The sequence below is a fragment of the Diceros bicornis genome, assembly GCF_020826845.1.
Source record: "Diceros bicornis minor isolate mBicDic1 chromosome 21 unlocalized genomic scaffold, mDicBic1.mat.cur SUPER_21_unloc_1, whole genome shotgun sequence".
NCBI classification, from domain to species: Eukaryota; Metazoa; Chordata; class Mammalia; order Perissodactyla; family Rhinocerotidae; genus Diceros; species Diceros bicornis.
Window position 1 is genome coordinate 2,087,196 of NW_026690885.1, and position 67,559 is coordinate 2,154,754.

At 38.2% G+C, this 67,559-nt stretch overlaps 2 long non-coding RNA genes across 2 annotated transcripts; both read left to right on the forward strand.

Moving 5' to 3' along the window:
• Positions 1 to 1,000: 1,000 nt before the first annotated feature.
• Positions 1,001 to 20,896, forward strand: LOC131401876 (uncharacterized). The gene is made up of 4 exons (XR_009218071.1): positions 1,001 to 1,117; positions 10,321 to 10,384; positions 19,383 to 19,478; positions 20,716 to 20,896. It is a non-coding gene; the product is annotated as an uncharacterized LOC131401876 (long non-coding RNA).
• On the forward strand, positions 20,895 to 24,958 carry LOC131401877 (uncharacterized). The gene is made up of 3 exons (XR_009218072.1): positions 20,895 to 20,913; positions 24,321 to 24,378; positions 24,942 to 24,958. It is a non-coding gene; the product is annotated as an uncharacterized LOC131401877 (long non-coding RNA).
• The last annotated feature ends 42,601 nt before the right edge of the window (positions 24,959 to 67,559 follow it).

The window sequence follows — 67,559 nt, forward strand, 5'->3', positions numbered from 1 at the left end:
TTCTTGATCAATTCCTTCCTACTGCTTTCTGTCTTCCTGTAATTTCTCAAAGTTTCTGGTCTACTGGTGGGACCTTACCTTGGTTTTCAGTGTTATTATTCTGTCATTCTGAAGGTATATACATTATATTAATTATGTGTGTGTAGGGTGGCAGTTGGGAATATATATTGCCACTTGAGAGGGATCTTGAGATGAAGGCTAGGCTCGATGCACATATTCAGTTTGTCTTATTGAACCAAACATGATGACTAAATTAAAAACCCTATAATCAGGACCATAGCCCACTTAAGATATTGCCTTTATTAAAATGACTAAAGTTTTATTAAATAAGAACTGACCGTAATCTTTGCTTTCCGTAGTTACTTCTGAGAGTGTAAACTTCATCAAATATTTGAAATCCTTACATGGAAGCTGTGACTCCTGACCTGTTGGTTGGAGCCTACCTCCAAGTGCAAGCTTTGAGTTTATAAGAATGGGTACCTATAGCTGTCGAAAAGGCAGGAGGAAAATTAGATTCCAGGAGTAATAGACCCAAGACTCCTGGTTTATTCAACATGGGACTGGCTCGTTGCAGAACTGAGAAATACCTTTTTATCTCTCAAGTTTTAGGCTTATTTAACATTTCATATGGCTATTTTAGATTCCAAATATTATTATCTAGTATAAAAGAGTGCTTTATGTTTTTCTTAATTCTTAAGATGCACAGTAGTCATGAACAGTAATAAGTGTATCATTGAAGAATTATCGTTGGAGCATTGACAGGATTTAAATTCTGTATCTGTACGGTATAATATTAAGTTCTCATTTTAAGCTTTATATTTGAAAAGCCAGGTATAGCAGAATATTAATAGTAATGTAATAATCACAAGAGTTTCAACATGGTAATAAAGTGCTAGTAGGCAAGTATGTATTTGGTTTTCAAACGGTATCTAATTGTTCTTATCAGTATCGAAAGATCCTGTTACTGCATGTGTCCTTATGTTTTATTTCGTTTCTTTTAGGTCTCTTTTATTCAAAACCTTGTATTTTGTGTAGAAAGAGTTTACCGTGTGCCTGATTTTGGTGTCTGGGAAAGAGGAAGCAAATATAATAATGGCAGCACAGAGCTACATTCGAGGTAATTTGTTTATTTCTAAGGGTTTTTTTTTTTAAATTTAAATGTGTGGAATTTGAATATGAATAAAAATCAAAAGTATTAGATGGGAACTGTGGTTTCTATGTTAATTTCATCTCTTTTTTTTTTCCTATGTGATGCAGATGAAATTCACTTAAAATTAAACCAGAAGAGTCTGCTCTCAGTGCCCATAAACAGATGCAGGAAAGGAGCAGGGTGTCTTTCCCAGCCTCCCGTGGTGTTAGTACATGCATATCAGCCTCCAGTCCACGGCTTGGCCTTGCTGCTCAGCCAAGTCATTTTCTTTTTCCTCTTTACAATGACACTCTTTGAAAGATCAAGGAAATTAAAATTGCCAAACACCTATGTATATACATTGCATGTAAAATTCCCTTCCATGTTATAGAGCTGATTTTTGTCCTAATCAGAGATACTTATACCCTTCATATAAAACTTAACATTCATTGGTTTCTCTGAGAGGTGTGGTCACCATCTTGAGCTGTGGTTTAGGGGGTTTGAATAAACAAGAATAGTTGATAACTTATGTTAGTAGTTTATGAGTTTCCTTTACTCCTTAGGGTGAGGGAAATAGTTTTAATGACTGATTGCACCTTTCAGATGTTGTAAATTTTTGCCCAGGAGGTCATCTTTTAACTAAAAAGTGTAGCTCAGTGAGTCCTATCCATTTCACACTAAAAGATTTAAGAATTTAAAGGTGATTAACTATAGGTCAGTTTAGATCATTGAAACTTGAAGTAGAGAAACAGTTTAAGAAACACTGGTTAAGAGGAATCCACAGCTGTATACTTTTTTGGGTAGAAGAACTAATCACACAGAAAACTAAGCCAATATAAGATATAAACTAAGATGTAGAAACTGGCTCCAGATCTCTAGCTGTGTATCATCTCCATGCCTCAGTTTCTTCATCTATAAAATGAAGATAATAATAGTTTCTACTTTATAAAGTTGTTATAATGATTGAGTTAATATATATGTAAAGCATTTGAATACCTGGCATAAGTGAGCACTAGAATACAAGTGTACTCACACATTTAAGAATATTTTAATAACAAAGATTGAAACAAAAAGGACTTCAGTTAACTCTGGTTAACTAAAATACAAACATTTTTCTGTAAGTTTTATGATTCATATGAGGCATTTTTATAGTACACAGCAGAATAGTAGCAATCAGTGAAGAAGTCAGTGAAGTGGAGAAATAATTTGTGGGAAAGTTCAGTTCAGACATTAAACAAATTCTGGCAAATATTAAAAATAGGAAGATAATGTTATATTTCAGCCATAATCCAAATGAAGTTCTCAACATTTTCCAGATTATCAAATTACAAGAAAGAAAGTGGATTTGATTAGAAAAGGTGATTTTTAAAAATTTACCTTTCTAGCATTTATGATTTATCAGACCTTTTATCTGCGTTTTAATAACCGTTTGATACATGCCAATGTTATCCCACTGACATTATTTTCAGTATAAAATATTTGGAGTAGGGTTTTTTCTGTTTATAAAAAGTGTAGTAAACTCAGAAAGAACCTTGGGTGAAAGATACCATCCTAGAAAGTGAAGGTGTTGGAAGGTTTCTAGTGAAAAAACAGGCTCCAACTTGTTTTCTTGTAACTAAGGTGCTAATCTTTAATTGAACCATTAAGGATTGTATTTCAAGGCTTGGAAGATCATTATATGATGTTCTTTGCTACCTTTTGCATGCAAAATTAATCTTAATTGTAGCAGGCCAATTATATTCAAATGGATGGGTAATGAAGTTTGCCATTAGGTTTGGATGATGGGTTTTATACATTTAACATTGATCTTTTAATTTTCTATGGTATACTACTTTACAATTCTCCATAAGAATTTTAAACATTTTTTTCAAATGTGTCTGACCTCAGATCTCCACAAGCCTTCTTGGATGTGTCACCTCTGGTGCCAAAAGGGTCTATTTTGACACTGCAGGCGGACTTGGCGCTGATGGACGCATTGATAGCGGTAGTGGTGGGAGACCAGTATCTTTCTGTGCTCAGGCCTGGGTAGTGGAATGTGGAGCTGCTGCTTAGCCTGTTGCTGCTGTAAGACATCCCAGAACTGTCTGTGCCTGGTTGGATCTGATCTTTACTGCTTAGTGCAATACCCTGTTATATCCTTAAGCTGTCCTCCTCATTTCAGACAGCCTGAAGTAGTATACAGTAACTCTTGCTGTAAGTACCCATACCACCCTTTTTGCCTTCTGGCTTTCTTTGCCTCTAGCTGTGTACTATACGGTCCTCCTTAGCAGGAGTCAGAAAAGAGACAGAGCACAATCTGACTGTTGCCTTGGTGCTCACTAGGGCCTTGGCCAAAGCGACTGGCTTGGTGAATGTTCCTTTCTTCCCTTATCACACTGGGCACATCCCTTCTAAGCTGCAACTTGATCAAAGAAGGTTACCACCCCTAGGCCCCCAAAAGGCACACATAGTATTCTGAGGTCAGAGGCTCCCTTTTCAGCATCCATTCTCAGTGGTCCTTTAATAATTGCAATCTGTGGCACTGTACAGTTACAGAATATATTTTATTTAGGTCGGGCAGGGAACATTATTGCCTTTTCTACGGGAAGAAACTAAAGTTTAGAAGGTTTAGCGATCTCCCCCCGACCCTGCCTTTAAATGATACAACCCAGTAGGTAGTAGAACCAGAACTGGATTCCAGGTGATTGGCCTCCAAGTCCAAAGTTGTTTCTGCTCTTTCACGTTGTATTTTCAAGTCTTAAAAAGTTTTTCTAAAGTTTGAAAGAACAGTAGGGTATATGCTCTTGGTGAAACTGTTATAAGTTTCAAGTATATCTTTGTTTAGTAATCAGTACAGCTTGATTCAGCTTAATGCTTTGATCAGACCCTTCCTGATCTGCCCTTTTCAGCCCCAGGTTTGCTGGTATCCCTTTTAGTCCAAGTTTTTGAATTATTTAGTATTTCTTAGATAAACCCTAGAATTTTTTTCTGAAAGGTGATCTCTTTACATTTATTTGAACCCCATTCTAGCAGCTGCCTCACCCTTTTCAGGGCTTTAGGAAAAGGATCCATTGCTCTAGGCTCACTATGATTTTCTTGAAATGTTTCCTAAGCAAGTGTTCCCTGCTTTCCTGGTTTTTCTGTTGACTTGACTTTCCTCAAGTGACATGCTCCTTTCAGTTTCTCCCAGGGTGTCTGGAACTGTGTCAGCTAATTCTCCTCTTTTCTCTTGTTCAGTCTCTAAGTCTTTAACAAATGCCTATGTATTTTAAAATCCTATATTATTTGATTTAATTACATTTTCCTCCATATATCTTTTTGGTACCTATTTATTGTAGCACTAATTCTTAACCCCCAGAATTACGTATCCAAGTAGTCTTCTCAGCTGCTCCAAGTTGAATTAAAGTATTTTAATCTTTATATTGCCCCTTCCTCATTTATGTGAGGATATTCCTACACCTTGGGACTACCTTTAAACCAAAATTCTTTGTTTTGGAGAAGAGATGAGTCATCTATAAGATGTGAATTGAATCTTCACCAAGACTAACTTTGAATTTTTTGGCTGTTGGAAAGAAAAAGGAAAATTGTACTTAATAACTTAGTAATGTGGATATCTGCCCAAATAGAAAGAAAAGTTTTTGAAACATTAACTCCTAAATAGAACTTTCTATTTAATAGCATAATTTCCTTTTTTACTTTGTTAAATCTTATATTTGCGGTACAAATAAGACTGTAGAAGCAAAGAGAATTTAGAAATTTAGATCTGATTTTTCAGTTTTTTTTTTTTCATGGTTTTATGTTCTATTCGCTTGGCTTTTCTAATAAAGAAAGCCATCACTAAAATATCAGATAAGTAACCATCATATCACCACTTTACTCAGTTTAAGATGCTTTTAGTGACCATTTTATTCCACACAGTGCTTGTTATTTAAAGTAACTACTTGATCTTCTTAAATCATTTTTGATGTTCCAGTCATTGAACTATGATAGAAGCAACTATCCCTCCGTTCTGCTTCATTTTATATATTTTTGCTGTACTGAACAATTCATCAGCACTCATTAAAACTATAGTCCTGTCAAGTCCTTGCTGTTTCAGGGGATATGATTGGGTGGCTCAGGGAGCTAAAGCATAGTGTTAATGAGCAGGAGGATGTGAATTTAGTTCTCATGCTTGTCAATGAATTTTTTGGATTCTGTGGTGGGTTATCAATCACTGAGTCCAAACCCATCATCTTTTCTAGAAAAGCTTTGAAATATGCAACAAATCACTTTTATTACAAACTATCTCCCAAGTGAACATCACTTCATTTTAGCCCTGTTAAATGAATGTTGAGGTAACACTTTTCAAGAATCAGATTGGTGAATGTTCTACTGGTAGTATTCACCTAATATTAATATGTTCAGTAACTAATTATAGAATAATTTAATTTTCTGAGAATGTCTTGTGCTAGTAAAATATTTTTAACTCTTACAACAGTATGTATTATATTTGCCAGTAAAATGTAAGATCACATTAGGAGTATGTTTGAGTTTCTAAATAGCTTGCTGTAGCCAGAGATTTAAATAACTAGTGGATAATAAAGTAACATATTTGTGAATTTCAGTTAAGTCCAATTATTTAACCAATTGCATTGGGAAAGAAAGTTAAAAGAGAAAGAGTTCCACATTTACTCTAGTCCAGGTATAGTATTTGTTTGTTTTTGTAATGCTTTATTTAGAAGACAATTTCCAAATTCATCCTTTAGCTGTCTTGTTAAAGACAAAACCTTGAGTTAGCTACATTGTGCATCTCCTCCAGTGCAGTATTTCTTTTGGATATTTGCCTTTTGAATAATTTATTTATTCTCGCTTCTCAAAATACTACAAACAGTCTTCATAACACATGTACCTCACACTGTAAGTGGAGGTTTTCTGGTATTACTCAGTTAAATGCATGTAAATGTTTGTGCGTTGGGGGCTATAAGGGAACTCCTAGGACATCAGGAACACATTCTTAAGCAAGAACACCAGTTGACGATGGATGTTTTGGCATGAACTGTCAGAATAGATGACCCTTAGGGGCTCTCCTAACCCTTAGGTTCCAGGAGTCTAGAATTCTTATGCAGGTACTATTTGGTTTCCATTTGGAGCATGCAAGGCTGAGTATGATGGGCCTACTTATTCTGGGTACGTGATAGAATTAGGAACCTGACTTAGGTTCTTTTCTAGTTACCTATTGTTGCCAATAAACTACCCCAAATTAGAGGCATAAAACAACAACAATATTTTATTAGTATTAACTCTCATAGTTCTGAGGGTTGCTGAGCTAAGCTAGGTGGTTCCTGCTCAGGGTCTTTTATGCATTTTCCATCAGTTGTGGGTGGGGTTGGAGTCAGCTTGATGGCTTCCTCACTCAGGTATCGGAATGTTGACTGGAACCTTGGCAGGAGCTGTCTGCCACAAGACTTATATGAAGTTTTTTCATATAGACTTCCTCACAACATGGTGGCTGGGTTCCAAGGTCCAGCGTCACAAAAGAGAGGGCCAGGTGGGGGCTGTATTGCCTTTTATGACCTAGCTTTAGAGGTCATGCAGTATAACTTCCACCACATTCTATTTGTTAGAGTCAGTAAGACCAGGCCATATTCTAGTGAGGGGAATAAGAGTCCACCTCTTGATGGGAAGACTGTCAAAGAATTTGCAGACATGTTTTAAACTGGCACATATTTTTCGCTTGGACTTTATTCCTTCAGGTTCTAGGCCTTGTCATTTCTCTGTTTTCTTTTTCCTACCTTCCTGTGGGTTCTTCAGCATTTTTTAGAATTGCGTATTGATTTATCTGTAATGATTTTGAAGGTATCTTTTTGTATAGCTTTTTAGCGATTGCTCTAGGTATTACATTATATATATAAACTGAGCGTACCGCGGTCATTATTTCACCCACTGGAGGCAAATATAGAAGTCTTACCTCCATTTATGTCTTGTTACCCTCCCCCATTTATATTATAGTTATCATAAATATTTTTCCCACATGCATTTAGAACCCACAGTGTTACAACTGTTGCTGTAATTGTCAAACATAATTTATAAAACTCAAGAGGAGAAGAAAAGCCTACCGTGTGTACCCATATTTTTGCTTACTATATTTTTTCTTCCTTTTTGATTGTTCCAAGGTTGATTGGTTGGTTGGTTGCTTGCAATCATTTTGTTTTGAGAACTTACTTTAGTCATACTTTTAGGGTAGATCTACTGGTGACAGATTTCTTATTTTTCTTTCATCTGAGAATGTCTTGTGTAAATAAATAAACAAATAGGATATATTTACTGGTATAAGATTCTGGGTTGACAGTTCTTCTGTTTCAATGCTTGAAAACACTTGCGCCACATCCTTTTAGCCTTCGTGGTTTTTGGTAAGCAATTCATTGTCATTCCATTGTTTTTCCCCTATAGGTAAAATGTTGTCCGTGGCTACTTTAAAGATTTTTTCTTTGTCTTTAGTTTTCAAAAGTTTTGATGTGCCTAGCATGGATATATTTATTTTATTCTGATTGAGTTTCACTCGGCTGCTTGAATCTGTAGCTTTTTGTTTCTTGCAAATTGGGAAGTTGTCTGCCATTATTTCAAGTACTTTTTTTTTTAGCTCTGCCCTTTTTCTTCTCTCCTTGAGGGAGTCCAATGACATGAATGTTAGATCTTTTGTTATAGCCCCAAAGGTCCCTGAAGCTCTCTTTGTTTTTTTTTTCTAGTCAATTTTTTTCTCTTTTGTTCTGATTGGATAATTTCTATTGTTTTATCTTCCAATTTGGTTATTGTTTCCTCTTTCTCCCCCATTCTGCCATTGATCCTGTCCACTGAGCTTTTAATTTTTATTATTGTAATTTTTCACTTGTAAAAACTTTGTTTACACTTTTCTGTTTCTTAGCTGAGGCTTTCTATCTTTTCACTTGTTTCAATCATATTTATAATTGCTCATTGAAGAATTTTTATTATGGTTTTTTAAAATCTTTGTTAGATAATTTTAACATTGCTTTCGTCTCAGTGTTAGCATCTATTGATTGTCCTTTTTCATTCAGTTTGGCTGGGTCTGGTTCTAGACGTGATCAGTGATTTTTGATTGAAATGTGGACATTTTGAGTATTATGTTGTAACACCCTGAATCTTATTTTAACTTTCTATTTTAGCTATATTTTTTTGGCACCACTCTGCCAGGGGAAGGGGGCAGGGTCATCACCTCATTACTACTGGGTAGGAATGTAAGTCTAGGTTTTTCTTTGATATCCAAGATGGAGACTCTTCATTGTTGCTGGGTCTAGTTGGGATGCCTAGTTCCCCAGTAGGCCTCCACTGATACCTCCTTGGCTAGGAAGGATAGGAGTGCCTCATTACTCATTCCCAGTTGGCCTCTACTTATGGAACAGGGAGAGGATATGGCCTCTTTGCAGCTGGGCATTAGTGAAAGTACTGACTCTCCATTGGACCTCCTCTGATGCCATCCCAGCAGGAAGGGTAGGTTCACCTCATTACTGGCAAGCAGGTGTGGAAGTCTAGGCTTTCCATGTGTTCTCCACTGACGCTGAAGTGTGAGGGGGGAGACTTCTTAACACTCATTGGTAATGAAAGTCTTGGCTTCCTTCTTGGACTTCTCTGACACCACATGGCAGCTGAGAGGGTTGCAGGCTGGGTGCAGTTCCTTATTATAGACTCAATGTAGAAGTCTAGGTTCCCCACTAGCCTTTACAGGAGTGAGTGGGGGTAGGGCCACAGTTTTCTTTTCTTGAGTGGTTCTTCTCTAAATTTTAAACTGTCTAAATTTTGAGTGGTTGTTGTCTATTGTGTTTTGCTAGGCTATCCTTTTCCTGGTCCTTTGGCTAGAGAGAGCAGGCTTTTGTTGGGGCTTTTTTTAATGCACCTACAGGCATTTCCTGGTTTTTGGCTTCTTTAGCTCTAAGTCTGGTATATTGGAGGCAAAAAGGAAACTCAGGGAACTTACCAAGTGTTGTTCCTAGAATCCTAAGGCTCCTAGCCAGTCTGCCTTTCCATCTTTCTGAGGCTTTTTATTTTTGTTATGTGATGTCCAGGGTTTTTCGTTGTACTTAGTGAGAGAAATAGGGAAACTTATGTCTACTCCACTTCCCCATCCATGTATTTTAAAAGGTTTCCCACCTATTTACTATCCTGTATTAAAAGTAATGTATACTTGAGAACATTTCATGTAAACAACCCATTGAAAATGTAGATAATGATGATTCGAATAGCTTAGAACAGTGGTTCTCAAATTTAAAGTGCATTTAACCCCCTGGGGGGCTTTTTAACACTGATTGTTGGGCCCCACTCCTGGAGAGGAGTGAGAATTGGCATTTCTAACAAGTTCCCAGATAATGCTACTGCTCTGGGGACCACACTTTGATAATCACTCCTTTAGAGAAATGCTGAAATGATGACAGATCATTAATTTTAAATGATGTTAATAGCATATGCATTTGCTTTTAATAAAAACAGAAAAAATGCAATAAGTAAAATAAACTGGATATTAGATCTAAAATATTTAAATGTTATTTATAAGATGACAGTCATATTTTTAATGAAATTTGAGTCTTCCCATTTTCCAGCACTATTGTATGTGGCATTTGAGAGGGCAAAGGAGTACGTATTTTATTATAAACAGAACAATATAGCAAAAAATGAGAGGTATGATGATCAGTTGTTTTGTGAGCATAAAGTAATGCCTATTTTATTGGACTCTAAGCAAAGAGTATTTGAATGGGTATATTAAACCCCACTCTGTGGTAAGTGTATGATGTGCAAGAACTTTTTTTAAGGCTCAGAGTTGATATCAGAAAAGCTCTTTTACATTGATCTGAGCTAATGATGCGCAACCTTGTTATTACTGTGCACATATCATTATAATATACCTTCCTCTAAAGTTCATCTTTTTTTTTCTTGAGTTAGTGAATATAAATGATACTGGAATTAAAACTACTGCCATCAATAGTATGACCATTTGCCTAGATCAAGGTGAACTTAGAAATATTTTTCCCAGAAGATCACTAACTATAAAAAAGAGAAATTAAAATAGTGAAATGTCAGACTGCGATCTCTTAGACATTATTCTTCCTACAGAAGTTGTTCTAAGTTTTAATAAAGAAACTTACTTGTGAATATTCATCAGATAATGGTTCTTATTTTGTAGCCAGATATATTAGAGTTATAAAGTATTTCCTTTTCTCTTTTAGCTCTGTTGGCTTAGCAAAAGCAGCTCTAGAAGCAATTAATGGATTCAACCTCTTTGGCAACCAGGTAAAAAAAACAGCAATAGTAACAGTAAACTGTGATTGTTTTTTTTTGAATTATGTTTTTAATTAATTTGGCCATTCATTAACCAAGTTGTTCCTTATGATCAGAGAATGTCTGAAATTTATGTGGCAGACCATGGTTGAACAGACTTTCCTTTGAATATGATTTGCCGGTTAAATTTTAGTTTTCTAACTAAAAAACATTGCTTAATTAGAAAGAAAAAAAATCTCATAAAGAATTCTCATTGTCTTTGTTCGCTAGCTTTTTCCTCAGGTCTCTTGTTGAGCTTTCACAGTTTTAGATATTCCTAGCCTTATATATCATATATTTTCCATATTAGTTCTCATGTTGGTTTCAACTTAATGTAAATCTTATGTAGAGGGGAATTTGTGTAATATGTGCAGCCAAAGAATTGGAAATTTTAATCCTAGTTTAACCCTCAACTGGCTGTAATTATATGTCTAAATCTCATTTTCTTCGGGATAAAAGAGAAATCCTAAGGGTTGCCTTAAATTTTCTTAAAACAAGATCTTTAACAAGTTTCTGCACCCAATCAAGTGACCGTGGATTGAGTTGTCAATGAAAGGGAATAAAATGTAGGAATACAGGTTATTACTCTGGATCAAGAAGTAGGCTAATTGTCTTTAGCAATTTTTGTAAAGATTCTTAAGATGGGAGGGCAAAGGCAGTTTCCAGCTGATATTATAATTAACCCTAAGCTATTAAAATGCTTGGTGGTCTAGTGGTTAAGATTCAGCACTCTCGTTGCTGTGGCCTGAGTTCGTTTCCTGGTCAGGGAACCTCACCACCCATCTGTTGGTTGTTATACTGTGGCAGCCATGTGTTGCTGTGATGCTGAAAGCTATGCCACTGGTATGTCAAATACCAGCAGGGTCACCCGTGGTGGACAGGTTTCAGGGAAGCTTCCAGACCAAGGCAGACTAGGAAGAAGGACATGACCACACATTTCTGAAAAAATTGGCCGTGAAAACCCTATGAATAGCATTGGAGCATTATCTGATACACCACCAGAAGGTGAGAGGATGGAGCAAAAAGACCAGGCGGGGTTCTGCTCTTCGGTACACAGGGTCACTAGGGGTCGGAACGGACTTGATGGCACTAAAAACAACAACCAATTAAAATGCCGAGTCAGTAAAAATACATTTTAGAAAGTTATGCAGATATGCAAAAGGTAACATGGTTTTTGTTATGGCAATTGTAATACTATGTACCCGAAGTCTTGAATTTAAGAAAGTTTTAAGTTGGAGTGTTATAGTACAACTGCCTCTCTTTCACTCCCTACATCCACAAACTCACTTCTGTTCTCACTCTAACTTCCTCTTGGAGGATGGACTCTGCTTACATCCAGGACATGAAGAATGAAGAATGAACATAGACATGAACGGATTGGGAAGAGGGGAGCAGCACCTTATTTTGGGTGCCCAAGACTAAATCGCCCACTTCCCACACTCTTCCTCCTCTCTCAAGACCTCTGGCTGGAGAAATGGAGAGATCAGAGCTCATGGGGGTTTGAGGGGTGTGAGCCTATCGAAATCATGATTATTAATATTATGCCTCTCCTGGAGATTCTTGGTGCCTCTGGCACTGATCTCTTGGCTTATGTCAACATTTCTTTCTCACTGGAAGAGTCAACATACTCATGGAAGTCCCACATGTATCCTTCAGTACTTCTCATTTCCTTTTCATCCTTGCCTCACTCTCAGTACATTCATTTAAATTAGTGTGTACGTGTGTATGTATGAATTTGTGTGTGTATATGTGTGTGTGTATGTCTGTGTTTGTGTTTGTGTATGTATATAGGTATATTAGATAGATAGGTAGGTGGGAAGGAAGGAAGGAGTATGGCATAAAGGTATAAAGGCATAAACATGGCATAAAGGTATGGCATTGTAGCATTATTTACGATGGCCAAGATATGGAAACAACCTAAGTGTCCATCGATGGATGAATGGATAAAAAAAATGTGGTAAATATATATACAATCATGCGTCGCATTGCGATGTTTTGGTCAACAATGGACTGCATATATGATGGTGGTCCCATAAGATTAGTACCATGTAGCATAGGTGTGTAGTAGGCTATACAATCTAGGTTTGTGTAAGTACACTCTGTGATAGTCACACAATGATGAACAGCATACAGTGTGCCTAACAGCACATTTCTCAGAACATATCCCCATCATCAAGTGATGCATGACTATACAATGGAACATTATTTAGCTATGAAAAAGAATGAAATCTTGACATTTGTGACAACATAGATGAACCTTGAGGGCGTTATGCTAAGTGAACTAAGTCAGACAGAGAAAGACAAATAGCATATGATCTCACTTATATGTGGAATCTAAAACAACAAAACACCAAGCACATATATACAGAGAACAGATTGGTGGATGCCAGAGGTCGGGGGTGGAGGGTGGGTGAAATAGGAGAAGGGGGTCAAAAGGGACAAACTTCCAGTTATAACATAAGTCATGGGGATATAATGTGTATCATGGTGACTATAGTTAATAATACTGTATTGCATATTCGAAAATTGCTAAGAGTAGATCTTAAAAGTTCTCTTCACAAGAGAGAAAATTTTTGTAACTATGTACGGTGATGGATGTTAACTAGACTTATTGTGGTGATCATATTGCAGTATATACAAATATTGAGTCATTATGTTGTACACCTGAATCTAATATAATGTTATACGTCAATTATACCTCAATTAAAAAAAAAGAATGGCATTGTATTTGGAGTCAGGAGACTCACTGTACGCTCTGTACTCCCACCAGTGAGTTCTGTGACATTGGCTAGTTGTTTGCCTGTCTCGGCTTCCTCATCTAAAAAAATAGGGATAATGATACTAGGACCTAACTCAGAAGGTTTTCATGCAAATAAAAAGCTTAGTATAGTGCTTGGCAAAGATCAAACCCTCAATAAATATTATCTCTTGTTATTGTTAATGAAGTACTGGTAATGTTAAAGAACGGAAATGAAGAGATTGGACTGAAAAGCCTCTAGAGAGTATCTCAAGGAGACTTAGAGGAGTCATGGACTAAATCAATAGTGTTACAGCAGCAGTCTGGAAAGATACAGGTCTTGCTCTTCTGCCTTCCATGGCATACCAAGTAGTGTGCTGAATGGAGTTTTGTGTCTATTTTGTGTCTACATTATAAGGTATTGGTCAGCTCTTTTTTGCAATCGTGCCATCTCCTTTGATGTCCCTGAGTCTTAGTGTATGTTGCTTATGTGTCTGGTATATATACTACATATATGCCTCCACCTACATAGAAGCCCACACGTATACATGCTACCTTTCCTAACTACCCATCTTTCAGGGCTCTGTCTTCAGCCTACTTTTCCCAGGAAGCTTTCATAGATCTCTTAGCCATAACTCTAAAAGCACTGAATTGCTCTACTATACTTTCTGATTCTGAGTTATAAATATACTGCTAGAATTGTTCCTCAGCCATAATGTCTCAGTCTTGGCTGCACAGTGGAATTATTTGCAATACTGATTGCTGGGCTCTACCCCTGGAGATTCTGATTTAATTGGTCTAGGGGGAGACCTTGGCCTTGAGATGTTTCCAACTGCCCAGGAATTGTAATGTTCAGCCAAGGATGAGAACGACTGCTCTAAGCAGAGTTAATATTGACCTTGGTTAGCTCATGTCCATTCCCAGCGGAGCTGTGTGCCAAATGTTTGCCGAGTTGACTATTCGTTGAGTATTTTGGATGGAAATATAGACAAATAATGTCTTATTCCTTTAGCCACATAGATGTCACATGTTGCAAGTGGAGCTCTCCATGTTCCTTTTTTTTGGATAATATCAAACAGTATCCTAGTTTTACCAATTCCCTTTCATTTTTGTTTCTGATGTGGAGAATTACAGAAACCTGACTTTGTTAATGTTAAAATTCCCACCTCTACAGCAAAGTTAAAAATATACCTGCTAAATAGTAGCACATTTAAGAGTGCATATGATCTTTTCAGTGTTTAATCATTTTATCATATTGCTCCATGTACTTCAATGGGCTGTGGTCTAATTAGAAGTCAGTGGCTGGGAAAAGAACTGATGTAACAAAGAAATGTAACAAAGAAATGTTTTTATTCAAATGAAAACCTATAGAAACCTCCTCAAGATTTGAGGGATTTCAGATCAGATGAATATTCTCAGCTATTTCCAAAAACTGTTGATGTAGTGTTTTAGAAGACCTGATCATGTGTCTTTAACTAAATTAATTTAGAGCTTTGAAAAAGTACACCTATTGATCGCAACTCAGACAATCTTAGATCTTTGGAGCTGGAAGGGCCCTTCTCTCAAAATGAGTGGTCACAGAGTTGAGGTGGCTTTTCACTGGTCATGCAACAAAGAGGCAGAACAGGAATTAAACCAAAGCCACTTGGGAATGAATCTGGAATATCAACTATTAGTACAGGAAATCTTAAATCTTGAATGCTTTCTACCTTTAGAGGTGAGAACTGTGCATTTGCTTTTGAAAACTTTTAAGCCATTTTCTTCTTTTTTAAAAAATTTAATTTTTTTATTGAGGTGTAATCGACATATTAGTTTCAGGTGTACAACATAGTGATTCAGTATTTGTATATATTATGAAATGATCACCATAATAAGTCTAGTTAACATCCAAACCCACACGTAGTTACAAATTTATTTTTCTTGTGGTGAGAACTTTTAAGATCGACTCTCCTAGCAACTTTCAAATATGCGGTACAGTATTGTTAACTGTAGTCACCATGCTGTATATCACGTCCCCATGACTTATTTATTTTATAACTGGAAGTTTTTACCTTTTGACCACATTATTTTCTTCTTAATTGTTGAACTTCTGAATGAGACATCCACTTGGCAAACAGCGTGAAAGGCTTGCCTTTTGCCCTTTTTGTGCTTCAGTGTATGAGATAAGACAAATGTTAATTTTTATTTTTATGGAAAATTGTTGGGTGGAATAAGCTTTTAGCTTTGATAATGGTTATTATGTGTTCTTACACTTCCTTTCTTCTTTTTTTTAGAATGTCAGACTTGTCTTATTATTCAAGGAAAAAACCTTATCATTTAAATCTTCCCTTTGAAAGCAAGTTATTTTTCTTTGGCAGAAAATATCTAAGAAGAAAATGTGATAAAATGGCCTAATGTCTTTAGTGATAAGTTTATAATAAAGGCTAATTTGGAGCATTTAGAAACATACTCATCAATATGAGAATCACATATTTCATCATACTTTCAAATATGTTCTCTATAAATATAGTGACATATAATATTTAAGTGATATTTGACAATATTTAAATAATAATTTTTAAATAAATTATAATTCACACTCAGCAAATGTCATAGACATGCTAAGCAACAGTTTTGTGGTTCCTGGGTCTGAGTCTCAGCTCTCCCCTTTCTGAAACCCTAAGAATTACTACTCAGGTTCACCTCGCTCTGTAGTTGGAAAGTTCTTTTAACGCATGTGAGTAGAATCTTCTGTAGAAAAGAGAAGCATGGCTTGTGAGAGGGGCTGCTGGAAGCTACTGTTGGGCCAGTAAGTAAAAGTTGACTATTTACATGCCCATTGCCACCACAGCCATGATGCAGAGGGGTAATTCCCATCAGTAAATATCCTTTCTGTAAGAATCCTGCTCTCCAGGCTCTGCCACGGAGCTCAAGAACAGCTTAATGCTGAACTAGGGAAGAAAGTCTCCTGATGGTAGTTCTGTGGTATGATTTTGCTTTCAGAAGAACAGAAATCATGTGTAGTAGATACACTGAGTGGGTTCATCTTGTTTTATGCTTTGATGCTATGTGGCAGCAAGCCTATTAGCTCAGGTTCAGAGAAGTGATTGATGGGGTAAAGAAAGGCCCAGACAATCCTTCAAATCATTTCCCTTTGAATTGAGACTAAAGAGATCAGCAGTGTCTTATGGTCATAGATGTCACCCTTGGCTTTAGGTACCATCTCAAAAGTGTTTGTTGCAGTCATGGAGTCTGGGGTAGATGGTTCAGTGCAGCTCTTCCCCACCATTGGAACTCAAGTCCCCATGACAGTGGTTAGGTTGAATCATCTTCTAGTGTATTTACTAGAAAGTAGTCATGGAAACTCAGTTTGGGAATACAGTTTGAGCTATCAGTCTTAAAATATGCTCTGTAGATGGAGTCAGGATATGATGGTAGAGTTGTGATAATTTCAGGAAATGGAAGATGAAAATAAAATATACAGTGTTAATCAGATACTTTGGAGTGACATATACATATAAAACATCCTTTCATATTCCTGGTTTTGATTGGAGAAATCACAATACTGACAAATGAGCTGAGGCCAGAATCTAAAAGGTAATGACTAGAGAAATTGCTCATGTTATGCAGAGCATTCAAAGCAATGCAGACATATCAAACTTCCTTTGAAATTTGCAGGCATAAAATTAATGTGTCTGATGATTTAAAGTTGGTGATAATTGATTCCATAAGTAGGGTCTCCTTGATGACTTTCTTAAAAATTTGCTTCTGAACAGGAATAGGTGCCCATGGTCTTAGGTGAATTTTATGGTGAATTTTATCTTCCTGTGAATCTTGGCCCTATGCCTAAGCATGGTATATTTTTTAAGAGGACAGCCACACAATATAGTCAACTAGCATTTGCTCTCACTGTTAAAATCCAGTAATATTATGAAATTATTTTTCCCTTTGTGCATATTTCTTAGAGGCTGGCAGAGGAAGAAACCTGAACAAATACTTTGATGAATTTAGATAAATAAACCATTTATTCGTGGCCAGAAAATAGAAATTGGCTTGTTTATATTAATCAGATAATGGCAAGAATTGCCAAATTTGCTATTTCACTTCATTATTTATAAATTACACTAGTTAGATTTTATCTTTTAAAAATTCAGTTCAAGGCAGACTGATTTGGCATGAAATTAACTTTATTAATTATGAGCCTAAGGATAAATTATAAGTCCTGTTATTTTGTGTATTCACAGGCTCCCAACATCTCATACCTATTCATTTCTCTGCTGTTTGTTCTAACTACCCTGCCTGCTCCCCTTCCCACAAAAATTCAGATCCTAGCTTTGGTCCTTGCCTTCTCCATGAAGTATCCCAGGTTCCCTATTTTGTTTTTTTTATGTTACCTTTAGAGATTTATTATCATTATTATTCTCTCATCTAAGCCACTCACTTGGTACATAGGCCCATATCTTGGTACATCGTCATGTATTGCCTTCCATGTGCAGTCTTTTTGTTTTGTTTAATATTCATCTGGTTAGGACTGAATATCACCTGGGTCAGCTCCTTGAGAGCAGAGGTCAAGTTCTATCTTGTTTTCCTCAAAGCAGAGAACACATCACTCTGACAGTGGCAGATACCGCATGAAGCTTTGTTGAATTCAATTTTGTCAGTGGATATGAAAACTAGGGAATTTCAAATAATAGAAAGGACAGTTTAGCGTTAATCTGGTTGTAGAATGACAGCCTCACTCATTTCTTCTTCATTTATTAATTTACTCGTCGGAGTTAAAACAGATTTAAGAAATGATATTATGAATGAGAAATCATTCTATTTTTTTTTTTTTGGTGAGGAAGATCAGCCCTGTGCTAACATCTGCCAATCCTCCTCTTTTTTTGCTGAGGAAGACTGGCCCTGGGTTAACATCTGTGCCCGTCTTCCTCCACTTTATATGGGACGCCGCCACAACATGGCTTGCCAAGCGGTGTGTTGGTGCGCGCCCAGGATCCGAACCGACGAACCCCATGCTGCCGCAGCGGAGCGTGCGCGCTTAACCACTTGCACCACCGGGCCGGCCTGAGAAATCATTCTATTTTATGAGCTAATACTCATGTATGTACATGGGTTAACAGGAAAAATGTACATATAGTGAGTCTGATATTTGGAGGTAGGGCCTAGTACCACTAGACATTGAGTTTCAGTCTAGGTGATTGATTTGAGGTATTTTAGTTTCAGAGTGAATGCGTCTTTGAAGTTGGTGAGAATTAGAATGATAGTTCTCTTCTTCCCTTCCCCATGTGTTTTTCTGAGTATTCTCTTATAATGGAAGCTGTATTTGTATTCCAGTTTCATTCTCTGTGTTTTCAAAATGTTTAGCTCCCCAGTAAAAGAACAAAGCTATGTTTACTTATGGCTATGCTCGTAAATATGGAAAGCACTAATGGCTAAATATTAAATTTTTTTTAACTTGGTTAGCAGACCAATTGACATTTTTTGTTACACCTGTCTTTTTGTTCAAGTTTTTTGGCTCTTACTTGAAAGATATTTTTTATTGTGGGAAATTGTATAACTTAGTGGTTAAGGTGTGGGCTTCTGTGTTAGAGACTTGATTTTGAACCCGTGCTCTGTTAAACTAAGATTTAGCATCTTTTTCAGTAAAATGGGGATAATAATCCTCTATATATGGGGATTAAATGAGATAACCCATGTGAAGCATAAAGCACAGTGCCTGACACACAGTGAATATTAGCTTTTATTTGCATTTTTATTATTTGAGATTCTCCTGTCTCTATATTTTAATCAAGTAGTTTTTATATCTATAATTCTAGATTGTATCTAAATTTGTTTGGTTTGATCATATAATCAACATTCTTTATTAGGACTGTACAATTCAGATTTTGTGAACTCAAATTGGTTCTTCTTTTATTCCTTGTCAAAAATGTGAGTAAACTATTTGTATTTTTATTAACATAAATATCCTTAATTGATTAGGTATCTTATAATCAATACATTTTGATTTATAAGAAGACTGAGGAGAAATAGGGAAATGTAAAAATAACATTTTTTATGATTATAAAATGAATGTTTATTGCAAGAAATTTGGGAAATGCTGAAAGTATAAAAAAAGAAAATTAAAATCTTCTGTAATGCCACTCTCAATGCAACCAATGTTAGTGTTTTTGTGAAATTTCTTACAGTCAAAATGCCCAATGTTCTACAAGTCGTTTTTTCTTAATTTAGGAAATGTTTTTCTCTTTCTCGTTCCAGGGCTGTTCTTGGTCGGTTATATTTGTGGATCTCGATGCTCACAATCGCAATAGGCAAACTTTGTGCTCACTCTTACCCAGAGAATCAAGATCTCATGTGAGATATTTTTATAATAAATTAATATGAGCTATCGTTTATGATTGTTATGTAATTTTGTTTACTTTTCTAAGAATGTGTTCCAGAATGTTAGAGGTTGCCAGCAGAGAAGAGAAGAGAGAATAGATGTTGCCTCTCACTTGCCTGGTCTGTGGAGGTCTTGTTCAGAAAGTGAGCAGAGCTGTGGACACAGCTGCTTTGTCTTTCGAGTCTTTTGTAGAACAGGAGAAAAGTAGACCTTTTATTTTTTCAGGAGGGAGTAGCAACATTATACCAAAATGAATTTTTTTGTCACAGAATATTAGAAAAATATTTTTCATAATTTATATTCCTTTTGAATAAAATTATTTTTCATGCGTCTTTTCTCTCATTCGAGTCACAATTTTTTTTGTCTGATAAACTTTTATATGCCTATAGTACGCAATTGCGGATTTTTATAGGGGTTATTTATGGCTCTATTCTTAGAAAACACTCAAAATGGAATAATTTAATTATTTAAAAATAACTGTTTTATAGAAGTAATGCAGGATTATGATAAAAGAAAAACAAAACCCACAAATAAGCAAATAATAATAATATAATATCCACTCGTTATTCCACCACTCAGTTATAATCTTAGGGTGACAACATTTGTGTTTATATGTTTTTATATATTTTTATATACATATATACTTTTCATTTTATAATACTGGGAGAATATTGTTCATAATATTTGATAATCTGGTTCTATGAATGGACATGTTTCCAGATCAATAAATGTTTCTACAATATAAACTTTAATGGCTGCTAATTTACTTATCTAATTGTTGGACATTTAGATTGTTTTGTGTTTTTCACTGATACCAAAAAATTGTTATGAGAAACTAAGTTTTAATGATTAGTTATTGGTGTTAAATTTTTACACACTGCCTTAATTAATATCTTAAAGTTTGAGTCCAGTGTTGAACCTTGAAAATACTCTTTATTGGTGAATAAAGTTTTATCTCCTCTGTAAGCTTCACTAAACCATACCATATAAGCGTCTGTGTGTCCCTTGCAGCACAGCAATCTCACTGTCAGTTAAAGACTTTTATTGACTTATTTATTGACTTATTTCTTATTTGTTTACCTTTTATTATCTATTCCTTATTTATTGACTTATTTTTATCGGCTTTTCATCTCCATGATTCTCCTCGGGCTGTGTTGATCATATCACTGCAGGCACTTACAGTCCCTTCTTTTTTTTTATTGCTGCCAGAACACAGATGCTGCCCTGCTCCCCTGCATCACTTATCCTGCATTTGCCCTGGATGATGAAGTTCTGTATAGCCAGACACTTGATAAAGTGGTTAGAAAATTAAAAGGAAAATATGGATTTAAACGTTTCTTGAGAGATGGATATAGAACATCACTGGAAGATCCCAACAGACGCTGCTACAAACCAGCTGAAATGAAGGTATCAAAAACTATTCCATATCAGGGCATAACAGAGTGGTCAAAAGCACCGATTGAGGAGTCAGACTTCTTGGGTTTGACTTCTGGGTCTGCTACTTACTAGCTGTCTGGCCTTGGGCATGTTAATTAACCTCTCTGTGTTAATATTCTTCATTGGTAATATAATAGTACCTACTATTATTGGTCCTATTATTGAGGTTCTTGTGAGGATTAAATGAGTTAGTATATATAAAAATGCTTAGATTGGTGCTTCGCACATCGTAAGCACTTGATAAGTGTTAGCTCTTACCACCAGTGAAGCCCATTTGCTCATATGGAGCCATATTGATTCATCGGGTGAATAATTCTTCTTTCACACTTTCAGAACTCTGCCTGCCTGTTTCATACCATTTGTCTCATGTAATAGAAAATATCTATTTGTGATCCAATTTTCAATCTGTTAAGCAAATGCTCTTTTTTTTGTTTCACTTAGACACTTCCCTTTGAAATATAGTCCTCTAAATAATTAGTTTTAAAATATTTTCTATTTCAAATATACATATGTACCACTATATCTAGATTTATACTAGGTGTTTTTAAGCTGTCCAGAAAACTATAACACCCCCCAAAAAGGTAAGCGTGCCTCCACATTGCTGAATACAATTAGTGGGGTAGATTGAAAATTACTTTTGTAAGCATTGTCATAATTTTGACTCATTCACTGAAGATAGGGAAAATCCCATGAATCTGTATATAAAAAATGTCCAGGCAGCATGGTACCTTGTAATTTGTTTGACAATTAAATACTCTTTTAAAATTTAGTATACATTTAGTTTTGCAGAACAGCGAGACACACTATTTATCATTTTATTTAATTTCACAACTGACTATCATTTGGGAGCATTAGGAGCCATTGTATTGTGTACATCTTTGAAACCTTACAGCAGTCTGTTAGATTAAGCCAAAAGATCCGTTTATCTCTTAAACACCTTGAGATGTTTCTTTTCTATTTAATACCTTTCCTGTGCTGATTTACAGCACTTACATTTGAACTGGACCCCCTGTAACTACCACCCTGCATACTTTCAAGTTTGGATCAGTCCAGCAGGCTCTCTCTATTTCCCACCTATTGCTGAGCACCACTGAGAAAGGCCACAGCAGTGTGGATAGATGCCACCCCGGATTTAGGACATCCATCTTGCTTCAGTTCTCATCATTGCTTTCACTGCTTGTTAGTTCTGCTATGTGACCCTGCCAGGGACTCCTCTTATAAGCTTTTCAAAATTTTTTCCATTTGTACTCAAGTTCCCAGACTTGACTTCTCACTTTCTGCTTGTTAGCCTTACATTTCTGTTTGGCCTCCTCCACTGCATCTATCCTTCATCCATACTTACCTCCATCTCTCTTGTCTCCCAGAAGTTGCTGTCTGTTCTTCATTCTAAGGCTAACCCTCCATATGTACACCTCATCCTGTTCTCTTTTAGTTCCTAGGATTCTTGGTGTATCATTTGTCTTCTTCCCTGATAGATAGGTGTCTGTTTTTATCTCTTTCTTTTTGTCTCCTCATCTTCCCTACTTCTTCCTTCCCGCTGTTTTGCTTCCCCAACTCAAATCAGCTTCTTTTTCTTCACATAAACACAATGAAGTTCATAATTAAAAAAACAAACAGAAAACTCTCCCTCACCACTCACCCCTGTCTGCCTCCCATCGCCTCTCTCTTTGTGGCTACACTTCTGAAAAGCATGGTCCATTCTAGGTGTAGTACCTCGTTTGCCTCTACTCACTCCTTCACCTTATAACCCTGCTCCTCTTCCCAGTACTTCCGGGAGCTGTGCTGGCTTCAGTCAGTTTAGGTCACTGGGTCATAGTGGATGCTTTTCTGGCCTTATTTCACTTATTTCCTTGGCATTTGGGTGTCTTAACTGAGTTCTCTTACTTGGAACGTTTTCTGTGACCCCATTCTCTTCCTGACTCTGCTTACTTCTCTCACTGTCTTTGTTAGTCTCCTCTGCAGGTTCCTCTTCTTCCACCTCTTAAATATTACTCTTCTCCTGGGTTCCATCCTTACTCTTCTGCTATTCATGCAATCATAGCTATCACTGTTAACTTTAGTGTCTCTATCCCTAACTCATACTTCTCCCCAGGAGTGCCCTACCATGTATCCACCTGCCTTCTGGACGTCCTCCCTTGGATGCCCTGCAGTCTGCTTATGTGCGTCTCCCCCTCTTCTGCCCAGGTCACAAACCTGAGAGTCATCCTAGGCACTTCATTCTCACTCACCCCTTGTTGTCACTCACCAAGGCTGACAGATTTAACCTTCCTCTCTATTAACTCCTTGGTTTAGGCTAGTGGTTCATAACAAAGAACAGTTTTGCTCTCCCGGGGGCCTTTGACAATATCTGCAGACATTTTTTCATTGTCACCACTTGGTGGGTGCTACTGGCATCTGGAGGTAGAGGCCAGGGATTCTACCAACATCCTGCAATGCACAGGATAGCCCCTACAACCAAGAATTATTTTGCCCAAAATGTCAATAAATGCTGAAGTGGAAAAACCTTGGTTTAGGCTATCATCTTTTCTCTTTGGATTATTCCCAGCAGCCTTCCAATTGGTCTCATTTCTTGCCCTAAAACTCTCTTCAACACTGCCTGCTGTCCATCTAGCAAGTAAATCTAATGAATAAATCTGATCCTGCTCAGTATTCAACAGTGGTTCTGTGTCGCTTCCAGATCAAAGTCTTAGTCTCTTAGCGTGACCCGCCAGGCTCTTCTTGGTCTGGCTGGCCTGGCCCCCGTGTTGGGCTTCAGCTTTCCCTCTTTCTTCCCTGCTTCTTCCAGAAATACTGAATTGCTGGTAGTTTCTTTAAGAAACTTTGTGCTTCCATGCATCTGTAGTTTATACTTTTGTTTCTCTGTGTGGAGTTCCCTTAGCTCATCTCCCTGGAGAAATCCATCAAGCATTAGCTGAAGCATCTCTTTTCCTATACACCCTTCCCTGACCCCCTAGGCAGACTTGGGTCTTTCATTCCCTGTGTTTCTGGTATATCACGTATATAGATTTCATCGGGTGCTACAGTTGTTCGTTTACATGCCTGCCTGTCCCCTAGGCTGTGAGCTCTTGAGGGCAGCTTCTCTGTCTTTTTGTCTTCACAGCCCTCTGTCTAGTTGGTGCCAGGCATTGCTGAGTACTTCACAAACGCTTATTGAATGAATGACTACTGTGTGTGATGGATTAAATGAATGAGTGTTTGAATAATAAGAGTTCTGAGAAAAATTTTTAAAAAAGAACAATGAAACTACTTATAAATCAGTCCAATTTTGTTATTACTATAAATGAATCTTTTATGTACATCCTAACTATAATTATTCTAATTAATATAATTTTCTAGTTAATTTAGTGAAATTTTTAATATTTTATTTTCTGTTTTAGCTATTTGATGGCATTGAATGTGAATTTCCCATATTTTTCCTTTACATGATGATTGATGGTAAGTGAGCTTTCCTCCTGAAATTTAAGCTATAGGATATAAGTGGTTTAAAGAAGAGAAAAATGAAATATGACTCCTTTCAGCTAGGAAAATAGACCGCACCCAGTGATGTTAACTGCTCTGCATTTTTGTATGCTACTCTTCTGCTTTCTGAGTGAATATTAAATCATTTTCTGTAAAAGAATTTAAAGAATTAAAGAAATACTTTATTTAAAAAATGATGCAAACATATTTTCATATTTGCAAAGAAGTTTTTTTATGAATAGAAAGCACGAATACCATAATTCGTAACATTGTGAATATCTATAATATTTACACATATAAATAGAGATATTTCAATTAAAATTCTGTTTTCGATTCTAAATGCTAACATGACCTTCTAAAATCAATTTCCTGAAAAAAATATCACACACGTTTGCATTACCTTTTTCAATTTTATTTTTATCATTTATGTAGAAAATTACCAAAATAATTATAACTGGGCTAATAGATTTTCCTAAGGTAAAATTTCTGTGGTGCTTATTGAGCTCAGATACTGCTGGATTTTATATTTTACATTTTAGGAGTTTTTAGAGGCAAAATCCCAGCCAAGTAAAGGAATATCAGGACCTTCTGACTCCAGTACTTCGTCAGACCACAGACGGTATAGTTGGCTTGTTTTTCAAGAAATTCTTCCTACTGATATTTCCTTCACATTCTTTTGAAATACCTAAATGATTGCTTTTTAAACAGAACAGTTTATTTAAATTGAAAAAAATGAATGAGATCTTGAATGAATTAGAAAGAATAATTTATTAATTTGCTATAATAAATTTGTTTTTATAAAAGGAGTTCATTAGGCAATACAAGGATGGAGACGAATTTAGGTCGTCATGGCTGTAGTAATTGGAAAATAGTTCATTGGCTAGGCCCAGGTTCTTCATCTGTTATCTACTGTGTAACTCCACTCTGTGTAGTGCGGCAATAATATAAAATGACTGATTTGTATTCAGGTCACCAGAAATGGTATGTTCAGGTGACTGCTGCCCCCTCCAGAGGGCCAGCTAGAGGCTCTGTCCTAGCCTAAAGGTACTACCATTGTCAAGAACATTCTGGCCTCCTCTTTGGAGTTGCTTCTAGGGCTTTTAGCATGTTATTTTGAATGTCTGCTGTGATGCTAAAATGTCATCCTTTGAGGATGGGTTTAATATTTTAGAAATGGTCAAAAGGCCCCATCTTATGAGTAGTATGTTGGTTGCAGTTAAACACTGTCAGGGCCCATAAAAGAACATAACTGATTTTTCTGTATGACTAGAAAACTAGTTATCAAAGGAATTCCAAAGGAGAAGTTCCAAATATCTTTGGGGTTTGGAAGTATTAATAAAATGAGAATATGTTCTCATAAGTGAACAGCTTTGAAAACATATTTATCTGGAAGTTAAAAATTATGATTTGTTGGGGCTGGCCCAGCGGCGCAAGCAGTTAAGTGTGCGCGCTCCACTGCAGCGGCCGGAGGCTCACCGGTTCGGATCCCAGGCGTGCACCGACACACTGCTTCTCAAGCCATGCTGTGGCAGTGTCCCATATAAAGTGGAGGAAGATGGGCACGGATGGTAGCCCAGGGCCAGTCTTCCTCAGCAAAAAAAAGAGGAGAATTGGCAGATGTTAGCTCAGGGCCGATCTTCCTCACACAAAAAAATATATATATATGATTTGTTGGTAAAAAATGGATGGTTTATGGGCACAATGCATGAACTGGCGGTTACAGCACTGAGCCCTGTTCCTATCTCACATGAAGTTTGTGATATTCTTTAGGGTTTTCCACAAGTACCCTAAATACTTCACAGTATGTGCTCACCCTTTAAAATACTTGTAATGTTAAAGTAGTGAAATGTTTATGGATAAACATTGAATTTGAAATAAAAATTAATTAATTTATTTATGTCTTTATGTTCCAAATAATTACTTGTGCAATGTGAGAAATAATGTAATGCGTGTGGTAATGCATATGATATTTAAAATCCCTTGAATGAGATCTTTTAGTACTCAGTGGTAAATCATTGATGCCTTGAGATGGTGGTTTAGTGTACCACACTTTAGGCTTCATCATATTCAGAGAGTGGTGTTCAAACTACTCCCTGTGAATCATAGACCTTTTTACTAGTTTTAGACACAAATATCGTGATTGATTGATGCATGAAGAAGGAAGCAAATTTTAGGGAAATTAGGGAAATTAAGTTTACTATGGGCTGATATTGCAAAAAGTCTTCTGTAGCACTCTACTGGAATTGGGTTTTTTTCCCCCTTTACATCATCCACGGAGATTCTAGTCTTTAAATAAGAATTTTTAGTTTCTACCAAGGAATATTTTTAAACAGTTTGCTCACAGGGTAAGATGGATTTTTTCTCTTCAGTGATATTGAATGGTAGATAATGGGTTTAATGATTAAAATGAGGATTTCTTCCCTCTAAGCAATGGCTCAGGGTTATAATTCTTCATTTAAGATTATACAGTATCTCATTTGTAAAACTTCCATAGACTAATGCTATTAAAAATAGCTTCTTCAATGGCTCTAAATATTTGCGTACTGTATATTTGTTGATTCATTTAAAGGTGTTAAAATTAAATGTTGTTAAAGGAGATATGTTAACATTGTTGGCTAAAGCATAACATATGCTGTCAAATTAGTGTTTTAAAGTCAAGAAGCTTTTTCCGCATTGTGCACTTGCAATTTCTGAAAGGAGCCAAAATATCCAATTTTCTGTAGTCTATCAAATCTGTCACCTCCTCTACAACCTTTCTCTCTCCCTTCTAGTTATTGCAATTTCTTGAAGAGAAAATTTAGGAAGGACACTGATTTGTTATATTTTAAATATTTATTTTTAAACTCCATAGGTGATCCTGTTGTACCAAAGCACTACTATGTGCCAGCTGATTTTGTAGAATCTGAAAAAAGAAACCCTGGTAGTCAGAAGCGATTTCCTAGCAACTGTGGCCGTGATGGAAAACTGTTTCTTTGGGGACAAGGCCTTTATATCATTGCAAAACTCCTGGGTAAGTGGAGAAGGTTGGGAACAATTTTATCTCTTGTTATCAAGTCGTTAGAAATAAGTATGTCAGGGGCTGGCCCAGTGTATTAGTGGTTAAGTTCACACACTCCTCTTCGGTGGCCTGGGGTTTGCAGGTTTGGATCCCAGGTGTGGACCTACTCACTGCTCATCAAGCCATGCTGTGACAGGCATCCCACATATAAAGTAGAGGAAGATGGGCACGGATGTTAGCCCAGGGCCAATCTTCCTCAGCAAAACGAGGAGGATTGGCAACAGATGTTAGCTCAGGGCTAATCTTCCTCACCAAAAAAAAAAAAAGAAGAAGTAGGTCTTTGCAGACATTTTTCTTGTGTTTGCCTGGCGTTTCATGCTGCTAAGAGGTTTTGGGGGAGTTTCTTAGTATGTAAAGGTATATTAATATGTTTGTTTCACTGAATGATGATGGACGGTTTCTGGGAAGAAAGTCAGATAGTGTGGGTACCATTATCATTTAGAGGGCTGCATTCAGCTTAGTGGATAGGTTTCTAACAGAAGCCTATGGGAACTTTGAGTTACTTTTATATAAGGTAATAAAATTCTGATTTAATATAGCAATCATGTTTGGTCATAGCTTTAGTAAACCACTTGCCAAAAGGAATTGGTTATCCCAGAGTTTTCTTCTTTCCGGTAAATACACATTAGCAATTTACTCAGTTTGCTAGAGGCTTAACGGGAACATTATTCATAATTCTTTGAAGAAATATTCTTTAGCTTTTCCTAAAACTTCAGCTGAATAAAAGTACTCTTTGGACACATTGAAATGAAGGCTAATTTAACGAACACAAAGAACTATTATGCCTCTTCCTGTGCGATTCCTTGCTAAAATTTAAAATATTATTAGCATTTCCATCAAAAAGCCTATCTTATTAGAGGCAGAATTCCTTTATGGCAAAAAGATTATGAAACAGGCTGATTGTGAATACTGTACCTGCACTAAAAGAACTGCTTGCTATGTGAAATACTGTTGTTGTCTTTGTTGTCCCCAGTACTACTGCATAAATGCTAAATTTGTGCTGTAGGAGTTATTGTCTTTGGTTTCTTTTTTTTCCATTCCATTAGGGAAGAATGTTTCAAAGTCCAGATTTCCAATTCAAGCTTTACACAGATGATATATAAGGGCAAATAGAAGCTAACCAAAGAAGAGAAAATTAACTTAATGCTGTTTCCAGTTTGTTCTTTTCCTAACTGTATTTTCTGGGTCTCCATATAAACTTAATCCTAATTTTAAAACCTGTAGAAAAATTTTCTTCCTTTAAAAGGACAGCTTTTTAATAAGGAGTTGATATTATTTATACAGGTTTTGCATTTAGATTTTCCAACAGACAAATATATATAGATGAAGTAGTGTTCTTAGAATCAAGCCTAGTTGGTAAGGTTATCTCTGGGTAGAATGTTATTTCCTTCTCACTAACATGAATATGAAGAAGCCTTGTTGATACTCACAGCTAAATAAAACATATTATAGTAGAGGAGTAGCTAACCTACCTAAGGACAAGAATTTTAACATCAGAATCCTAAGTACTATACTTGGAAATTACAAACGAGCATAACGAAGTTTTCCTGTGATTCAGAGGCTGAAAACTGGTGCCTGGGATATGGGATTTGAGATCTAAACCTTCTTCATTCTGCTTCTTGCTGTATATTCAGCCTGAGGTTGATACAGTGAGAAAAAGTGCTATTTGAGCAAAGCCTGTGGATAAAATTGAGAAGCCTAGTGAATTGGGAATGCAGAATTGACTATACTCTACATAAGCAAATTGAGCTTTAAAAAAAAAGAAAAAAATTGAAAACAATATCAATCAGTAAAAAAGCATTGGACCTTCTTTACTCCAAAATTAATGTATTCAGTGTAGACAGATTTTGAGTGTAGATACCATTTTCTTATCTTAAGACCAGAGTGAACAGAAATAGTGTAGGTCATGCCTTGATCTGTTTCACGATCAAAAAGAAGAAAGAGCCTTCAAAGAAAGAGTCAGTTTCTCTTCTTCCCTGCTGAGCTTCTACAAAGGCGGTAGAGAACATGCAGAAGGTGTGTTGCAAACTAGGAAACAACATGCTTGTCTTCCCTGAGAAAGAGATGCTGCATATTCTTTAGCACTCTTACCTAGCTGTGTGTCTTCTGGTTGACAACTCACTCTTAACTATTGTATACTTGCTCCAAGAACCAACACACTTCTGTGGACGTTAATCAGCATTCTAGACGCCACATTTACCAACAAAGGCTTATTTATTCATTAAAGAAGCCTCAGTTGGATATCTGCTTGGCAACATTTTATGGACAGTTAATTGATTGGAGTTATGTAAAAATAATAGAACAGTAAATCTTTAAAAATATTCTGGAATATATGACTTTTACTAATTCAGGCCAGTTTGTATCCAGTGAAATCCACTAAGAATATTTTGTTCTGTGTATGCCTTAGTGAATAATTATACAACAAAACTATGTGACTTGTATTCCACTGTTAGAGCAAAAAGACTCAATATGGTGTTTCCTGGCCAAAGGCTTGACCTACCCACTGTGTTCTTAGAAAATAGTTAATTATTACAGTATTTCTTTTTTTTTCTTTAGAAAATTTAGACTTTTAGAACATCAGTGTTTGCTATAAAATGGGTAAATAAATTGTAAACATGTTTATTTTAAACCAGAGACATATTTTAAGATACATTTGTCTTGTCTTAGAATAAAGTGATCATTTGTTATACCTACAATTGTTATTTAAATTTGGAAGTTTAGAAACTATCCATGTAAGAGATGATCAGTCTGTAGAAAGCAGTGTACTTTTTGAGTTCTTTGCAAAAATAACTGTAAAAGTATTTATCACATAAAAGTTCTTTGGATTGCATTTCTTTTTTGAGGTTAAGAAAAGTAGGGAAATATAAGATAACATAAGGTTAATGATAACTTTACTCTAAAACTTTCCCAAAGCCATTACTTAACTTTAATATGTTTTCTTAGTATTTTCTAAAAAGAGAAACTAACATATCAGTTGTTTAGCTTTAAAAAATATCTGACTTCTAGATTTTATCTTGTCTTTTCAATATACATGCAACTGACTTTCCTTTCTCTGTACGTAGGACATTGACAGTGATGACCTTCATGTAGGTCCTACTGTAAGATCCCAAATCGTTAAAGATTAGAGCTTTATATACTGTATAACTTAAGACAGGCGAATAGAAGGATTTTTTTAGAATGGATACTTTGAAAACATTATTAGTAAACATCAGGAGTTAAAGTCAGTCATGTTCTTTGATTAAGCTTGAATTATTGAGTAATTTTAATAAGTACACCTTTCTCTCCAATATACACAAACTCCCAAAATATTCAGGTGAATGAAATTTTTCTTGAGTTTTGTGAAGACTTTTTGTCTTTTTGGCATGAATGTTATTTAATTTCCTGGGAGTTTTATTCAGAGACTTTTAAAGTGATAAAATGGATATAAAAGTACTTTAAAATATCCAAAGTGTTATGTACATATAAAGTTCCCAACTTAATTTCTTGGGTACCTAAAGTTCTTTGGTAAGTCATTGTTTCAAACTCAATTTATTTTCCACTAGACTATATTTTAAATGAGTATTAATACCTAGCAAACTTGTAGCCATGTGATATAGATTATTTCTCTGACATTATCGTCTTTTTCCTCCACTTCCTTCTCCCCTAGTTTCTCTTCTTTTTTTCCTTTTCTTCATGTTTTTCTTTGACTGTAGTGGAAAGATCAAGAGTTTTGGGGTCCTAAACTTAGGAACTAGGCAGTTCACGGTTTGAATATAAGTTCTACTACTTACTATTTATATGACTTGAAGAATTTTCTTACCTTCTGTGATCATCAGTTTCTTTATTTTTATGTCAGAAAGATTAACTGATGAGGAAATATATATAAAGCATTGACTGTGGGACAACTACATACTTAAATGGTTCTTCTACTTCCTGCCCTTCTACCCTCCCTCCCTCTCTCAGCCACTATTTAGGATATAGTTTTGTGAAAATATGTTGCATAGTTCTTGTTAACCAGGCAACGCAGGATGCTCCTGGGCCCTCCTTGCTAGTACTCTCATTGCCACAAAACATCACAGGAAGAGAATGCTTGCCTAGTTGCTCCATAACCATTCATCTGCTTGATGATTCAGCTCCTATTTGTAGAGGCCTGCTCTGTGCTAGTCACTGTGATATCCAGTAGCTCTACAGCAAGAAAGGAATGTGACAATCTAGGAAATATTTCTGTCCTCTGAGGGCAGCCTAGTTATTCTGATATACTGCTTCCTAATTCCAGTGTTTGTAACTAAGATAAGTCCATTTGCATTTGATTTCATTCATGATATTTCTTGCCCAATTGACCTCAAATATAAAAGCCACTTATTAAGCCTGGAAATTTAATGCTTTTAAAAGTTAAAGTAAATCAGTGATCACACCCCTAGTGTGCATGAGGTCATACGAAACTGAGGTCTTGATTTTCATTGGTCCGTTGACTTCAAATGCAGTTGACTTAATTTTATTGCTCAGTATAGCACGTGTTTTGTTACTGATCAGTAAAGGTAAAATGAATAGATAAGAGTACAGATATATTTATAAATTGTGGTTGCTGAAAGATTTCCCATCTGTTACATTTCAGGAAACTTCAAGCAGAAAGACATCAATTTCTGAGCACTTTTGTTATCCTTTTCATGGTATCCTTGTGATTGATAGTGACCTATAATGGAATTTCTGTGCAGTGGGCATTATAAACATCTTGAGAGCACATGTAATACAGTATTACTTGAAAAGCTTCACGTAGGAAGATTTTCTTCTTTTAGCTTATTGTATAAATGACTAGCTTTCTTGAAACTGAAATTTTTAGTTGAATTGCTACTAGGTCTAGAAAACTTGTATAAAAAATTTATGATCCCACCCTCAAATATCTTAGTGACATTGAATATGAAAGCAGTGATGCCTAGAGTTCGAGAAGACTGCATACATATTGTCAAACTATTTCCCAGAAATGCTAATAATAATACCTGCCTTAAAATGTGTCAGATTCTGTACTCTACCCTTTACAAATAATGTCCTAAGTAATCCTCCTAACTCCTCTATGAGATGGGTACTCTGTGTCATAACTGAAACTCCGAAGAGCTCAGCACCTCACCCGAGGTCACCCAGCCCGGGACTGACAGAGACTTGATTGATTTATTCAGGAGTCTTCGAGGTGCTTGCGTCACCTGTAACCTTTGTGGCAGTAAATATGCTTATTAAAAATAAAAACTTTGGTAACCTAATAAGAATTAATTTGTATTCTGTTTTCATTTACATGCTGATTGTTAAAAACATATTTCTTAGTCATTTCTGTATCCTCTGTGAATTGTCTGGGTATCTGCTTTGTGCATTTAACCTTGGTTTTACGATTTTTCTTATCAGTCTACATAAATGTTTCATATGTTAGGTATACTAAACCTCTCTGACGTTTTCCTAGTTTGCCTCTAAACTTTGCTTGTTCTGTTTTTTGATGAATGAAATTTAAAGTCTTTATATATTCAGGTGTTTCATTGTTTTTCTATTTAACTTTTTGCCATAGAATTTAACATTTAATCTTTGAAAGTTCATCACTGTTAATCAATTGAGTTAAAAACATATATTATACATTTGAAATTTTTTGGTATAATGTATTTGGTTGAAGATCTACATTTTCTTTTTCTTCATAGCTCATTTCTTAATACATGTGTTACTAATATGTGTCCCTGCCCCTGAGAATCAACCAGGCTTTGCAGCACAGAATTTTACCCCATAAATTAGCTGCTGAGCCTGTTTTAGTGTGTCCTATGTAATTTTGGTGTCATGATAAAAAATTACTCTGTTAAATTTCCTTTAAATTGTCATTTCATTAAAGAAACAAAAATTCTCCTTAATATTTTCTTTTTACCCTCAATAATTATTGTTAGAGGTGAACCCAGGGTATGATTTATAAGCCTTTCTATGCATAAAAAAGTGCAAATATTAATGAACCTAATCTGTCTTCTAAGGATTTAAAGACAGCTATTCCTATTTATAGAAATGCTTGATTTTCTGTGAGCTTTGGTACTGTATTGTGAAATGTAGGAAGCCAATTGCTCTTTTCTCCTGTTGTCTCATTTTCCCTTTAGCAATTCTGTAGTTGGTTGGGTGTAAGTTCTTTCAGGCTTCTCACACTTCACCAGAAAGCTGGTGTCACGGAATTCGCACAATGAGGAGCTCCGTTTTTGCCTCCTGAGTGATAAAAATCAGTGCAGTGAAAAAAATGTATGTCTGTTAACTTGACCTTTTAAAATACCTGTCACTTTTACCTCTATGGAAATTAAAGTAATGATTATGGCAATTAATGTTTCCAAATTTGTTAACTCACCAATTTATTATTTTGGTTAATAAGTCTCTTGAGTACCTACTGTATGCCAGATGCTGTGCTAGGTAGTGGGGTACAGCTATGAGTGAGAAGCATACAGCCCGTGGAGACATAGACAAGCACGTGGTATAAGTGGGGGAACATCAAGCTAGATACGCAGGTGCAGTACAAAGAGAGAAATAAGAAGGAAGTACAAAGAAATAAACTTTCAAAAGACTTGGTTAACTATTTGATTCATATCAATTTTTATACGTTAGCATTTATGCTTTCCAAGGATATAAAGATTTCTTAATTTATCTGTCATCATTTATAAATAACAAAATAATAAAGATAGAATTTCATTTCTATAGAATGACAGTGAAACATCAATTATGTAAAATGCTTGTTGGTAGTGGAAATTTTTCCACATCTCAATGATCAGACAAATGAAATAGGGAAATAATTTGCTGCTATTTAGACTATCATGGTCAACCTTGCATCATGAGCTAAAATGATAATAAATTGGAATTATATGTTGATATTTGCCATAATTAAGCCTGTATTGGTTTGTTTTAAATTTTGCAAAAGTATATTTTTTTTCAGAGAGAAGAATGTTCTGTAACATGCTCCCTGATTTGGGTAGGAAAGTATAACATATCAAGGTCTAAATTGTTTGTTTATTGTTTCTTCCTCCTGGTGTCTCTTCCGTCTGTATTGTATAGAATGTCAGTGTTCTCAAAGGACAGAATTGTATGTGGTTTAGAACCCCGACTCCAGAGAGAGACTGCCTGTGTTGGAATCTAAGCTCTGTCATTTACCAGCCGTGTGGAAGTTGCTTAACCACTCAGTACCTCCATTTCATCATCTGTAAAATGATAAAGTTGTTGTGACGATTAATGAATTAATACATGTGACATACTGCCAGGGATGTAGTCAGTTCTGTGTGAGTGTTGCTAGGGCTGCTGTTGCAGAGGCAGCAGTGGCTTCTGTGGCTGCTCCTCCTTTTTTTGTTATTCTATTTTTAATATCACTTTTATTATTATTAAAAACATCTTCCAAGTGTTACTATAAACACCTTGGTGATTTTGCCTGTTGGATAACATTGCACATGTGCCCTGAGGTTACCCTCAAATAGAAATATAATGAGAAACATTCCCAAAACTGCAAAGAAATTTATAAGCATTTTTGTGGTTAACTCCCTGTTCTGTTTTTTAGAATTATTCACTGTCTAAAAGCAGTACCTAAAAAGCTATGGAAAATGAGGTGTAATTTTTTTCTTTTTTTTAGTAAATATTATACGTGGGTGAATTTATACAAAACTCAGCATGGTGTCGTTTTTATGTGATCAATATAGAATTGAAGATCAAGAGTGAAATGAGCACATTTTCATAACTTAAGTGCGGTAAAAATAAAAAAGTGTGCTGACTCACTTTAGAATAGTTGCATTCCTTTTTCGATGTTATTATTTAATGATGTTTCACATGTCTGAGCATAACAAGATAACTTGATAGATGTGCAAATGCTGGGTCAGAGTATGCTTGCTGTAAATTTGGGTAATACTGCCAACTTGTCCTCTGACGAGATTATGCAGAATTATATTTGAGTTGTGGTTTCCCACCACCGACTCTCTCCTCCCCAGCTTAGTTTCTTCCAGGCCCAGGGAGAATCCCTGCCTCAGTGAGTCTCAGGTGCTGATGGGCCTCTCAGGTGTGTTAGAGCAGAAGACAGCAAAGAACCACTGACTTAGTACCTTCTTCTCAACCTCCCCTCCCAAAAATCTAAGTGGCGTTCCTTGTTGTATCCTTGGATTTTATCAAAAGTTGCCACAAGGGACTACCACATGAAAAGAGCTTCCGTGTTTACAGTATAGCAGCGGTTGGAGACATTACCGTCATGCTGGTCAGTGCCCCAGAAAAAACGCCCCATCTCAGAAGACTATTGTAGAATTTAGCATCAGCAGACACTTTGACTCCCCTTAGTGAAATGATTTCCTTCCTTGAGAATGCAAATGCATTATTTTTAGAACAGCTTTATTGAGGTATAATTTACACACCATACATTTCACTTATTTAAAGTTTACAATTCGGTGGTTTTTAGTATATTCACAGAGAATTGTGCAACTGTCACTACAAACAGTTAATTAATTTAATTTTCATCATCCCCCAAAAAACCTCATACCCTTTAGCAGTCACCCCCCACTTCCCCCCAATCACTTCACCCTTCCCCCGTTCCCCCCAGCATCCTGGCTATATCAGACAATGTTCTGCTGCTATTCATGGTGTTTTCGTGGCCAGATTTTTTGGAAGTGGGTGGCCGGGTTCTCCTTCCTAGTCTGTCTTAGCCTGGAAGCTCTGCTGAAACCTCTTCACCGTGGGCGACCCTGCTGATATTTGAAATACCAATGGCATAACTTTCAGCATCACAGCAACACCCAGCCGCCACAGTGTCACAACTGTGACATGGGTCGTGTGGTTCCTGATCAGGAAACGAACCTGGGCGACCGTGGAAGAGCACCTGATCTTAACCACTAGACCACCAAGGCTGACTCCCCACCCCAGCACTAGACAGTCATTAATCTACTTTCTATTTTCTATAGATTTTCCTTTTCTGGACATTTCATGTACCTTGACTCATAATGTGGGGCCTTTTGTGACTGTCTATTTTCACTTTTTTCACTGTTTGCAAGGTTCATCCATGTATCAATCAACACCTCATTACTTTTTGTGGTGGAATAACATTCCATTGTATGTATATACCACATCTGATTTGTTTATCCATTCCTCAGGAGATAGACATTTGGGTTGTTTCCACGTTTTTGCTGTTATGAGTAATACTGCTATGAACTTTCATGTACAAATTATTGTTTGACATTGTTTCCTTCATAAAATGACATGTTTTTAGCTTTCTTGGATATACCTAGGGGTGGAAAACCACTGAATTGTAAACTTTAAATAGGTGAAATGTATGGTCTATACCTAGGGGTGAGTCATATTGTAACTCTGTGTTTAACATTTTGAGCAATTCCAGACTGTTTTCCAAAGTGGCTAAACGATTTTGCATTCCAACCAGCAATGTATGAGGGTTCCAATTTCTCTACATTCTCTCCAACCCTTCTTCTTGTCTGTTTTGATTATAGCCATCCTAATGGATGTGAAGTGGTATTTCATTGTGGTTTTGATAAGCATTTCGCAAATGACTAATGTTGAGCATCTTTTCATGTGCTTATTGGTAATTTGTAAATCTTTGGAGAAATGTCTATTCAGATATGTCTATTCAGGTACTGTGGCCATTTTTAAATTAGGTTGTATTTTTATTATTGAGTTTTAAGAGTTCTTTACATATTCAAGGTACAAGTTCCTTACAAGATATATGATTTGCGAATACTCTCTTCCATTCTGTGGGCTAACACTCTGCTTTCTTGATGGTGTCCTTTGAGGCACAAAAGGTTATAATTTGGACAAAATCCAATTTATCTCATTTTTTCTGTCATTTATGGTTTGATGTCGTAGTTTTGTCTAATTCAAAGTCACAAAGATTTATGCATATTTTCTTCTAACAGTTTTATAATTTTAGCTCTTAGGTTGAACTTTTTGATCTATTTTCCGTTTATTTTTGTAGATGGTGTGAGGAATGAAGGTCCAACTTCATTCTTTTGCATTTGGATGTCCAGTTGTCCCAGCACAATTTGTGGGGGAAAAAAACTTATTCTTTTCCCTCTTGAATTGTTTTGGCACCCTTGTCAAAAATCAATTGACTGTAAATGTAAGGGTTTATTTCTAGACTCTCGATTCTATTCTGTTGATCTGTGTGTCTTATCTTCATGCCAGTACCACATTGTCTTAATTACTGTAACTTCTTCTTTTCAATCTGGATGCCTTTTATTACTTTTTCTTGCCTAATTTCTCTGGCTAGAACCTCCATTACAATGTTGAATAGAAGTGACAAGAGCGAACATCATTGTCTTGTTCCTAATCTTTGGGACATTCACTCTTTGATCATGAGTATGATATTAGCCATCAGTTTTTCATAGATGCCCTTTATCAGGTTGAGGAAGTTCCCTTCTATCCCTAGTTTGTTGAATGCTTTTTATTAAGAAAGGATGTTGAATTTTGTCAAATGTGTTTTCTGTGTCTACTGAGATGATCATGTAGTTTTTTGTCCTTTATTCTATTGAAATGGTGTATTGCAAGTATTGATTTGGGATGTTAAGCTATCCTTGCATTTGTGGGATAAATCTCACTTGGTCATGGTGTGTAATCCTAAAATGTTACTGGCTTTGGTTTGCTAGTATTTTCATTGAGGATTTTTGTGTCTATATTCAGAAGAGATTTGGGTTTGTAATTTTCTTTTCTTGTGGTGTCTTTGGTTTTGGTATTTGGGTAATACCAGCCTCTTAGAATGAGTTGGAAAGTGTTCTCCCTACTATTTTTTGGAAAAGTTGGTGAAAGGTTGCTTTTAGTTCTTCTTTAACTGTTTGGTAGACTTCAGCAGTGAAGCCATATGTTCTGAGCTTTTTTTTGGTGGGAAGTTTCAGTCACTTGTTACAAATCTGTTCAGATTTTCTGTTTTTTCTTGAGTCAGTTTTGGTAATATGTGTATTTCTAGGAATTTGTCTATATCGTCTGGGTTATCTAAATTCTGGGTGTACATCTGTTCATAGTATTCTCTTATAATCCTTAAAGGTGGTAGTAATGTTCCTTCTTTCATTCCTGATTTAGTAATTTGTCTTCTTTCTTTTTTTCTTGGTCAGTCTAGCTAAGGGTTTGTCAACTTTTGAGCTTTTCAAGAATCTTCTTTTGGTTTAATTTATATTCTTTATTGTTTTTCTATACTCTATTTCATTAATTTGCACTCTAATCTTTATTATTTCCTTGCTTCTGCTTGATTTTGACTTAGTTTGCTCTTTTTCATCTGCTTTCTTAACGTGGAAGAATAGGTTATTGGTTTGAGGCTTTTCTTCTGTTTTAATATAAGCATTTACAGATACAAATTTCCCTCTGAGCATTGCTTTACCTATATCCCATAAGTTATGTTATGTCTTCATTATTTTAATCATCTCATCAGAAAGTACATTAGAAAGTATTTTCTAATTTCCCTTTTGGTTCTTCTTTGACCCATTGGTTATTTAGGATTACGTTGTTTAATTTCTACGTATTTGTGAATTTCTAAAACTTCTTCCTGTTATTGATTTCTAATTTCATTCTATTGTGGTCAGAGAACATACTTTGTATGATTTTAGTCCTTTTAAATTTATTGAAACTTGTTCTATGGCCTAGCATATGGAAGACGTTCCATTTGCATTGAGAAGGATATATATTCTGCTCTTATTGAATGGAATGTTCTATAGATATATATTAGGTCTGGTTGGTTTATGGTGTTGTACAGATGCGTTTTTGATAATGTCATTTCCCTTCTTTTTTTTTCAGCTGATGAATTAATCAGTCCTAAAGACATTGATCCTGTTCAGTGCTATATCCCACTACAGAATCAACGTAACGTGAGCGTGAGGTTTTCCAATCAGGTAAAGAGAGATTTTATTTCTTGATTTAGACTCATTCAAAGACATTTAAAGCTTAATTGAAGAAGAAATTTTATTCTGAAGGGGTTTTTATTGCTTTTTCCGAGGGCGAAGATTCTCCGTCTCTGGTTAGTTGAGATTTACTTGTGGTAAAGGGCTCTTTTTTAGTGAGGGAGTATGAGCCAGATATGTCTAACAAGATGTTTTCCAGGTAAACATTTTCCTCTTCAAAGTGGGTAAGCTTAAGGTGTCAAATGTCTTTGAGAAGATGCAGTACCTATGGGAGGCAGGGAGATAGATGAGACGGCACCATATTGAAGGGAATGGGGTCTGGTGAAAGGCCCTGTGCTTGACGTCTCTCCAGCGCTGTGTCTCCGTGATGGGACAAGTGACTGACAGAGTTGTTCTTAGTACTTGGTGATGTGTCGGGTGAAGGAATAGTTCTCAGTTTTTTACATTTAGTAGCTATAGATTCAGATTGTGTTGTGTCAACAACATAAGTGTTTGCAGGATCAGCAAGATTGATGTAGACTTGAACAAACTCTCAAGTATTAAATGATACCAGTAATGAGGACTGTTAAAATGAAAATGCTGTGGATTATGGAAACTGCCTGAGGAGAAAGGGAATGAACTTGAGTCTGTGCTTGGGATTCCAAGCAGTTAACATTTATTTAATAAGAACAGCATCAGAACTTATAGAAGACATGTCTACAAAATTGAAATGCTCCTTTTATTTTAAAAAACATACATATACAAACACACACACACACAGAAATAAATGTTTGTTTTAATGAGAGAAAGGAGAGCCAACCAGCTCCATTACATTCTATCACGCTATTTCTGAGTCTTTTGCTGGTCTTCAACAAAACATGTTAAGTACTCCTTGTGGTTTATAGATGGGAAGCTATTTGGGAGACTTGTAAATAAATGTTAAGATTTTCTCAAGAACATAAAATCCCTATGTTAATATGTGATAGAAATTTTTCACGGGCCTGTTAGCTCCTACACAAGGTGGGGATTTAGCCTTTATCTTAGTTACCACTGGGGTCAGTGCAGTACAAGTGTACATTCTGTACAGATTTGAGACATGCAGTTTATCATTGAAGAAATGATAAAATAGGGAATACATTTAACTTCATATTACCCAGCGCTGTGACTCGGAGCCATTTTAAGACTAGTGTTTATCATTTACATAGCATTTCACATGTGTGACCCACTTCTCTAGGGCAATGAAATCTCAAATCCTTTTCTTAGAAAATAAAGTAATAGGTCACAGATTTGAGGTGTGGGGGCAGGAACCGGAGAACATCAAAGCACATGGCTAGCAAAATCAACAATATAAACAATTTTTATGCTTGTTACTTATAAGGAAGGCTGTGGGTTATTTTTATTTTTTGACATCCAATATGCTTGCAGCTCTTTCTCTCTCACTCAAGAAAGCACATCAGAGTGAGTGAGAGTGACTTTTATAGAGAATTTGCTTTACGTGTATTTTTTAACGTTGAAATCATTTTCTGATGTTGCTATTAAATTGTCTGTGGCATGCCTCCCTGGTGGAGCCACATCGCAGCTAAGAGACTTGCTCTAGGGTAAGGACAAAGGCTCGTCTCCTGCAGCCATGTGGTAGATTACGTCTGTGCAGAGTTGTGTATGGTTTCTGAGAGGGAGCTGATGCGGAGGATTGGCAGCAGAAAATTGCTGGGAGCTGTCATGCCCCACCCTACTGGCAGCTTTGTTGTGGTAGGATATAAAATGGTGAGGTGCCCTTGTCACTTTCTCAGCCATTTAAGTGGTAGCCAAGACTGGCATGCCCATGTCCATTGCTGGCTTGGGTGACATGGACTGGTGAAATATAGAGGTCAGATGTAGTCCTCTGCTTGAAATGGTGTCAGTGGCCTCTTGGTCATGATTGACCAGGTCAGACTTTGCAATTAGCTGATGTGTGGGGGTTGACCAGGTGCTTTAAAGTCTGCCAAGTGTTGGAAAAAGTAAATAGAGAGGAGTAAATTTCAGACAATTCCTGAAAACGAGAGAAATCCCAGACTTTGAAGGAAGATGTATCGGGGTCCCCATGACCACCCTTAGCCTCAGAGATTCACTAGAAGGACTCACGGGACTCGGAAGCTGTTGTACTTACACTTGGAGTGTATTACAGTGAAAGGGTACAGGGTAAAATCAGCAGAGGCACGTGGGGCAAGTCTGGGGACACCAGGCACAAGCCGCCCAGTGTGCTCTCCCAGTGGAGCCGTGCGAGACGCAGTTACGCAGCAGCCACGTGTGACAGCGTGCAGAGCGTTTCCAAGCAGGGAAGCTTTCTCAAGCTGGAGTGTCCAGGCTTTTCACTGGGGGTCAGTCCTGTGGGCGTACAGCACCCGCATGACTGACCTCGGTCATTCAAGCTCTAGCCCCTTAGAGAAAAAGCAGATGTTCCCCATAAACCACAATGTTAGGGGAAACCCTCTGGACAAACTAGTACGCTGTGGCCCAAGGCCTCAGGCATGCAAAACACTCTTATCTGACAGAACATTCCAAGAAGCCGGCCAAGGGCCCATCCTGAAAACATGCCTTTCTTGGGAATGTTCAGGGCTTGAACAACCCAGACCTGCCGAATCAACTCATTCCTTCACAGAAGGGTTATGGCAGAAGGAAGTTTCCAGAATCCAGAAAGCAGGGAGTGTGCTAGAACTGTAGAAAGGTCCATTCCTTCAAGTTTGCATAGGGCTATTGGCACATTGCAAACCCAAAACATTGAGGACTAAATTGAGAACTGTTGATTTTCTTAACAATACCCGTAGCAAATTCATTTCAGGAAAAGGGAATACTTTTGTACCTGGGGGTAAGACTGAGGTTGGAGAAGTGTGGTATCATCTAGGGTAACCCTTCTCACTACTCACTCTTTAGTCAGAAATTGCTGTTTCCTCTTGATGTTAGTTAGAGAACAAAACAAATCCCATTTTGTAAGTAAAGTTTAGAGAAGTAGAAAGCAAAGCATTGTAAGCAATAGCAGATATACTTGAACGTATTATGAGATTCTGACCAAAAAAAAAAAAAACCTTTTGGAGGTCTTCGAATGTAAACTCCTAGAGATAAGAAACTACGTTTTATTCATTTTTGTAGCTTCAGGACCTGTCCTAGTACCACAACACCTGTTATGTAGGAGGTACTCAGTGTTTAACTTGAAGGCTTGAGGATGCTTGAAGGGATGCTTGAAGGGATGTGTGGGGGGAAGGTCTGTCATGGGAAATAGTGGACTTCTCATGCAAATATCTCTAAATCTGTTCTCTAATTGTGATTCTTTCCTAATATTTAAACTTGAATTTCCAACTACCTGGTGATCATCTCTCCACAGATCTAGTATTTAAAACCCGATGTTTCTGGTTGTATACTTATTTCTAACCCATCAAGTTGTATACATTAAGTATGCACAGCTTTTTGTATGTGCATATTTCTCAATACAGTGGTTTAAAAAATTTAAAAAGAAGTAAAACCCAACATTTCTAATGCCAAATTTGTTGTCTTCTCTTTTCAAACCTGCCCCTCTTTCCACAGTCCCTATCTTGGATAAGAAAGGACTGCAGTAGTCTCTTCTCACACCAGTAGCTTCTGTATTCAGTTGATTGTCATATTGGCTTTGCCTTCGCTGTAACATCCACATTTGTCTCTTCATATTCATCCGCACTGCCATGTACCACTCAGACTTTATTACTGCTCAATGGGATGATTACTATAATCTCTTTGTCTCCAGTCTCTCCTCCCGTTTATCATCTGTGCTTGAGAACACATGATCTTATAAAGCGTGGGTGCATTCATGTTATTTTCTGCTTAAAACCTTCCCTGACTCTCTGCTGCCTACAGGATAGATTCTAAACTCCATATCCCGACATTCGAGGCCCCACACGGTCACCTCAGTTCCTTGTTTTTCACCTATGTCCTGCAATTTCTCCAAATTTCTCCCTGCTCTTCCTTCGCTAGAGTCTCAGCAGAATTGTTGATCTAATATCACACCCTGCCCTCAACCACTCCCAGACCTCCACACTTAGTGCAACCTTCATCCTGAAACCCTGGCCTCTTTTTGAGTCAGACTCCTAAAAATCCAAGCCCCATGCAGTGCCTTTTTCTTTGACTACATATAAAAGTTATATAAATGCAGGGGCCGGCCTGGTGGCATAGTAGTTAAGTTTGCACGCTCCGCTTTGGTGGCCTGGGTTCACAGGTTCAGCTCCTGGGCACAGACCTACACCACACATCAAGCCATGCTGTGGCAGTGACCCACATACAAAATAGAGGAAGATGGGCACAGATGTTAGCTCAGGGCCATGCTTCCTCAAGCAATAAGAGGAAGATTGGCAAGAGGTGTTAGCTCAGGGCCAATCTTCCTCACCAAAAAAAAAAGTTACATAAATGCATATTGTAAAACGTGAAATAATACAGATGAGATTACAGTGCAATTGCATTACAATCCATTGGGAGTATTAACCATTCCACCATTTCTCCATCTCTAGAAAAGCCTTTTTTAAATATATATCTGTTTTCACCTCTGTCTCCAAATTTCTGAATAATGTAGACGTAACTCCTGTGCTTGATGTTTTACCTTTACACAGTATCTGTTGTTTCTTTGTTTTGGAAAGATCACTTGTATACCCCAACCTCCCTTCCATCTTAATCTCCCAATATTTAGTAGTTATTTTTAGTTCTTTTATTTATCACCTTTATAACTTTAAACGATGTAATAAAACTACATTTTTGGGGTCATCTCCTTTTGGGAACTTGTCCTTATTTTTGATGTCCTAAAATTTCATGGGAACCTGTTTTTGTACGAATCTTATTTTCATTTATTTTGCTTGGCATTTGGTTGCCCCTTTCATTTTGTGACTTTCTTCAGTTGTGGGAAATTTTCTTAAATTATATCTTTGATAATTTCCTTTTCTTTATTTTCTCTATTCTTTCTATTAGTGCTCTTATTAGTGAGATCTTAGACCTAAAGGAGTGATCCTCTGAATCTCTTCTTTTTTTTCATATGGTTTCTATTTCTTTGTGTTTTTTTTGCTGTACATTCAGGGAATCTTCCTTAACTTTTTGTTCCAGCTCTTCTGTTGAATTTTTTTTCAAAGTCACATTTTAATATCTAATAGCTCATTCTTGTTCTCATTTTCATAGCTTTCTAATTTTTATTTAAAATTATTGTCACAATTACTACAAATTTGGAGAGTCAAAAATTTTTGAGGTATTAATTGAATAAAAACTTTTTTTAACTTTTTATTTTGAAATAAATACAGATCCACAAGAAATTGCAAAGAAATGTTCAGGGAGGGCCTGTGAATCCTTCACTCAGCCTCCACAATGTTAATGCCTTATATTACATAGTACAACAGAAAACCAGAAAATTGACAGTGGTACAGTCTATAAAGCGTATTCAGATTTAACCAGTTATACATACACTCGTGTGTGTGTGTGTGTGTGTGTGTATGTGTGTGTGTGTAGAGCTCTGACCATTTTAATCACATGTGTAGCTTTCTGTAACCTCCATCATAGTCAAGATACTTAATTGTACTATCACCATATCATAATAAGGCTTCCTTGTGTTACCCCTTTTTAACCACACCCACTCCCTCACCCCCAGTTTTAACCCCAGACAACCACTAATCTGTTCTCCATTTTATAATTTTGTCATGTCAGGAATGTTATATAAATGGAACTATATGATATATAACCTTTTGGAATTGGTTTTTTTCACTCAGCATAATTCCCATGAGACTGATACAAATTGTTGCGTGTTATGAAGTTTGTTCCTTTTTATTGCTTAGTAGTATTTCATGGTATGACTATACCATCGTTTCACCGTTCACCCACTGAAGGATATCTTGTGGCTTATTTGACATTTCTTAGAATTCCATTATGATTTATTTATAATGTTTTTTAGTGTATTGCTTTCTTAAATTTTCTTAGTAGTTGCTCTAGGAATTACCATATACATACTTAGATTATCAAAACTCTACTGTATCAACATTTTACCACTTTAAGTGAAGTGTAGAAACTTTACTTCCATTTAGTTTTCTTTCCCTTTTTCACTTTTTAAGCATAATTTTCTTAAGTATTTCCTCTGCATTAATTGAGCAGCACATCAGGTTGTGTGAAAATTTTTGCTTCAACCATAAAATTTGATTAAAGAAACTCATGAGGTAAAGGAGAGTCTGTTCTGCTTATCTCAACTTTTACCATTCCATTATTCTTTCCTTTCTGAATGTCTCAGCTTTCTGGAAAAATAGTTTCATATAATATGTGGTATTTTGTGACTGGCTTTTTTCACTTGCATAATGTTTTCAAAATTCATCAATCTGGTAGCATATATTAGTACTTCATTCCTTTTTACAGCCAAATAACATTCCATTGTATGTATATACCACATTTTATCATTTTCTTTCTGTTTAGATAGCTTTCTCTGGATATTATTTATAAGTAGGTCTGCTAACAAACTTATTAGTTTTCCATTGTCTGATAGTGTCTTTATTTCCCCTTCATTCCTGAAGGATACTTTTGTTATATACAGGACTCCTGATTGGCAGTTGTTTTCTTTCAGCGCTAAGAATTATTGTACCACTTCCTCTGGCCTCTGTAGTTTCAGATGAAAAACCCCTTGTCGATTCAAATTTGTGTTCTTCTATAGGTAATACGCCATTTCTCTCTGGCCTGACACCAGCCTGAGCTGGTGTGGGTGGATCGGCCCACTCACTGGTTCCCAGGTATGGCACTGGGGCTGGGTAGGCTTGTCACTGCTGTGGAGCTGCTGCTGCTGGCGGATCAGACTGCCTGCTGGTGCCCTGGTTCTGAAGTAGGGGTTGAGCTGGCTCTTGGAACTTTACTGCTGCTCCTGCAGGTGAATTGGACTGCCTACTGAAGCCTGGTTTGCCAAACAGGGATCTGGACAGCTCACTGGGGCTTCTTTGCTGATGCTACAGTTGTATTGGCCCACCAGTGCCCTGGTTGTGAAGCAGAGGTTGGGTGGGCCCATTAGGGCTTTGCAGTTGCTGCTAAAGGCAAATTGGCCAACAAGTACCTCAGTTGAGGAACTAGGGTTGGGGTCCCCACTTGGTCTCTGTTGTGCTTCCTGTTTCCCAGTCCTTTCGCCAGAGAGAACAGACTTTTATTGTTTTTGTGTTTGTTTATTTTTTTGTCTATGCCTGTTGGTTGTGTCAGGCTGCAGGCTTCACTGGTGCTCAGCCCAGCATATGTGGGATCTCAGGAATCGCACTGTATTGCCATTCTTCAAGTCCTGAGGTTCTTAGCCAGTCCAGTCTACCTTCTTCTTTCCAGCTTTCAGAGTCCTTTAATTGTTATCCATTGATTATTTCCAGGGTAAAAAATTGTAATTAGAGCAGGAGGGAAAACTGAGTCTATGCATCTTGTTCCCATTTCCCTTTTTTCAATAGATACTTTATCTCTGTAAGTCTTTCTGTAAGTAAAATTTGGAGTTAAGATTTCTTCTGTTCTTGAAGCATCTTTTTTCTCCAGAGTAATTGTATGAAACAATAACAGCTATCATTTATTGAACTTTTTTTAATAAAAGCTTTATTGAAATATAATTTACATCCTATACAAGTCACTAATTTAAGGTGTACAATTCAATAATTTTTAGTATATTCATCACAATCAATTTTAGAACATTTTCATCACCCCCAAAAGAAACCCTGTACCCTTTAACAGTCACTCTCCACTTTCCTCAACCTTTCTCTCTCTCCCTACCCTAGCCCGAGGCAACTACTAATCTACTTTGTGTCTGTGTGGGTTTTCCTATTCTGGACATAGCATATAAATGGTTTCATATATGTGATATTTTGTGACTGGCTTTTTTTACTCCCATAATGTTTTCAAAATTCATCAGTGTTGTAGCATGTATCAGTACTTCATTCCTTTTTAGGGCAAAGTAACATTCCATTGTATGTGTACACCATATTTTATTTATCCATTCATCAGGTGATGGACATTTGGGTGGTTTCCACTTTTGGCCATTATGAATATTGCTGCTATGAAATTTTGTGTACAAGTTTTTGGACATTATGGAATTGCTGAGTCATATGCTAACTCTATGTTTAACATTTTGAGGAACTGCCAGTCTGTTTTCCAAAGTGACTGCATTATTTTGCATTCCTACCAGCAAAGTACGAGGGTTCCGATTTCTCTACATTCTTGTCCATACTTGTGATTATCTGTCTTTTTGATTATAGCCATTCTAATGGGTGAGAAGTGGTATATCATTGTGGGTTTTTTTTTTTTTTTTTGCCTTCCCTGGTTAGTAATGTTGTTGAGCATCTTTTCATGTGTTTATTGGCAATTTGTATTTATATTCTTTGGAGAAATGTCTGTTAAGATACAGTGTCATTTTTTAATTGGGTTATTTGTCTTTTTATTATTGTATTGTAAGAGTTCTTTATGTATTCTGAATATGAGTTCCTTATATGATCTGCAAATTTTTTATGCCATTTGGTAGACTGTCATTTCACTTTCTTGATGGTGTCATTTGAAGCACAGAAGTTTTCCATTTTGATGAAGTCTAATTTATCTATTTTTTCTTTGGTTGCTTGTGTTTTTCTGTCATATCTAAGAAACCATTGCCTAATCCAGGGTGATGAAGATTTATGCTGATATTTTCTTCTAAGAATTTTATAGGTTTAGCTCTTATGTTTAGGTCTCTGATCCATTTTGAGTTAATTTATGTATATGGTGTGAGGTAGGGACCCAACTTGGTTCTTTGCATGTGAATATCCAGTTGTCAAAGTGCCATTTGTTAAATCTCTAGAGTAATTTTTTTTCTTTTTTTTATTGTGGCAAAATATACATAACATAATATTTACCATTTTAACCATTCATAAGTGTACAGTTCGTTGGCATTAAATGCATTTACAATGTTGTGTAACCATCACCACTGTCTATACCCAAAACCTTTTCGTCATTCCCAAAAAAAACTCTCTACCCCTTAAACAATGACTCCCCCTTCTCCCCACCCTCCAGCTCTTGATAACCTCTATTCTGTCTTCTGTCTCTATGAATTTGCCCATTTTAGGTACCTCATATAAGTGAAATTATACAATATTCACGTTTCTGTGTCTAGCTTATTTCACTAAATGTAATATCCAAGGTAATTTTTGTGTTTCATTAATGTGATGTTTCTCTTTCTTCCTGCTGGTTATTTTGTCACCTACCTGATGATCTTCATTTATCCAGTCATATTAATGTGATGGATGATCTGATTGTATCTTACGTGGTCTCACTTAAGTGTCTCAGTGTCTTAAGTGGTCTGCCCCCACACCACCTCAACAAGAGGTGAGGGAGATGTGATTAGGAGTTTTGTCTCTCAGGGATCAGACCCTCATCATTCTTGCCAAATGCCAGAATGTGAAGGGGAAACTTTGAGGAGGCTCTTGCCTACACTGGAAGCATTAACTTGCGCCAGTCAGTTTGTTCAGTATATTAAGAGAAAAACTTGGTTTTATTGCTGACTGTAGTTCTCTGTGTGGGGCATGAGGCTGGCCACTGTGGCCTTTCATCAGTTCTGTGTCACACCCCACCTCTCCCATCTGCCCTTCATTGTGCCTGCAAACCAGGTGCCCCTCTGGGGTCCCTCTATTTGGTGGATCAACTCCCACACCTGTGGCAGCATTTTGGTGATATTCTAAGTGGTATAGTTTGGGATATATGGGCTTCCTCTGCTTTGCTTTATGCATTAGTGCACTTCCATTTGCCGTCTCTTATACTAGAAATGTGCTGAAATATCTTATTTGATGTTTTCTCTTCATTGCTGTGGCTTTAGTTTTTTTTATTTATTATTAACATCTTTATGGTCATTTCTGTGGGGTCTGAGGAGGAATGAGAATTGAGTGCATGTGCTCACTTTGCTCTCTGGAACTAGAAACCTAAGCCTTACCTCCTTTGCTTGAGTCTTATCTCATTGTTTCTGTGAGTGTTTTGCTCTCCAGCTACCCTCTATGCTCCACAGATCTGGGTTGATAAACCTAACACTGGGATTTAAGCAGAGTAAATGTTCATTAAACAGTTGTGATGACCCCAAGTAGATGCAAACCAAGTAAATTAAATGCCAAAATTATTCATATTATCTGATAAAGAAATATTTGAAAGAAAATAATTAACCCCAACCTGTTAATTAGTCTGTCCTTTATTCTTATAAATAGGGTCACAATGCCTGCTCTTCTTGCTCCCACTTTCCTATGTCACATTTGATTTAGAGAAGATAAATTATACAAAAGACCATATTATCCAATCATCCTATAAACAACTCCCTGGAAACAAGTCATGTGGGTTTGGCAGCTGTGCCACTAAGCCTGCTTTCCTATAGCTCTTTACGCACTCCATGTTACAACACTTGTCACACTGTCGTAGTTGTGGCCTGGCAAGGCTCCTCACAGTAGAGAATGTGTCTTGTTCTTCTTTGTGTTCTATCAGCCTAGTCTGGTATTTGTCAGGGCAAGAGAAAGGAAATGAGAGAAATAAGAATAGCCACTATTGATTGTGCTCCTACGGTATGGGTATTTTATATGTATTGTATGTATTATATCTGATTTTAACACTTTTCTGAAATATATATTATTATACCCATTTTGCAAATAGCTAATGTGAGTCTCAGAAGGGTTAAGTAATTTTTCCAAGGTCACACAGTTGTCAAGTGGCATAACCAATATGAAGGTGTTACCTGAAGAAGGAAAGGGGGAGGGGATGTCAAGCATTTGGAAGCAATGATTTTTGTAATGGTGTGAAGGAATTAACAAAGGAAATAGCTTATTAACTGAACAGGCTGGCTCAATATTACATCACAGAAAAATAGTTGCACCTGTGCCTTAGCACACTGAGAGGGCTGTGGAAATGATCTGAAGAATTAGATGCAGAGATGTCACCTCATGGGGTTGATCATGTTAAAAGGGTCTAACTGTTAGCTTCTTTCTTCTTCCCTGTTAGCACTAGGATGAGACCAAGTCCACAGTCTAATAATTAGTAATTTTATTAGGGATTTTCTTCTTCCTTGTCCAAAGGAAAACACTTTCAGGAGGCTAGCAAGCTTCTTTGAGTGTTTACTCTCCCTCTCCTTTCACCCTAACTTGTTGTCGGTAGATGTTCATCGTTTTCTGTTGCCTCAGTAATTCTGGTGCTGACTACCTACTGATTATCTGTCGATGAGACTTTCGTTGTTCGCACTGCAGTGACTCTGCCATGTTAACATCAGATAATGGTTTCTTGAAGGCTGTGTTTGTTTCCAGCCTTTGCTGCTCATTCATATCTGGAAGAGATTTGACTGGTGCAGAAAGTGTAAGCAGCAGACCATGTACATTTCACTGATTCTTTGTATTCTACATTGCAGTTGTCCACTGGGGATAAGGTGACCTTACAGAGGACATCCATTTATAGCAACCAGGGGTAGGTTTCTGGAGTTGTAGAGCAAATGGACTTTCTTTTGAAATGTGTATTATACTAATCAAAATACAGAGGATTAGTGGTTAAATAGGAAAACACACTTCATACCTTTTTAAATGTTTGCAGGATTCTGTCTGAAACTAACATATTTAACAGGCAGTAGCATAAGACCAGCCAGGAATTGGGTTTCTTTTCTTCATTTTTAAACCAACTTGAGAAAATTTGATGTTGTTTCTTGAAATTGATGTTGAATGCAACAGAATTTTTACATAAATAAGCCATTCTAACATCAAAGGACGAGTCACAGAAAAAAAAACACTATGATATGAAAATGCTGTGTTAATATTCAAGAATATAAATAGGAGAGATTTCATATTGCTAGACCTTCTGCCTAGCAAAACAGTGTAGAGCACAGCCTCTGGAGGCACAGTATAGGGGTTTGAATCCAAGTTTGGGCAAGTTGGTTAACCTCTGTTATGCCTTAGTTTCCTCGCATGTAAAATCAGAATAATACTCAAGAGTTGTGAGGATTAAATGAGTTAATACAGGTAAAGAGCTTAAAACAGCTCCTAGTTTGTAGTTAAGCACTCAACAAATGTTAGCTATTATTAATATTTGCATTTTGATAGTTCCAATGCAGACGTGGTAGTTAATCGAGGTGCCCAGTAGTTAATGAAAAGAAAAGGTAGAAGGTTGTGTTGCTATTGAACATGGCTTATGGTAGAATTTGAAACGATGAGCAGAAAGTTCTTGGGAGGCCAGGGTTGAGGCTTAGTTCTTTGCCAGGGTGTGGGTAATGCAGATGATGGAGTAAAGGGATGTTCAAGGAGGGCAGGACAAAGGAGTCTAGTGAGAAGGTAAAACAGTGTCAGTGGATGTGAAAGTGTGGAGAATTTTGACTTTGAGTTGGTGGTTCAAGAAGGCTTTTGACTACCTTGTTGGCCGGGAGGAACAGCACAGCACTGGCAGAAATTCAGGTGCTGGTCTTCAGACCTCGCACGATTCACCCGCAGTGTAATCTGGGGAAGGTCTCCTAATGTATCTGGAGTGTAGTTCTCTAATCCATAAAATTATTTGGCTGGGTTTGATTCGTAAATCTCTTTCTAGCACTTCTGTTGCTGGCTTCCATGATCCAGGTTATTGGTGACCTTTGAGTGATTTTAGTGGATAGTGTGCCCAGAAGGCAGATTGTAGGGAGTTAAAGAGCGATTAAATGGTGGAAGACCATCTGTTCAGGAAGTGAGATTGCTGCAATCCAAGAAAGGGTATAAGCCTCTCCTAATTTAGTAGATTTGTTATATAGCAATCCTGCAACATGAGCCTATACCGATGTCCCTCTTTTATTCTTGTTTCAAATCTATTCACAGTTCTTAAAGGTTTATTAATCTTTGACGATTTAAGTAAATTTTGCACGTGGCTCAGTTTTATTTGGTTCACTTTGTTCTAATGCTCTCAAATAGTTTAACCCATTTGAGACATAATTTCTACTTAAAGAGTTAAAAGAAAACATCTACTTCATTAGTTTGGCAAAGAAAGAAAGTGTTTTTGAGGAACCAGAAAGCCAAATTTATCTATAGGCATGAGAGTGAATTTGAGTACTGAACAGACATTCTTATGATTATCATAATAAAACAGAATAAAATAGTTAAGGCATCAGAACTGCTTCTGAAAGCCTAGGCTGCACATGCGACAGCTACACAGAGGTTCTTTTCAGGTAATACTGTCTGCAGTCTTTAAGGGAAATGAAAGTCTCCTGTCAACTAGTATTTATACCAGAGCCAATGAAGATTAAATGCCTTGCTCAGAAATATCCAGAACTGAGAAAAGTTAAATTGGAAGTAAAAAAAAATGAGCTTAAAGACATTTAATAGCATCCTTCTAATTAACCCACTGAACTTATTAAAATTAGAAGTTCTAATAATAGGCATGAGATATAATGAAATATTTCACATACAAGATGAAGACTTCTTATAGTTATGGCTGAAATGTAAAAGAGGAACAACAGATTCAAATAAGAAAGCAAGGTTTGTGGTCCAGAATAAAGATGTACAAGGAATATTATGATCTAGTATTGTTTTACCGAATCTACTACAGGTCTCAATTTGTGCCCCTGCTCTGGTCCAAGCCACTGAGCCTGCCTATACTCCTGGCATTTTACTCTGAGAAAAAAAATCATATTTATTCATAAATATAAATAAATCTAGAAACTTACCTGAGACTTCCCTATTTCCTTCCCCCTTTTTGTTCTTATTTTGAATCTATTAACAGTTTTTAAAGGTCTGTTGAACTTTGATGAAAAACCTATCCTATTTAGTCCTATTCTAACCCCCTCTTATTTAATGAGCCATATTGTAAAGAGCTGCCCTCTTCTAAACCAGAGGACTGGGCCTTGGGAGCCCCTCCTTCCCTGAGGTGTGACGTTCTCTCATAAGGTTCTTGGAGAGTTCCATGTATTTTTGCCATCATACTGGTGAACACAATATGAGTAATTTTGGTCAGCTACTTGAAGCAGTATTTTACATTTATGGCATAATTATCGTGATAGATCAGATCATGTGTGTTGAAGCATCCTTGAAAGAATTGTTTCACATTTGTTGTTTTCAGTGAACCCAAACTTTAAATCTGAGAAGTAGACTAGCACATTTCATATGTCAATTAAAATGGATTGATCTACTTTGACAGTCTTTGGAGAAAAGGCCAAAAAGAAAGGAATTCTTTTTAATCATAAGAGCTTATTTTCCAAGCTGCAAAGGTTCTAAATTTATGATGAATGTCAGTACTTATTTACTAAATCATGTACAGATTTATAGAGATCTGGGCTAAAAACATATATACTTGTTGGTCTCTCATTTTTCAAATTAATGGAGAAAAGGAGATTTCGTACTTTGTTTTGTGAAAATACAGGTCCATGAAATTTTCCACAAATTATTTTCCTGAAGATTAAAGAATACCACATATATATATAATAAATTTTTATTTTTAAGAAGGTGATACACGAAAGTAGCTTTCCATCATATAGGCCTAGCTATAAAACCAGTCTCTTCTATTTCTTAACTGTGTGACCTTGGACAATTTAATTAATCTCTTTACACCTCACTTTTTTCGTCTATTATGTAGGGATAATAATTCCTAACTCATGGTAGTCATATATGATTAAATGATAATGTGTGTAGAGCTCTTAACAAAATGTCTGACACATTATAAGAGCTAAATAAATATTGCTATTTTTATTTTATTCCAAATAACTCATTTTATAAATAATATTAATTTCTCGTCAAAGAGAATGTGAAAAATCCTGAAAAGTCTGGAGGAAAACATTACGTTTTCAACATTTTGGCTATTACTGTGCATAGGCTTTCTTATTATGTGGTTACAGCCATTATTGGATATTCAGTTTTGCGTTCACTAACATTTATTTATACTATCATAGTTATTCTTCATATTATTTCTATAAAATATTATTTTAAATGTCTATATAATGTTTCTTCATTAGGCTATATCAAGGTTTCTTTTACCATACACTTTTTAATGTAATAATTTCTATTCTAGAAGTGTATCCTAACAAGAGCTGATTAAGATTTGATGTTTACTGCAGCACTGTAGCATTTTAAAACTGTCGATGTGACTAAATTGCTTTTCATTAAAAAGTCTCTACTTACACAATGCTTTTCTGTTTCTCAGTGAAATATTTTATATTCTATAGTGTTCATTAGCTAATGAGAATGAGGCAAGGGATTATAAGATAAAACAGTTTAAGTTTACACTTATATAAAAATCATAAAAATGATAATCACTTTCTTTTTTTTTTTTATAATTTTATTTATTTTTTCCCCCAAAGCCCCAGTAGATAGTTGTATGTCATAGTTGCACATCCTTCTAGTTGCTGTATGTGGGACGCGGCCTCAGCATGGCTGGAGAAGTGGTGCGTCGGTGAGCGCCCGGGATCCAAACCCGGGCCACCAGCAGCGGAGCGTGCGCACTTCATCACTAAGCCATGGGGCCGGCCCCGATAATCACTTTCTAAAAACTGTCCTTCCCTAAGACATACTCGATCTAAACATATTGTTACAGGCCTTAGCCAAGATTTGGGAATATATTACTTGATTAAGAAAAATTTTTTTTTATTGAGGTAATATTGGTTTATAACATCATATAAATTGCAGGTGTACATCCTTATATTTCAACTTCTGTATAGACTACATTGTGTTCACCACCAAAAGTCTAGATGCCATCCATCACCATACAAGTGTGCCCTTTTACCCCTTTCACCCTCCCCCCACCCCTTTCCCCTCTGGTAACCACCAATCTGTTCTCTGTATCTGTGTGTTTATCTTCCACATATGAGTGAAATCGTAAGGTACTTGGCTTTCTCTGTATGACTTATTTCACTTAGCATAATATCCTCAAGGTCCAACCATGTTGTCACAAATGGCAAGATTTCATCATTTGTATGAGTGAGTAGTATTCTGTCGTGTATATATACCACATCTACTTTATCCATTCATTCGTTCATGGGCCCTTATGTTTTTCCAAGTCTTGGTAATTGTGAGTAATGCTGCAATGAACATAGGGGTGCATATATCTTTTTGAATTAGTGTTTTCATGTTCTTTGGACGAATACCCAGAAGTGGAATAGCTGGATCATATGGTAGTTCTATTTTTAATTTTTTGAAGAATCTCCATACTGTTTTCCACAGTAGCTGCACCAATTTACTTTCCCACCAGCAGTGTATGAGTTCCCTTTTCTCCATATCCTCTCCAATACTTGTTGTTTCTTGTCTTTTTTTTTTTTTTGTGAGGAGAACTAGCCCTGAGCTAACATCCAATGCCAATCCTCTCCTTTTTTCTTGAGGAAGACTGGCCCTGGGCTAACATCCATGCCCATCCTCCTCTGCTTTATATGGGATGCCACCACAGCATGGCTTAGCAAGCTGTGTGTCGGTGTGTGCCCGGGATCTGAACCGGCGAACCCCGGGCCGCCACAGCAGAGCGCGCGCACTTAACCACTGCACCACCGGGACAGCCCCTCTTGTCTTTCTAATAATAGCCATTCTGATGGGCATGGAGTGATGTCTCATTGTGGTTTTGATTTGCATTTCCTTAGTAATTACTGATATTGAAATCTTTTCATGTACCTACTGGCCATCTGTATGTCTTCTTTGGAAACATGTATGTTTGGATCCTCTGCCCATTTTTTGATCAGGTGGTTTGTTTTTCTGTTGTTGGGCTGTATGAATTCTTTATATATTTTGGATATCAACTCCTTATTGGATATATGATTTGTAAATATCTTCTCCAAATTGGTGGGTTGTCTTTTCATTTTGTTGATGGTTTCCTTTGCCGCGCAGAAGCTTTTTAGTTTCATGTATTTCCATTTGTTTATTTTTCCTTTTGTTTCTTTTGCCTGAGGAGACATGGTATTCAAAAAGATACTCCTAAGACCCATGTCAAAGGGCATACTGCCTGTGTTTTCTTCTAGGAGTTTTATGGTTTCAGGTCTTAGATTCAAGGTCTTACATTCAGGTCTTAAATTTAGTCCATTTTGAATTAATTTTTGTGCATGGTGTAAGATAATGGTCTACTTTCATTCTTTTGCATGTGGCTGTCCAGTTTTCCCAGCACCATTTATTGAACAGACTTTCCTCTCTCCATTGTGTGTTCTTGGCTCCTTGGTCAAAGATTAGCTGTCAATAGATGTGTGGTATTTCTGGGCTCTCAGTTCTGTTTCATAGATCTGTGTGTCTGTTTTCCTGCCAGTACCATGCTGTTTTGATTACTATAGCTTTGCAGTACATTTTGAAGTCAGGGAGTGTGACACCTCCAACTTTGTTCTTTTTTTCTCAGTGCTTGGCTATTCAGGGTCTTTTGTTCCGTATAAATTTTAGGATTATTTGTTCTATTTCTGTGAAGAATGTCATTGGGATTCTGATTGGGATTGCATTGAATCTCTAGATTGCTTTAGGTAGTATGGACATTTTAACTGCATTTATTCCTACAATTCATGCACATGGAATATCTTTCTATTTCTTTATGTCGTCTTTGATTTCTTCCAATATGTCTTATAGTTTTTAGTGTTTAGGTCTTTCACCTCCTTGGTTAAATTTATTCCTACTATTTTATTCTTTTTGTTGTGATTGTAAATGGGATTGTATTCTTGATTTCTGTTTCTGTTAGTTAATTGTTAGTGTATAGAAATACAACTGATTTTTGTATGTTGATTTTGTACCCTGCAACTTTACTGTATTTGTTAATTATTTCTAATAGTTTTTTGGTGGATTCTTTAGGGTTTTCTATATATAAAATCATGTCATCCACAAATAGTGACAGTTTTACTTCTTCCTTTCCGATTTGGATCCTTTTTATTTCTTTTTCTTGCCTAATTTCTCTGGCTAGGACTTCTAATACTATGTTAAATAAGAGTGATGAGAGTGCACATCTTTGTTCCTGTTCTTAGAGGGATACCTTTCATTTTTTCACCATTGAGTATCGTGTTGGCTGTGGGTTTGTTGTACATGGCCTTAATTATATTGAAGTTCTTTCTTTCTATACCCATTTTATTGAGAATTTTTATCATAAGTGGATGGTGCATCTTGTCAGATGCTTTATTTTTATCTATTGAGATGATCATGTGATTTTCATTCTTCATTTGTTAATGTGGTACATCATGTTGATTGATTTGCAGATGTTGAACCATCCCTGCTTCCCTGGAATAAATCCCACTTGATCATGGTGTATGATCCTTTTAATGTATTGTTGTATTTGTTTTCCTAATATTTTGTTGAGGAGTTTTGGATCTGTGTTCATCAATGATATTGGCCTGGAATGTTCCTTTTTGGGGTTGTCCTTGTCTGGTTTTGGTATCAGGGTAATGTTGGCCTTGTAAAATGAATTATGAAACATCCCTTCCTCTTCAATTTTTTGAAAGAGTTTGAGAAGTATAGGTATTAAATCTTCTTTGAATGTTTGCTAGAATTCACCAGAGAAGCCATCTAGTCCTGGACTTTTGTTTCTTGGGAGTTTTTTGATTACTGTTTTAGTCTCTTCACTAGTGATTTGTCTGTTCAGATTCTCTATTTCTTCTTGATTCATTTTTGGGAAGTTGTATGATTCTAAGAATTTATCCATTTCTTCAAAATTATCCAATTTGTTGACATATAGCTTTTCACAGTATTCTCTTAAAATCTTTTGTATTTCTGAGGTATCTGTTGTAATTTCTCCTCTTTCATTTCTGATTTTATTTATTTGAGCCTTCTTTTTTTCTTAGTGAGTCTGGCTAAGGATTTGTCAATTTTGTTTATCTCTCAAAGAGATAGCTCTTAGCTTCACTAATCCTCTCTGTTGCCTTTTTAGTTTCTATTTTTATTTATTTATGCTCTCATTTTTATTACTTCCTTTCTTCTACTGACTTTGGGCTTCATTTGTTCTTTTTCTTGTTCTTTTTAGTTTAGCAATAGTTTGTCGCTTTGAAATTTTTCTTCTTTCTTGAGGTAGGCCTGTATTGCTATATACTTCCCTCTTAGTACCACTTTTGCTGCAACCCATAGATTTTCGTGTGTTGTGTTTTCATTTTCATTTGATTGACAGGAACAGCAGGGCTTGTAAACATCTCTCCCATCTGAGACTTAACATATTTTAATATCCATGGTTTCAAAACAAAACCCTCGATTTGGTTTAAACCATGGTGTTTGTATGCCATGAGCAGGAAGTGATGAGACAGAAGCTTTCCTACCTGTGCCCCTGCCCTGGTCCTGGTGAGGCCCCACGTGGAGCTGTAACTCCTGATGGACACTGTGGAGGGGTCAGGGGAAGGAGGAAGCAGAGACTGTAGCCAGGCCCTGGAAGGATCCCGGGGGGGGGAGCTTCTCTGAGTCTCTAGCCCACCTCCCAAGATTAGAGGAGAAGCTGGCTGGAGTGGTGTTTTTTGAAACAGGGTGGGTTGTACTCATGCAGAATGGTTCTAACAGCTCAGGACTGCCTGGAAGTGCACCTCTTCCATGAGGGAGGGCACATTTTACATTCACATTACAGTCCATGGTACACCTCCCACCAGCCGTGGGCCCCCATTAAAAAGAATATGACCTCGATGGGGTTATCAAGATATTTCTTGCCGCCTTAGGAGAGAAACGATGCTATCCTGGGGAGTCAAGAATCCTTGAAGGACATCGTAATCATACTGTGGGACTGCTTCCACAGTGATACTGCTCTGAATCAGTATGTTTCTTCCCCCTCCCTTTCACACTCCAGACATCCTTTTGGGTTCTCTTGTTCTGCCTGAGTTCCCCCACTGGCAGGGGATGAGAGAGTCACTTTCTGTCCCTAGATCTATCCCACTGCCAAATACAGTTAGTTAAGTGGTTCTCACAACGTGTCAAGGGCAGAGCCGTGAATCTTCTCTGTTGTGGAGGTGGAGGATGAGCCCAACACAGTTCCTTCTACTTTTGGCCCAGTGCCCCAAATCCTTGACAGGAGCTTAGTTGGCAACTGTTTGGTTAAAATACATTATGCCAGTGAGATTTTCCTTAGATCCTTTAACTAAGGAGAGGCCCAAGGCAGCAGTGCGCAGTGTTGGCTGGAGCGAACAGTTGCCTTTAGTCACCCTGCGTTACTAGTAACTGGAGGAAACACGTGCTCATCCAGAGGTCTCCCGGCTCCCCTCTCCTCATCAGATGCATGAGGGGAACCCATAGTTACCCACCACATCTCAGAGGGTCATTGTGGAGAAAAACTGGGGCAATAAGTGAGAAAGGTCACTGAAAAGTGTAACAGTTCACTATATAGTATATCATTATTGAGGGTGGCCTGGTGTAAAATGACAGGCCTGCGTGGTAGTTATTCCGTCACGTGATGTATAAAAATGAAGTTTTAACTATATACAGGCCTTGTATCGTTGTACATATGGGAGCCTGACTTAAATATGTCCATGCTGGTGTGACAACAGTGACTGCATGGGCCTTTGGTCCAAAGCTCCCTTACAGGCCAGAGGTCTACGTGAATCTTCACCAGATCCTCCAACATTAGTGAGTCATGACGATATTAGTCACCTGTTCAAGCACCTTTCCCAGCATCATCCCGTTTTATCCTCACCACCTTTGAGGCCCTGCTCTGGGGCGGTCCCCTCCACCTAGAGCGGTGGCCCAATGCTGGCCCAGTGCTTACCCCTGCTGACCACTCTGGAACTGCGCCCAAGGCCCCTCCATCTGAACTCTGTGACGAGAGATGGGGACAGCCACCTCCCTCACAGGTCAGGCCTGAGGCTCCATGAATTCTCTAGGTCAGAAGCTGCAGGGCGTCAGGCAGCTGCTGCTCTGCTCTGTCACCACCGTTCCTCTTCGTGCCTGTCTTGTTGCCTCTGGGAAAAGAATGTCTTGCGGTGACTCCATCCCTGGAGTGATGTTATACTTCTGACCTCCCTTTTGCTGTTAATTATGTCTCAATTGACTTGGCCATTTATTATCGTCCTGAGGAGGTGAAGGATGAACGCTGAGAGCAGGAGGGATGGAGAAAGGGTGTTCTGATGTGTGAAGTATAAACAGAGGTCTCAGCTGTGCAAGGAGAAGGGCTTCAGAGAGGAAGGGGAGGTAGGGTTCCTTCTATGAGGCTCCTGTTTCCAGAACATGTTTAATGAGTGCGTGTGCATGTGTGTGTGTGCATGTGTTTGTGTTTGGCGGGGGCAGCAGGCCAGAACAAGAACGCTCATCCCACACCCAGTGCACAGTAAAGAGCACACGACGCCCAGTGAGGCTTTTGGAGAACACGCCCCGGCTCCCAGTGTGGCTCGGGTTCATTCCTGGCTATAACTGAGACCAGGGTTTGCTTCAGGCTCCTCAGGGCAGAAGCAGGTTTCCCTTCCTGCTGAGGCCCACGCTGCAGCTATGCTGGGATCCCACCCACTCCCGTCTTCTCAGGTGCCTTACCCATCAGTCATTCCTCTCTTTTCTACTCCTCACTGAACCCTTCCTGTTAGCATTAACATTTGCTTACATCTCCCCCATGTTAAAACAGACGTTCCTCCCTCACCCCCCTGGCCCTTCATCACACCGTCTTTCTCCTCCCATTCCCAACCAAATTTCTCAAAACGATTCACACACGTTCAATTTTTTGACCTCCCTGTCTGTCACTGAAATGACTCTTGCTAAGGTCACCAATAATTTTCAAGTCACCAAGTCCAAAGGACGTTATTTTAGGCCTCGTGTCTCAGCAGTGTTTAAACAAAGAGCCTCTCCCACCTTAAAGCGCCATCTTCCCTTGGTTTCCAGGTCACCACACTGCTGGTTTACCTCCTCGCTGGCAGCTCTTCTCAGCCTCTTTCACCAGCTCCTCCTCTTCTACCCACCATTACGATGTTGGACCTCCCCTTGGCTTCGCCTGAGGCCCCTTCTGTACTTCGTTGTCTCTCCCTGGGTGTCACCTGCTTGCGGGACACCAGTGGTCAACAGCCTGCTGTGCAACAATGACCCCAGCGTTTGTGTCTCCACCCCAGATCTCACCTCTGACGCCAGACTCACACCTACTCACACCTACAGCCCAGTCTGTAGACGCTTCACTGTCGTTATCCAGTGTTGAATCTGTAATGATCTCTCAACTCCTAAAACCCTAATTTTCTTCCAGTTTTCCTTCCATAGCCCGTATACCCAGCTGCAGAGGCATCCTGTTTGGGATTTATCCCTCCCACGGTCAATCACGAAGGTCTTTCAGTTCAGGTCCTAACAAATCTAGAATCAGCTCTCTGCTCTCGCTTCTACTGCCAACTCCCCGACTTAGGCCACCATCACCTCTTAGCTGGACTCCTGTGATGGGCTCCTGTCTTCCTGCTTTCGCTCCCGCCTCCCTCCGAGCCATTCTCCAGCCATCAGCAGGAGATACACTTTCAAAATGAAAATCGGAGCATGAGTGTGAGGAGTGGATGAAGAGAGAGCAGGGAGACTTAAATGTCTTGAAAAATAGAAAACCAATTGTTCTAAGACAAAATTCAAAATTCTTCCTTCAGTTCCTCAGATTCACCACAGAGCCTTTGCTCTTGCTTTGCCTGCCTCCTCCTCGCTCCACTCCTTCTGCCTGACTCTCTCCTCCTCATCCATCAGCTCACAATTCAAATGTCACTTTGCACGGAGCCTTCTTGGAGCCGCAAGACCAGAGAGGTCCTCTTGTTATGTGCTTCATTCTTTCAGAGAGGTAGAAGCAATGCTCACGATTGTAACTCAATAATCGACTGAGTGATTTGCTCCTTAAGGCTTTACACTACTTGTTAGGGTAATGAAAATGTTCTAAAATCGATTGTGGTGATGGTTGAACAATTCCATGAATATATGAAAAGCCATTGAATTGTACACCCGAAATGGGTGAATTGTATGGTATGTGGATTATGTCTCAATAAAGTTGTCTTTACAAAACGACAGGCTTACACTGGAATGAGAGCTGTAGATGAGGCAGAAACTTGTCAGTCGTGTCTATCATTGAGTACCTAGCACACAACAGGGTGCCTTGCACATGACGTGTGCTTAAGTGCTGGCTGACTGGTGGTGAAGGGGGCAAGTAAAGGGCAGGGCTGCCCTTCTGAGTGGGTCTGGCCTTCTAAATGTTTTGTTTTTTCTTACATTTGGGGAAGAAATGTTGACTTTGATCCATTCCACCCCGATAATTTTAATGCTTTCTATATAAATGCCCCTTGACCTCTGTCACACTGCGAGGGGAAGCAGTGACCCTGAATTTAGAGGTTCCACGACCATCAGACCCTGGAGTTCTCTAGTTTCCCCTCTGAAAGCCTGCCTCTTGCAGCGCCAGGCCGCTCTGTGCCTGCAGAGATAGCCGAATGATGTCAAGGGTCTCGGTGCTCATGGTGAGGTCTGTGCACAGCTGTCTCCTGGAGTTCTTACCAACAGTTCCTAGGGAAAACAGCTGAGTTATTATTACTGTCATTATCATTATCATTTTACATCTCCTGAATAGTTTCTTTGTTGTTTGGTACGGCTCCACAGAGGTACCACATACATCTGTATCACCACTGAGGAAATTCTGTCACCAACAGAAATCAGTTAGTCTTGGAGGGAGCCACAGGAACAGACAGACCACATGCCCTTCTTTCTACAAAGCATCCACTTTTATTTGTTTTAGAATTACTCTAAAGGGAGCCACACCCAATCCATGAGTTTGGCCCCATTTGGTTCCATCTCTTCCCACCTTTCTTTCTGGATCACTGACACAGGATGGAGCAGAATACGCTCCAGGGAGCGTGCTCACAATCTGCGTCATAACTAGAAAAGCCACCTCATTTGTGTTTGCTGGGGTGTGTGGCAGCCTAGGACAACGTCTAATTGGATGTGTAAGAATGATAGTGAGGTAAGGGGACTTCTGAATGAGAGCCCAGTTCCAACCTCTCCTTTTTCTCATGGACTCCTCTCTCCCCAGCAGTGGCCTCACTCTGACTTTGAGATTACTGCTGTGCACAGACTACTTGAGATGTTTTTTTAAAGACTCTCCAAGGGATGCCCCTTGTGGCTTGTTTATGTAGGATATTAATGGGGCTGACTGCAGGATGCATCTCTGGGTAAAAATGCCCGCGAATGAATGTCAGGGGCTCTGGGGAGTGGAAACTAGAACCTCTGGTTTTGCTGTAAAGCAACATCCTACAAGTTATCTCTGTCTTCTGTCCGGTGCCAGCCGGGAGCACAGCGGGGCTAGAGGTGCAGTGACGGCTCTGATGGAGATGTGTGCAGAATTCTCTGTAGAGCACTGCCAGGTTGGCGTATGTACACATGTACTCGCCTGACTGCTGAGGTTTTTAAAGATTTATTTTTAGATTTTTAATAATTGTGAGTCTCCTAACAAATTCATTCATTCATTCAAAAGTATTGATTAAGCACTGTTGTAGGGGATAGGGATTGAGTGGTAAACCAGAGAGGTGAGGTCTCTGTTCTCAAGGAGCTGATATTCTACTGTGGAGAGACAGAAAAATAAACAAGTAAAGAAATATAGCAATGTCAGATATTGATGAGAAAAAGAAACAAAAACAAGATAGTGATTAGAGAGTTATGGAGGGAGGAAGGGATATTTTATATAGGGAACGTCAGAAAGGCTTCTACGAGCAGCTAATGTTTGAACTGAATGGTGGGAAGGAACCAGCAATATGATTTGAGAGAAGAGCAATCCAGGAGGAGGAAACTGCAAGTGCAAAGGCCGTGAGGCAGGAGCAAGTTTGCTGTGTTCATAGAACAGAAAGTCCAGAGTTGCTGGAATGGAAGGAACACAGGGGAATGGGTAGGTGCGAGTTTGGAGGGTGGGGACTCTGCAGGCCTTGGCAAGGGGGGTGGGTTGGCTGCTGGTCTAAGTGCAGCAGGAAGCCATTGGAGGGTTTTGAGCAAGGGGTGATATGAAAGCTTGGAGTGAGGAAGAAGAATTTGGGGGACTCATTGCGGGGTTGGTAACAAAGAGGGACAGCCCCTGGTAAGGCTAAGGCCAATGGGGTTTGTGCACCAGTCACTGGCTCTCGCTAAACTGCCTCCCTTGGCATCAGCCACTTGGCCTGAGTCTGAGACTACCTTTAGGAAAAGGCAACCAAAAATCACATGTGCCTTTAGCGGCATATCCAGCCAGTGCCCTCCGTTCTTTCCAGCTCGTTGTGGCAACTTCTATTGGATTTCCAAACTCCGGTGCTGTTTCTTTTCAATGAAGAGGCTCAGGCCTTAATTAAGATGACTTGGCCACATTTGCAGACTTAGCTTTCTACTTTTAAAACTGCTGTCTCCGAATTTCTGTGTGCCTGAAGCCAGCCAGCCACCTCCAGGAGCTGCTTCCCTCCACGCCTCCCTGTCAGGGGACGGGTAGGCACCTACCAGCTTCCGGGGAACCTCTTGTTGAAGTCCCGGCCAAAGCTCTTCTGCAGCATTTGCCACGGTTCTTAGAGGCAGAGAATTGCCACTTATCCATGTTGCCTGCTTTTGGAATCCAGTCCAAACATCATTTCTTCAAAGTGAGCTATAAGAGATCAGAGCATTTCTGATAAGAGATCAGAGCGTTTCGAAAATATACTGCTCTTTTTCAGGGGAGGAATGACAATCTTGACACTCAAAAAAGTAGCAGCGGGCCAGCCTGGTGGCGCAAGTGGTTAAGTGCGCGCGCTCCGCTGCCGTGGCCCAGGGTTCGCCGGTTCGGATCCCGGGCACACACCGATGCACCGCTTGTTAAGCCACACTGTGGCGGCGTCCCATATAAAGTGGAGGAAGACGGGCATGGATGTTAGCCCAGGGCCAGTCTTCCTCAGCAAAAAGAGGAGGATTGGCATTGGATATTAGCTCAGGGCTAGTCCTCCTCACACACATACACAAAAAATAGCAGCAACCAACCATCACAATGTTTTTCCTATGATGTGCAGGAGCAAATCTTTATGTTCTTCACAAATAGAGGTTATTGTCTGGATCATAGTGGAATGTGGGAGGCGAAAATGACTTCATGATGAATTTTGGTTCTACTTTATTCTCTGCCTACTTGTGATTTCAACTCCCACTAGTGTTTTCCAGTAAGCTAATACTGAATTATAGCCTTTTTTTCTGTAGCAAGATCTCTTGACAGCTAGAACTATGGCGATAATTATGGGGGCGGGAGGAGCGAGTGGATCTTTGACCAGCTTTTATGTCTGTGATAGATGGAGAAAGGAGGGCACAGGGTTAGCTCTGAGTGAAGCCCAGGGATGGGGCTGGGTGATAGGACTGACAATTTTAAAATCTATTCTGCACATTAAAAAACTTAATCATCAAAGTGCTTTTATAATAGTCCCTCAGAAGCAGGACATGATTCTGCCTGTTTTTCAGAGACCCAGCAAGGAAGGCTTTGCTGGCTAAACACTGCCGCTGGATCGGAAGGCGGGCACCAGGGGAAAGACTAGGACTCAGACGCTGGAACAGCAGGAACGTCCCTCTCTCCATTTCCCAGGAGACTTTGGTTGACGTGGGTGGAAAAGGTGCTCTCTGGTGATGGGCCTCACCCAGCTAAGGAAAGCCAGAGACACTTTACCAGGGCTGGGGAGCCTCCAGCACCTCCCTTCCCAGAGAGATTTCCTCACCCAGCTGCCCCTGGGGGACATAGTCCACCTCGAGTAGCCCTTTGGCTGGAAGCCATTATCTCTAGGAGAATCCTGCTAAATGCATGCTCCGACTAACGGGACCATATCATGCAAGCACATCTACACGGGTTAATCACGTGGGCTGTTTGAAGGCTGGGCTGTAAGGAAATTTCTATCCATTGTCCCTTTCCGCTTTCATCACCTGTTCATCACCTCTCATCTTGACTGCTCCAGGTACCTCTTCCCACCAGCTTTTCAAACCTGAGTTTTGTCCTTCCTGCCCACCTCCCCTACATGCAGGGAATCCAATCCAGTTCCTCTTCTGCTCAGAAGGTTTTTTTTTGACTCCCCACTGCTTACAGAATAGAGTCCAGATTTCTTAAACTGTGTTTCGGGAAAAGTCCCAAATCTGTACTCTGCAACTGACCAGCTCTCTGCTAGTGGCAGAGTCATGCAACCCCTTTGGTCCAGAAGCAGAGCAAAGGAGCTGTCAAGACAACGTCCACCCCTGGGCTATGGCGATGTGTGCAGACACCAGAGTATGTTTATTTCCTTTTTCCATGTTACAGTCTTTAGATTTGTTGAAACATCAGCTTCAAGAAACGCCTGAGTTTCTCTGCGTATTGACCCATTTCCAGCTAAATTCAGGAGAGGTGTAGGAAGAGAATGAGAAACACATTACACCGACTCCTTCTCCACCACTGTTTGAGGCTCCTCTGTAAGACAAGGAAAGCCCTACTGAGCTCAGTGGCTTGCTGTGAGGTAGTGTACACGAAAGTGACACTCCGTCAGATCTGGTCCCAACACAGCAGCATTATTCCCCTCCTTGCCCCTTCTGACATCTTAGCAGTACCTAGAGGGGCACCTTGCATATTGGAAACTCTTATTTCTATGCTTGAGGCCAAATGGTGGTGAAATTTGAACCCCAGCTCGTGTTCTCTGAGACCTTGCCCAGCTACCTTACAGGCCCCACTGTGGGGGAGAGCTGAGGGGGCCCTTCCTGCCTTTGGACTGCTTTCTCTGTGCCTCCTGTGGTCTTGCCTTCACACTGACGCCCTCTCATGTCTCTTCATCTACATCAACACAGAATATGGAAGAAACTGCTGAAAATCCCCACCTTTGTAGAGCATGCTCCATCTCTACCCCTGCCCCCTTCTGGTTCTGGGCAGGACTAGAACTAAGATTCCTTTGCTCCTGGTCCAGCTATGCCTTCTGTCCCAGGCAGGCTGTTGGGTCCAGCTGACCATTGCATCTCGATGCTGTGGGTGAATTCTGCTGCTGTTGCATTTTGGTGTTGGTCTCAGCATAAGCCCTTTTCCTTATTTCCAGCTGCTCTTCTCCTAACTCTTTTCAGAGTTTTCCATGCTCCTCTGTCTGGGAAACTTTGAGCTGACAGAGACGTCATCAAATGAACATGATTCTGATTTCTTTTACTCCCTTTGTTATGGGATGTTGTCTTTCCTTGAGGTCCCTCCACGAAGAAACAGAAAATGCGTCTCCCAGTTTCGCCGTCCCGCTTGTTTCTGCTGCGTTAGCGCAGAATGGTCTGCCCCGGAAACGGCCACAGCCAGCAGCCTCACCCTTCACTGGGTTTCTTGGGCAGTGGGGAAGTGATGCCACAGCTATTTAATTTCAACTCTGCTCCCCAATCAGATGTGGCAGACGGCTGGCCCAGGGAGCCAGCCGATGAAAGTGGGGTCTCTTGCCGCATGCACTTGTGTGCAAGGTTCGTCTTGTTCGAGGGTGCAGGGCAAAGAACCGAGTCTTAAGCAAAGTGAAAGCCACGGTGAGGAGGGCC